We start from the raw sequence: 71,171 nt of genomic DNA, 5'->3' as shown, positions 1-71,171 counted from the left end.
TATTTAGTGACAGAGAAAAAGTAACACTTGTAGTAAAAGAACCAACAAACCCTATAAATTGCCATCTGGTTCAACACCATTTCATAGAAGTTCTTTGAGAAAGAAAACAATTCTTTTTTTTACAAAGCTGTCCTTTTAGAATTTGTTCTACAACCTTAATTAAAACATTTGACTATGGGGTAGAGAGATGTTGCGGGTTTTCCATTATATTTCAGTTTAAAATATCTTTTTATTATCTTTTAAAATGTGAAAATCATGGTAGCCGTTTGCTTCAGGTGACAACTAGAAGGAGTATGAGATATTTTGGTAGTTTGATTTGTGCTTTGACTATAAAACTTTATGATGCAGCTTGTCTTGATGAGAAATCCTAATCTTATAACTTAAGCAGTCCTCTAATTCTCTCACACTTGCTTTTTCAAAAGGGATAAAATAAAGATTTTGTGTTGAATTTGGCTCAGCTGAGTTTGATGGCATAAATGAGGGCAGAGGCTAAGCCTGACTGTGGAAGTGGGACCTTCGAAGGAATTTGGCTGTGGGCACATGAAAAGCAAAGCAGAGCAGCTTATTCACAGCCTCGTCAGGCTTTTGAATTTGATGCTTTGATATGATGATTTGATATCAGTAAAAGGGTCAAACATATTTTAAACTAAAGAGAGCAATTGAGTTGAGAGATAAAATAGTGCAAATTGGAAAGTTTTCACGTTTCACAAACTGCTCAGCGCTGCAGAATGAGACTGGAATATTTTTAATTACCCTTAAAGTTGACTAAGCTGTGTGTAGGTTTCAGAAGCAGGTGAGTCAGAGGAGGAAACCTCACTCCTCAGCAAGGATTTGGACCATCTGAGATAAATCAACACATGTAGAAAATTAAATCTGATTTAATAATGATTAAAATAATAGAAAAATTTATTATTTTATTTTTATAAGCCTGAAGCTTACTGCTTCATTCAGTTTAAGAAATGAGAAGAGAAATAACAGAGTGGAAGGGTATCATCACAGAGAGAAACCCCCTCAGAGAGCAAGCTTTTAATTAAATCATAACAGATGCTGACCTAGGCATTGAGGGAAATCAACGTTTCTGATTTGTACAGCATTTAAGGTGATACAAGAGGTGAAGAGTGAAAAGCAGGGGAATTCATGTATGCATTGGTTTTATTCCTCCTGGGATCACAAAGGTCATTGGCAAAGTTCCTGCTGACCATAAAGTCGCATGCTCAGGCCCAGCTGCTCACGTTGTTGCTCATAAAGAAAACAGATTTATGCAACTGAGCTGCTGAGTGGAGGGGTTTATGGGGCGCTCCCGGCGCTGTCTCATGGAAGGACTGCAGGAGCTTCTCACAGGGTCGGGGGGAACGCCTGGATACGTGGAGCATCGCTTAAAGGAGGCGCCGAGGGACGAATCTTGGTGCCGGGGAGCAGCGGCTGAACAGGTGAGCCCGTGTGGGTTTGGAGCGGGGAATTTTCTCCTTCCCCTTTGCAATTTCATTTCGCCAGTCCCTCCCCGGATCCCCAGGAACAAAAATGGAGCTTATGAGGACAAAAGGGATTAAGGAGAAGGAAGCAGCTACTCTTCTTTTATTGTCTGCGTTTGAACTGAGAGGATCCCTCTTCACTTGGGGTTTTAAGGGTGTTGATTGCAGGAAAAGCTGCCTTTTCCAGGCTGTTAGGGGTATTCCGGGGGTGACAGGGAATCCCTGCGTTCTATTTTAAGGGGAATGGGAAAAGTATTCCTGTGGTGTTATGGGTTTGATTTGAAGGCAGCCACCCCATTTTCATCACCTTCGGGTTTAAATGGAGGGGGCAGCCCTGGTGTCCCTCCTTTTCAAGGGTTTGAATGGAGGTCGAAATCGCCCTTTCCCATCAGTTGAAGGCTTTCATTTGAGGAGCACCCCTTCTTTTCTGCTCTCGTAGGGGACGAAACTGAAGGGGAGAAGGCATTTCTTTGCCCTTGTTGAAGTGAGGAAAGGAAAGGAAAGGGAAGATTTATATAGAAATAGAAATATAAATCTAAATATAGAAATATACAGTCAATATAGAAAGATATTTGTAAAAACACGACTGAACGACGCCGCCTTCGGCCGAATGGAACGAGCTCAGCCGAACCAAGGCGAGACCGGCCGAACCTGACGGGCTCGAGCGAACCGAGGCCAGGCTTGCGAGGCTGCCTGAACGGAGCCGAGCTCAGCCGAACCGAGCCCGCCGCTCTCGTGCGCGCTAATTAGCGCGAGTGCGGTCACAGCGTAATGAGTTCCTGTGCCACCCCGCGCTCCCGGTCGTGTCGGTGCGATGGCCGGGCCGCCCGCGGGACGCGGCAGCAGGAGAGCCCCGAGCCGGGCGAGTTTAACGTGAGGCGGCGCCGCTTGCCCGCCCTCGGGGAGCCCCCAACCGCGTCGAGCGCACTGAGCGGCTCCGAGTTCGGCCGAGCCGCGCCGAGCCGCGCCGAGCGCACAGAGCGGCTCCGAGTTCGGCCGAATGAAGCCGAGCCGCGCCGAAGGCACAGAGAGCGGCTCCGAGTTCGGCCGAAGCGAGCCGAGCGGCGCCGAACGTACAGAGCGGCTCCGAGTTCGGCCTAAACGAGCCGAGCCGCTCCGAGCGCACTGAGCGGCTCCGAGTTCGGCCGAAACGAGCCGAGCCGCTCCGAGCGCACTGAGCGGCTCCGAGTTCGGCCGAAACGAGCCGAGCCGCGCCGAAGAGGCGAGTCCAGCCGAACGCAGCCGACAATAGCCGAGTTTAGCCGCTTGCAGCCGAATTTAGCCGAGCAGCTGTGAGCCTTGCACGCTTGAGGTGAGCATGCATCATTGCCGGTTTGGGATTGAGTGAAATGCACTAAGGAAACCAGCTCTGGGGAGGGAGGCAGGGAAATCCTCTCTTAACGTTTACCAATTCTTCCGTCAAAGCCATCGCGGCAGGACAGCGTGAAGACTGAAAGTGTAAGAAGATGTGGAGGGAAACAGAGAATCTGACAGGAGCAGCCAACACACGAGTGCACGAATTTTGCTTTTTGCTTGGATGTAAACTCAGAAGTTGTAAGGAATTTGGGAATGAGAAGGGACATTTCAGAAGAAGAAGTTGTTGTTACAGTCCTGGCAAAATTTTTTGTTCTAGCTAATAAAAGAAGTTAGTTTAAATTAAAAAAAAAAAAAAAGTGTTTTTTTTTTTTCTTCACTGTTATATTCATTGGTGGTATATGGTGTGTTATTTCTTGGTGTTATTAACTCTGTGTAAATTGTTTTTTGAGTGAAGCTGACTTTCTGGATGGGTTGGTTTGTATTTGAGGTAGGATTGATTTCAATAGGTTTCTTTCATAGACTTCTGATAGCTATTACTGGGATTTTGGTTTTGTTTACTGTATGTATAAACATACAGATTTGGTAGGGCCAGCTGGGCTGCTGGAGTTTTGAGTGTGAACTTACTAGATGGCTTTTCCTAAACACAGAATAATTATGTAAGGTAACAGCAAATTACCCAATTACCCAATTTATCTAGCTATGCTACCTAAACACAAAGTTTCATATCTTGCCAGTTTTCTGTTCTTCTGCTCCAAGTAGTTGTTGCAAAAAAGAAAGTACTGCAATTTTTCTGAAGAGTTTTCTTCTATAAGAAGCCCTTTACTGCCCTTGAATCTGACTCAGAGGGGCCAAACAGCTGCAGCTGCTCTGAGGGCTTGGTGGGATTCACCCCCTCCCTTTTCCTGGGTGCCATGGGAACGAGGGGCGGGCACCATCAGGGGTATATTAACCCCAGCCGTGGCTGAGGGGCTTCATTCCCTCTGTGGGATGTGCTGGGGTAAGAGCTCTCCTCTCATTTCAGTGAAGAGGCTTTTTCAGTTTGTCTCAGCTTCTTTTCAGCAGGTGTTTCTGGGCATCTAAAGCACAGAGGCTTTGAAGATTCTGTGAAGAAAACAGCATGGAATACAGGGAGCATTTAGGTTTGTGATTTTAGGTTTGGTGTTTAGGGGTAAGGTGCTTTTGTAATTTATGGTTTTGCTCTTCTTTTTTTTTTTAATTGTTGGGGTTTTTTTGATGGAATTTTTGGGGTATTTTTGTTTTCTTTTTGGGGTTTTTGGTTGGTTTTCATTGGTTTTTTGGTTTTTTTTTGGTTTTTGGAGGTTTGGTTTTTGTGGTTTTATTGGTTTTTGTGGGGGTTTTGCAGGTTTGTGGGTTTTTTTTCTTTTGGGGTTGTTTTTGTGTTTTTGTGGGTTTTTTGGGTTTTTTTGGGGGGGTTTTTGGGGGTTTTTTTTGTTTATTGTTTTGGTGGGGGTTTTTTTGTTGGGTTTTCTTTCCGTTTTTTTTTTTTTGAGGGGAGGGGGTTGTATTTGAGGAGTGCAACTCCCTGAAATTCTAAGCTGTTTCAAGCACAACACTTTTTTCAGCCAATTCATCATGTCACAAGAGGGATCTGCCCAGTGTCACAGATGATGTTTGAGATTGAGGCTTCAGGTGAGTTGAGGATTGTGACTAGGAGAGGGAGGGTGAGCAGGTATCCAGTTAGGAGTTATTGTGGGCAGGGGGAGGTTTGCAGGCAGCAGGGTGAGAGAGGGTGTTTATTTGTTTATTTGAGGGCCCCCTACACAAGGCTTCTCAGAAGCCTAGCAGAGGTTTTCACATGTCTTGCAGCACACAAGGTCATCCACTGCACTCACAGGAATGACATTTAACTTTACCTTTCCCTAACCCAGGTGCCACTCCTAATAAAGGCCACAGCCTTGGAATCAGGATGAAGCTGGAGGCTTAAGGAGCCAGGCACACTCAGGAGAGGGCAAGTAGCCGCCTTGGTGGGATTTGTCCCACATAACTCCGGACTCATACTTTGGTTTTGGTTTTCTTCATTGTAGCTGACCGAGAGGCTGACAGGCCATCACGAGGCCCTCCGAGGCAGACTCATTTCAGGTGCAACGTGGATTCCCATCAGCGATCATGCAAAAGATAAGTCAGGGGCCACGGCCTGGAGATGGGATGATGGGACAGTAGTGGGTTGGGAGTTCTTGGGGCAGATTTAAAGATTAGCAGAGGGAAAAGCAATCTTCTCCAAGGGCCTGTTAGGACAGCTAAAGGGAGAGGCTCTACTTTTGATGGCAGCTTTCAGGCGGGCAGTGCAGAACAGCTCTGGTCTGTGTCTTGTTGTCCGGTGTGCTGTGTTCCCTGGTGTGTCTTTGGGGTCCCTTTTGCCTTCTCCCCTCAAGGCCCTCACCACAAGCATGATGTGTCGTGTTTCGTGTCCCCCTGTTTGTCATGTTCTGTGTCACGGGTGTCTGCACTTATTTGTGCCAGAGCTGTTTTGCCCTGCTGCATGGCCTGCTGCAATGGGACAGGCCTGGGGAGTTGAAATTTGTAATGTGGGGTGTACATGGGCTCTAGATGCTATTCCTAGATTGACATAAGGTGTTTGCAGCTTGTGAGTTATCCTGGTGGTGTTTGACATATGTTTTAACTTTCTTTCATGCTAACATGTCCTGCATTACTGCAAGACTATACATTTCCAGAAAGATTTCTTTTAATACATTTTTAACTGCAGGATATATGTGACTTTTAGAAGAGCAGGGAAAGACAACTTCTTTACGTAACATTTTCTTAGTTTTATCTGTGGCCCAGCTACACTGTTTCAATTAATGTTATTGTTGTTTGTGTTGAATTCCAATGACATAAGTATATTTTAAATTTCTCTTAAATTCCCTTTTGTCAGTTTCTCAGGGTCTCTCATGTGTGGTAGAGCAGCCATAAGGTTCTGTAAGGATTACTACTTTCAATTTTTCATCTTGCAAAGCTGAATACAGCTGCATCCCCCTGAAAGGCATTAAATAAACAAAGCCACACCTGATGGCTTCCCTTCACCTCACAACAAAATACTGTGTTGGAGTCTAATGAAGGTTGTTTCAGCAGCACTGTCAATGTATTTTATAATTTGATTTCAAGACAGTATCTTGACATAGAAGTTTTAGTTGCATTTCTTTGTTTTCCATTAGTAAAACTTGTAAAAGCAGTTCATCAGAAGCAGTTTTGTATGTAGTGAAGTAGAAAGCCCCGAGGAGTATTGAGTCGCACTAGGAAAAGAAAAAAAGGGTACAAATTTGTATGGTTGAGGACTCAGAAGGAAGAAAACCAGTATAGGATACTAATTTGTATGTTGAAGTTAAAATAAGCTTTTTTAGCTCTTGGTATTTCTCAAGAAAATTCCCAGAAAACCTTTCCCTGATTTCTTTTTATGTTCCAACTTCATTCCTTTTTCCCCTATACGTTTTTTAGCTTTTAGAGGCAGTGAGCTGCTTATCTCATGGCACAGATAGGTCGGTTATCTCAACAGATTTCTCACTCTTTATTGTACTGCCTCATCTTTCCCCCCATTTTTATAAAGCCATTTGATTCCTGGTTGGCTTGACTTGGTCAAGAAAATACCACATTAAATAAGCATGTAGAAGAGGGTGAGGTTATGAAAAATATTTATTTCCTTTTGTCTTTAAGTTATTAATTATTGGCTTAATTAAGTCTGTTCATAAGAATAGGTGAATTCTCCAGCGTTGAGGGAAAATAGTTGAAAGGAGACAGTTTCAAGGTGCTGAATTGAGTTTTTTGTTGAAATAATGCTAACTTGTTCATCTTTTCCTGCCTAGGTGCGTGAGACTAAAATTCCATCGAATTCATATGAGCAAAGTTTGTTTCTTCTCTGCCTTTAGAGAAGATACAACCCTTTAGACTTTACCGAATGTCCCTTTAAGTGTTGTCTTGATCAGTCTCCTGATGCTGTGCAGAAATTCCTGCTTTATCCATGGAGTACACCTGCTGAAATCTCTCTTTCTATATATATAGATGTATCCAATATGCTGGTTTCCCTCCATTCCTCTCAATGTTGGGCTGGCTGACTCAAATAATCATTGTCTGAGCTTTTTCCCCATGGAGCTGGAATGAAATGTTTCTATACTATGTTTTTGCTCACGTAGTCATACGGACAAGATGAATAATCTGCAATTGCTGTTGATCCCCCAGCTATCTCACGGCTGGCAAAGAATTCCCTCTTTTTTATTTTCCTCAAAACACTGAAGGTCCTAACAAGAAAGGTATCTGCAGTTCAGAGTCTAAAATGTCCGTGAAATCATCTGAACAGTACCTGATCAACAGGTGCTCAAACATTTGGGAGCCACTAGAGGCAATATTCTATGGATAAACAACTCATATTTATCTTCAGGGTCCAGTAAAACAGCAAGAAGGAAGAGGATGTCAGACATCATCTTGCATTATCCTGTTAGTACACAGGCAAGAAATGTGGATACTAACTACAAGGAATGGGAAGGAAAAGCAGATTTTAAATTATTGCAAATCAGGAAAACAGAACCATGTAGTGCAGAACTTTGATGGAAGAGCATTTTTCTTCTCTTCTGGTGTCAAAAGGTAGTTATTGTTCCTTCTGTACCCAGAAACACTGCTATGAGTCGCCTTAATCCCCTAACTGACAAGGATTCATTGGAGAAAACACAGTATTAATCTTTTCCTTAATGTCTGCCAACAGCAGTTAGAAAATATTAGCTAGTTAATGCTACGCAAATAACTCAAGCCTGCGTAGAAGAAACAGCTTCTTCACCTTGGGGATGTTTGCTTCACAAGTAGCCATTGTTCTGCCTGCAGGACTAACAGGTCAGATCAGATTTGTCTGTGTTTTACTCATATTGAAACTTTTCCTCTGGAACACATAGGAATTTCCTAACTTAAAAAAAAAAAAAAAAAAAGAGCCAAAAACCCACACAAAACCAAAAACCACAAACAACAAGTTGGCATTAATTTAGTCCATCATTTATAACAGCCAGATCATTTATTGTAACAATTGGATTCAGGATGTAGTAAAGCTTTCAGATGGCTGCTTAGCTCTCAGGAAAAAGTAAACCCTAACAGAAATGCTGGAGATCCAGATTAGCAAAAGGCCTCTCTTAATCCCAGAAGATGCACCTGGGCCAGCTGGAAGTCAAATGAAATAAAAGGGATATGGCCAGTGGCTGACAGAGTGACAAGCTGAGTGGTCACAGATTTAGCAATTTTCTTTGGAAAGACAAATTCACAGTATTTATCATACTTGCCACGGGTAAATGAGTTAATGGAAAACAATATTAAATCAGGAAATTGATTTTCAAAGTAGTGAAGATGAAGAAAATTCTGAGCAAAGCAGTTCTTTGGTTCCCCCATCATCAGTGTAATGCTTCCCTCTCAAAGCCAGAAATAAGGAAAGTCCCTTTATCTCTTTGACTGAAGTCCAGAGTTGTAACTTGGTGTTACCTTTCCTGTGCACATGACATCAGGTAAGGAAAAATCATATTCAGTGCACGCCACTGAATTAAGGAAAAATGTAAAATTTAGGACCCATTTTGTTTCATGCGAACTATGTAATAAACACTTCTGGTTTTGATGTTTTATGGAGGCAAATAATTTATTTCTTTTTTGTGATATTTCTTCCAGTGAGAAAACTGGAGATAATTTTTAATGCCCTTATGCTAGCATTGTACAAAAGGGCAAAGAAGAGTCTTCACATAAATATTTTAGTTTTGACTTTGAGTTCTTGGACGGAAGAAGTAATTGAGCTTACCTGAAAACCACAATAGAAACAGATATATTAAGAGATAGCCAAGAGGATTATAATTTTTTTTTCTGGTTTATTTTTGGTGATAATCTAATTTCTCTGAGGGTGTTCATGTAAGAATATTTTTTACCAGCTTATGTCTTTCTGACCAGTGTTTGCAATCCCTTTGTATAACCTTTTCAAAGTTTTGTACAAATTCTGTAAAATTTTTTTCTTCATATTCTTCACATTCTTTGCATTTTTCTGATTTTGTGGAAGCCAACTGAAAAAAAGAAGAAAAAAGGCATTAGTTTTTCTCATTAGTTTTCATCCCACAGTTTATTGGATAGCAGAAATACCTCTTTAGTTACATAAGCATTTTGATTTGCTTTTTTTCCACACACAATTGGTGCTGCTTACCTTATTTTTTTCGAAGCTGTCATTCCCATTTTTCCAAATGTTCCACACATCCTGTGTTTTACTGCAATTTTTGATACGATATTCTTGAAATATCACTTCTGTCTCTAAGAAAAAGCACCTCATTACAAGTTCCTGGCATTCTTCCTGAAAAAAACATGCAGTTGCAATAGTTTATGATTAAAAAGGAATAAGCAAATGTAGGTCACAATTTATTATCTAATTTAAACCACAAGTATTATATAAGTGAGATGTAATCTAAGATAAAATCAGCCACAAAGAGACTGATTTTTACTTACTGGGCATCTTTTCTTACTATTCAAGTACATTTGAATATCTGCAGAGATGGACTGTGAGAGCTAAGAACAACAAGAGCAAACACTTTGCTGAGATGGGGTGAAACATGAAGAACACAGGAAAATAATTAATGAGGATAGGAACCTGGCATATAACTAACCATAGTGGAATTAATTTATTATTATGCTTAGTAGTCTTAACACTTTAACTCGGAGACCTGAATTCAGAATGGGTAAGAGAGCAGAGGAAGCAGGTAATGTTCCCTTAATTAAAAAATGAATCCCAGAATTATTTTAGCATTGTTTGCCTTGATAAAATGACTTTGAACCACACAATCACAGAGTAGTTTGGGTTGGGAGGGACCTTAAATATCCTGTACTTCCAACCTCGCTGCTATGCCCAGAGCCTCCTCTCTGTGGGCCAGGATACCCAATATGGCCTCAACCATCCCTTTCAATTGATTAACTTTAGTAGCAGATGACTAAATAAGGATAATTAATACCTGCTTGCATAGTTTATCATAAGCACATAGATTAGAAGTGCTATTAATTCCAAGGCAAATTATTTGATTTTAGGCGCATTTATCAAATTAGAACAAGTCTGCTTTAGGGGATAGTTCAGATAAGGCCATGAAGGCACCACATTAAACATCAGTTGTGGTCATGTGTGAAGTTTACTTACATCCTCATCTGCGTTGGCAGTGTATAAACTGACATCAATGTCCTGCAAGGAAATAAGAGTTGTAATTACCAACATTAGCTAACAAACACCATCCCTCTCCCTCTCACTAGCGCTTCCTAGCTGAGTGCAGTGCTAAATGTTTTCTTAAGGCTTCTTCTAGGATTGCAAGAAAAGCTGACTGTTTCATGGACTTACTCTGGATGTCTTGATGGCTTGCAAATCCTGCAGAACTTCTTCCCACTTGCAGCGTCCTGCTTCTGTCTTTGGAACATAAGCACTGGAACAGAAGGAGCACAGTGACCATCAGGATAAACAGGAGGGATCTACAACCTTTACCATGAAAAAAAGGACTCAGCATGGTAAGATATTAGAGATACAGTGTTTACGTGTAAATTCATATGGTAAATGCTTGGGGCAAGCAGGCAGATTTGAAAAATCATAAAATCACACAGATACATAAAAACAGAATCTCATGTCACACACAGTATAAACAATGTGGGTTTTTCAGAAGGCCACATTTATAGAACATAATGCAAGAGAGAGGTTCAATTACCTGATGTAAAATACCTAAAATTCTTTTAAAGTGTAAAAATAAAATTCCAAATCCAGTCTCTGAAGTGACTAGAGACAAGTAACAGCTCTGATAGTGAAAATAAATAATTTGTAGCTAGTGTCTGATTGACGTTAGCTCTGTGTTTACCATAGGAAGAAGATGATTAGTCCCATTCCATTCTTTAAAAGGCAAAAGCAGTGGCTGTTCAGAAGCAGATACTGCAGACAAATACTTTTCAGGTGTGTTTTCTGGAAGACACAACCAAAGTGATGCCTTGTCACCATTTGATTCCACAGAATTTTGCTTTAGTACTGACTTAATTAACCAATTTTCCAAGACTTCCAACAAAGACAAAACCCTGTTGTGTGTAGCTGGAAGGGCCAGCTGATTTGTAGCTTGGAGAAATACAAAATCACTTTACCAGACAGTTGGTAGAATACACAATGTTTGGGAAAGGAATGCTGTTTTTTAATAATGAATTTAAATTAAGCATTTTAAGTGCAGTTGCCTCTGAGTGATATCTAAGGTACGCTAGTATTGTTTTCTCTTTAAAGAAGCAAATCTGTAAGCAAATGAAAAAACCTTTCTTTAATGAAGCAGATACAGCCAATGACTTTGCTGATTTGGCTGTCACAGAAACAATAATCTAAGTTGCTCAAGAGAAAATATTTGTGGTTTTTTACAGTATTTAACTTACATGCGATGGAAAATACAGACAGTTAAAATTACATGCTTCTGCCTAAATACCATATATCTAAACTTTTTTATTAATATTTGCTTATAAATGTCTCCTTGAATCCTTGAGGTAAGATATTCATAAATATGAACATTTCTTTCCAGGCTATGCCATTTGGTTCTTTTTTCTCCTTATTTTGAACTGTATTATTATTCTTTATTTATATCTTTATTCCTCATCTGCTTCCTTGTTCCTGAAGACAAATGGCCAGAAGCATACAGCGCACTCAGATCTAATGAGGGATTTGGAAACCGGTGACACTGTTTTCAGTTTTTGTGGGAAAAGGGGAACTTCTTCATTGTTGATTATTCTCGAATTTTCTCTCAACTTTTTGACTTGTAGCATACACTTTTTTCCTTGATCAGCCCCCTTTCCTTGTTCCCATGAGCAAATCAGCCTTCTCAAACACCTCTCTCTCATAACAATCTATTTTCTCATTTCACTCCGTAGTACAATAGACTTCTTGCACATTATTCATTATTATTATTTTAGTTGGTCTCTTCTTCTCCCCTGTTCTAAAAATATGTGTCCTCAGCATTTTTTCTCTGGCTTCCTGTGCAGCAAAGCATTTTAAATCTTTTTTTCTCTGTTACTGCAGCAAATTTTCCTCTGAAATCTTACCACCACCTCCAGCTCCCGCCAGTCCTTTGGCATTTTATTAAGAAATGTCTCATGTATAAAGGAGGGATCTTTTTAGATCTGCATCCAAGTACTGTTTACATCTTGTAAAATTTTACACCCACTCATCTGCATTGTTGCAGCAATTCTTCTTCTGTGACTTTTTTTTTCCAGGGGTGGAGCCATGGAGAGTAAAGGTTTCATAAACTAGTGGAAGTGGCTTTAAGAGGAATGGAGCCCATAAATGAAGCAGCACTTCTGAACTAGATAGATGTTTCCATATACTGAGCCCTTAAATAAGTAATTTTGAGATCAAATTTTCATGGATTATGAGTAAGATTTAGAGAGAAAACATATTCTAGCTGCCTTGTCATGGGGTAAATGCTGAAAGCCAAAGAAGCAGATTCACTGAAGAATCTCTCTGCTCTTTCATCCCTGAGTCACTTTAGGCTTCTTGTAGGAAACAATCGAAGGGAAACAAAGAAAAAAAGCCCTGAGTTTGAATTAGTGTCAGAATGGCACTGTCCTACATGGCTTATTCTGCCTGTATCAGGGAAGTGCTAGCCTTCAAGGGAGTTTTCTCAGTAATCAGCCTGGCAGGAGCCTCTCTCAGTTTATATCACATTCTGTATTTATATGTTCTTTGTTTGCTACTTGTTGATTTGCTTTGGCAGCCCTTTCTCCTTCTATTCCTGATAATTGGTATTTATGCCAGAGAGTAAAGTTTGTAATGCCTGCTTGAAAATTTTGCTGAAAGGTCACAGAGTCGTTGCTGTTCCACTCAATACATTAAACATCAGAACATGAAATGTAGCAAGTTAAATATTTTCTCTTGACCTTTACTTTCTTTTGCAGATTGTGCTTGAGGCCCAGAGCTCAGACTGTTTCCTTGTGGAGATGTGCCCTGTACTTGGCTACAGACCTCGTATTTGCCAGGTGGCAAAATCCAGCCAGGAAAGAAAGGTAATTCATGCTTCTTTCTCTTTTCATCCTTCCATGCAATGTCAGTCTTTTCAAGGTATCAACCCCTCCTCAAATTGTGAAAGACCAGCTGAATGTTTTCTTGATGCAAGGACGTATAATATTAATTGTATCTGCTAGGTTAGCTTGCCAAACACAATTGACACAGAGACTCCCTGAATTTTGCTAGTGGCAAAAATAATTTAGCTCAAATACACAGCAAAGAAAAAGCACAGAGCAAAAAACTCATTTGTAAGGCACAGCTGGTGAGATTTGACCATTTATCCCCAAATGACACCCTTCAGGAAGCAATATGCAATAACTAGTTAAAAGGCCTTTCAGAATAAGTTCTCACAGATAAATAAACAGTGAGAATAAAAAGATATTCAAAATGTAAAGGGCATTAATAAAACACATAAAATGGAGCCAAAACTAAAGTTTGTTTAGCAAAATGTGTCCTGATCTATACATTTGCTGTTAGGCACTCCTTGTACATATTATTTGTGATATTTTTATCATAGCAACAAATACCCAACAGGGAATGAGAACACAATTACGGATTAAATTTCTGTGCCTTTAGGGTAGGATATTAACAACTGGAACAGTATTAAACATGGAAACTTGAACAGCAAAAAAATTATAAATTATGTCATATTGATGCATAAAACTGAAACCTCTGAGGCCATAAAAACAGTTGTTACAGGAACAGCTGCTGGACAGGTAATATCTCAGCCTTATCAAAATACTCAGCTTAAAGACTGCAAGACCATACACTGATAGAGATCTGTAACACACTTGTAATAGATAAAAGACTAAAAATAGCAAAAGCAGTTCTCAAAGTTGTGAAGTTAGGCAAGTTCCAGAGCTTTTTAAAAAGAATTATAATCTATGGCCCTCTCCTACAGTGATACTTCTACTGGAATTTGCTGGATCCTGGATTAGAGGCATGATGCAGTTTGAAACATTCTAGCATGTTTTTTCATAATTTTTGAATGGTAAAGCTAGAAATCAATCTTATTTCATTCTAAACAAGGAGCCAGCTGACTCTGTACATGTAAGCATTAATCTTTGGGGTTTTTAAGAAACTTCAGTGATAGCATGGGTTGCCTATTTCCAGAAGAGGAACAAAATCAGAAGAAAATGTGGTAGTGTTACATCTGTCTGAGGTCAGAGTGAACATGTCAGCACATTTTAGCTACTTTGATAGATTACACCCACTCCCAAACAAGAACCAGAGCTGTTGCCAATACAAACAATGCAAAAAAAAAAAAAAATTATGTGAAGGCTCAAGAGATCACAAGCTTTCTCCAATGTTCCTTGTGCCCACAGGCCACTGAAACGGGCTGATGAGCATAGCAGAGTATGGCTGAAATGAGCATGCTGAAGAGGAACTTGCACATTTCTAAGCCTCCAAGCTCACTCATTTCTGCTCCTACTCTGCAGCGGTTGAATTTCTGAACTATTGGCTAGACTACTCCTCAGAACACACACCTTGAGGTTTCCCAAGCTTTGGCCAGAACAGGTCCAGCAGCATTTCAGACCCAGGAAACAAAACCTTCCTAATTGGGTTTTTGGTTTTTCTATTCTGCATTCGCGTCACTACTGTAGGCTGTCTCAGAAAGATTTTCTTGCAATTGATTGGCCTCCATTTAATGCTATCATTTGTTTTACCCTTGGACATTAAGCCTCCAAGTCGCTGCTTTTGTTCCACTGGGTTTTCTACCTTTTGTTTGCAGAGCCTGAAGGACATTATTGATCTTTATCTGGTGCTGCACAGACAGGTAGCCATGGTTTTGCATCAGAGTGTTGACCTGTTTCGTGTGGGTTTGAGCTCTTTGTTTTTCTTTCGGTTCACCAGGCACTGTGAGAACATTTTCATCATTTCAAAACTGAGCAATCCAACTGAGAGAAAACAAATCTCTTCTCTCTTAGTTTTTGATGTTTAAATAAAGATTTTTTCCATTTGCAAAAGTTTTAGCTGGTTATATGAATTAGAGAAAACGATCCTTTAGAAAATAATTAAAGTATAAACAGAAATGAAAATTAGTTTTCATTAATTAAATGAAGGCTATTTTGTTTTCTGATATTTAAGTCTGGACAAAACAGGTGTCATAGGCTGCTTTGAGATAAAATATTCTGTCACAGGTTTTGGATGCTCCATACTTTGGATATGGTTTGGGCACTGAACTCTCAGGAAAGGTGCTGGCAAAACCCCTCAGTCCTAAAGAGGGCAGAGAATTACTTGTAGCCCCTACTGAACCACATTGCTGCTTAAAAGTCACTTTTACTGAGTGCAATATAGAGCTTGAGTTCACTCTCAACACTGGATCTTGCTCATAGTTTCAGTCAAATTATTTTCTTTTTTAAAATTGTCACCAGTGCACAGTACATAAATTTGCACTATTTCAAGTTGCTCATCTTTAGCTTGAGAAAAACTGCTAGAAAACTACTTTGTCCTCACTGTGACCTGTGTGTCCTGAAACTGCACACAGTTTAAAATGAGACTTGAAATATTCATGTGTCGTTTAAATTATGCAAAATAATCTACAGCAACCATAAAATCCTATGAATCTGAGAGATATTTTCAGCTACATGAGGGCAGGAGATGAGTGGGGGTTTTGCCAAAAAATGAAAGAAAGAAGGAAAAAGGAAAATGCTGTGGCGTTTTGGACTTAAGTTTCTGTCTTAATGCACTTGTGACTGGAATAGAGTTGATTTTCTTCCAAGTACCTGGTACAATGCTGTGTTTTGGAACTGAGATGAGAATAATGTTAATAAGTGTAAGGATGTAATCTAAAATACCAGAGATGTTTACAAGCCTTAAATTTTCTTTATTACCTACTTTTCACGTTGGGTTGCAAAATACCATTACAAGCTTTGCTGAACTTTCAGAAGAATGTCATGTTGTTTAAGAGGTGCTTACCTGGCTCTGCAGCCTGCTCAGTGCTCCAGCAGAGTTTTGTGCCATCCCCAGCATTCTGCCTGCTGGACCATTACTCAGAAGAGAAGCACAGCATCTGGGTCAGAAAACTACATTTTGGGGCCTACATGGGGGAAAAAAACCATAAGTATAAAGCCACAATGGATTTCTGAGTGGCTTTCAGCCTGTGCATTAAGATGATTCAAAGCAGGAAGCCTCTTAAATTTTGTGAGTAACTTCTGCAAGTCCCCTGTATGTATTCTGAAGGCTTAGGTGCAGACAGCAGGGATGCTGCTGGTGCACAGAGGTGGAATTTGAGTTGTACGACTGGATGGAGAGCACAGCAAGGAGTAAAGACATGGTGGGAGTGAAAGGAAGGAGAAAGTTTGAGGGCAGCAGAAGTAGAAGGGTTTATGATCACTAAAGCATAGTCTACTCAAAACTCAATCCCATGCTCACTGCCTTCCCATGAATTCATAATCATGAAAAGGTATTAAATCTTTAATCAGAGTATGATGTAACGATTTCCTTTTTCTCACACACCATTTGTGAACCAAATGGATTGTTTTCACAGAGCGGACCAAGCCCCTGGAAAAACCCAAACCAAACCAAATAAATATACATATAAATATATATTTTTTATATATATATATATATATATAAGTACATACTCTAGACAGTGTAAAATCCGATTTTTCGTGCACCCATGTAAGTAATTACTCTAAGATAGTGTAGCTTAGGCTGTAGACATTTTTTATTCAATAAAAATGATTGAAAATGAAATAAAATGAGCGAGAGAAAGCTGTAAGCAGTGAGGCAGCATGTGTGGACCCCAGTCTGATGGCTTTGGCCATCACCAGCACCCAGTGTGGGTCACTGCAGGTCAGGTTTACCCTTGGGATCCCCAGTGCAAGCCCAGGCGAGCTGTCACCCTGCTGTCACCCCCCTGTGCTGCCCAGCCTCCCCACTGCACTGACAGCCCTGAGTATAACCAATCATAGCACCAGCATAATCAAACCTCAGGAATGTGAAGCAGCAATTGAAGCCGCAATTGACCTATTTACCCTTACAGCACAAAGAAAACCTCCGGGAGCTACACCATTGCCTAAGCACACCATCAGGAAAAGGAACTGTTGTCATTTCTTTTCCGGCAAAGGCTGCAGCACTTGAGCCTTTGAGAGCCACTGTGACTCACGTTCCTGTGTTCTCACAAGCACACCACACACCCTTGCTCCAGCTGCCATGCCTCTTCTGTCTTTGTTATTTTCATGGCATTCAGCCTGAGGTTCGCTTGACATTCAGCCTGAGGCAGGGTGGCTGTGTGGCTTACACTAACAGAGACAATTCATTATTTTTGAGCAATAAGTGCTCAACAGCTCTCCACATGAGTGTGCTCGTGTTGATGGCTTTTCCTCTCGCAAGCTCACTGAACGCTTCCAGCTGCAGCTCTCAGAAGTCAGGCACATTGATTCCCATAGAGAATTCCTTAGCTCTGGAAGGGCAGGTCGGGGCTTCTTTCTTACAAGAAAACAGCAGTTTTGTCACTCACCAGAATACATGCAGGCCCCTCTGGTACAAGTGCCATAACTCTTAATTAGCCAATGCAGCACCTGGTGCAGGGCACAGATATGAAGTCATACTCTAAGCTTCAAACAGCCCAGTAGACTCCCAAATTTAACACCTCTATTGAGCTATAGATATTGTTTGTTTAGACTGTGTTAATCTATAATTATCTTTTTCCAAGACAAAATAACTAAATGGTATGTTTCCATTTAACTAGTACGTGCTAAATTAATTTGTAACTGTAAATAGAACTAAACATCCTGAGAGACAAAGGAAGCACTTCACTATGTACTATGTACCACTTGGAAAGTATAGCCAAACATGCTGTGATAATTATCACCAGGAGTTTTTTCCACTGTGTAAGACTCTCTTAAATGTAAGCTGCCTAAAAGTGTCTTCTTTAGGCAGAAGGAATTGCAAGGTAGCGATTGTGCACGGGAAGGAGAATTTCCTATTAGACTCGCACAGATATAATTTTGCAGGTTGTGACTTTACAATCTGTGACAAGTTTCTGTTCCCCACATCTTTCCCTTTTTTCCAAACTGAGTCTATGATTCTATGGCTAGGTAGAAAGTGTTATTTTTAACAAGACTCACCAGTGCGTATGTTTACTCTTGTGTACTACTGAGTGGAATCTCTCCATAACACTCCTGTCATCTAGAGAAACCCTGTTACTGTTTTCAGCAAGATTCCACTGCCTGCAAATTTTCTGTTCTCTGCCTGCAAATTTTCTGTTCTCTGCCTGCATTTAATGCTCTTTTAACCACATACACTAAGAAGTAAATAACTTTTCTCCCAGATTTTTGCCTCTGTCCTTGCTATATTAACCAGGAAAGGCTCAGAGCAGTAGCTTTGTTTTCCCCTCGTTTTTGCCGAGTGAATTTGTTAGCAAACAATGACAAGTTTTCACGAGCTAGCACCAGTCTCCTCTAATTGCTGATTTCTCTAATGCGGCAGAAACGGAGAAACAGGTGCCAAGTGCAAGGCTAAATACAGCATTTAAACTATGTATTTCATAAGAAGCTAAGCTCTAAGCCTCGTCCTTTTTCGAACGAAGACAGAAGAAAGCAGGAGGATGTCAGAAGTTGTGAAATACTCACAGGTCTCGGGGTGCAGAGCAGCAAGCCGACACGGCACAGAGGCCAGGACAAGGTTGGCACCAGTGACACCAGCAAATGCTCCACCCCCTGCTCCGTTCTGTTTTACTTTCAGTTGTGACATAAATAGTTTTGTGCCTAATAAGGTGGAAGTCGTTCTCACGACACAGAGCAGACCGCAGGGATTTCCTGCTGCCGCTTCCTGGCGGCTTTCAAACCTGGAGGGGAAAACCCCGAACAAAGCCAGGCAGAAAGGACCGCGGGGAAATACACATTCCTGCAATTTAGAAGGCAGGGAGCGAGTGCAATACACATTCCTGCAATTTAGAAGGCAGGGAGCGAGTGCAATGCACCAAAGGCAGCTGCCTGATTGCTGTCTGAGCATGGACCTTGGAAGAGATGAGTTTCTGGAGCTGGGCATTTCCTTCTTGTTTCTCGGTGAGATAATGGGGTTTTTTTCAGCAACACTGCTTATAAAACAATGCCAGTCAGTTCACTGTGCTGGCACACTCTGTTGCAGAAAGATGCCAAAAATCTATTTACAAACATAAATAAGACTTCTGTGTCTTCAACTGCCGTCGTACAAGCGAGAGAAAATAAAAATACAGACTTTCCACAGCCAATGACAGATTATGAAAAGCACCAGCATTGCGGGAAAAACATCAGCTTGGATAAATATTTAAACCAAAGGAACATATCCATTTACTAACTGCCTTGTGATAAGAGCACTTATTTTCAGACAAATGTGGTCATAAATACCTGCTTATTCAGCTCACTCCAGCTCAAAGAGTGAGTAAATAATACCAAGTATATGTGTAATTCCATGTAAGTACTTGGACTTGGATCCCAAGGTGTCTCATATTTTCCGCTGTTTAAATCTGAAAGAAAATTGTTTTCCATTTTTTTTTTCTTTTTGATGAGATAATTTTGCTATGCTAAATTTGACAGAATTTTCTAAACCAGGAGAAATTTATAAGCAAATGGACAAAAACAAAACATTTGCACACCTGCAAATGAAACCACTGTCAGGTGGGGAGTATTAATGAATACTAAACCAAAAAAGTACATAGCTGAAGAATTCACTGCTTGCTCACTTACATCCATACCCTGAATGAATATTCTAGAATGAATATTAATTCTAGAATGAATTCATGAGGATTCTCTAAGGCCATATTTCACACTAGCATGAATGTAGTTTTTTATAATACTTCCATCAACAACCAAAAAGTGTGTTATGTAAGTGTGAACATATCATAATAACTTTCATGTTAATCCATGTAAGAGCTTCTCCTCACAGAACAATTTAGAAGAACTTGGGCAGAGCAAAGAGAGTGATATAGGAACAGTATAGTATATAGGAATAAGTATAAGGGAACAGTTTTAACATTTCTATTGTGTTGCCTTCATTTGGGAATAAAGCAGCTAAAAATAAACCTAAAAATAAAGGTATACCTTTCCCTTCCAAAGGATTACAGGTAAAAATGTCTATGCCAGCCAAAGATTTTCATCTTTTGATACTGTGTCATTTTGGTAACTGCTGATATAATCCACCTCTTACCTTGCAAGATGCAGTCCCTTTGCAGGGTTCAATATGATCAATTTTACTGATGTTTTAAAAGTTTCATTCTGTCCAAATAACTGAGTATGGCCTGGAGCTTACTGGCTCTGTCAAGTACTGTGAAGCAAGGATTACCTAAAGAGTTGTTTTTAAAGGAGGTTAATTATTTTAATCTTGGCAAAAGAGGAGTTGATGAAAAATTTTCTTTGGTTCCCAATGGTTACTGTGAAGAAAAGAATCTTGGCTTCCAAGGAATTTTAATTTTTGAGTCAAGGGATATGAGGTCAACCTTCAGTTTACTTAGATCATCTCTTCCTACAAATTATCATTGTGCTTGTTCATATGTTGTCTCCTCCAGATGTTTTTAGCTATCCACAAAATAGTTTTGAGATTTGTTCAATGCACTTTATTTTGTTTGCATGCCCCAATTAAGGATGAAATATGTGTTTATCAAGATATTCTTATGTAGTGGCAAAGGAGGTTGTGTAATGTTTCATGTGTGTATTCAATAGTTTCTTGTTTATGCTGCTGTGTTAGATTCTAGCTTAGGAGCCTGAATCTTCAGATTTGAGCGCTCAAAATTCTTTTTCATGACAAAGTTTGAACCTTCCTGGCCTGTGAAAATGCTTATTAACAGAAGTTTGCAAGAAAATCAATCTGGTACAATTGCAGTAATGTGCTTCTCATCACAGAGGCACATTTTTTACTCTCATGTTTTCCTTGTAGAATATTTTCTCATCTTGCAGTTGCTAGTTAAGTAAATTCTTTCTGTAAAATTCTGCTTTTAAGTTTTTATTCATCACTTTTTCCCTCTTAGATTTCTTAAAAACTCCTGCAGTTTTGGCATATGTGCCACTATAACCCAAATTCAGGAATTTTGGTTGTCCTGTGGCTTACTCTTGTATTTTTTTTCAGGCCCTTATGTTTGCCCTTTTGCAGCCTCTGGGAAAATAACATTCACTTACTTGAACATGCTGGGCCATTTAAGGTTATATTTGTCTGTCAGATAGCTCTTTTTGCTCTGCCCTTCACATAAACAAATTTCACAGAAGACAAACCTATCCTGCTATGAACATCTTGTAAAATGCATATACGAATAACAGCATTGCAGAAACTAACCAGAGGCAAAGATCTGTCACAAGCCTGCTTAATTACTCCCTTACTCATCAATGCTCTTTGCATTATTGAAAGGCCTATAAAATCAAAACGCTGCCTTCTAGAGCCTGAGCTCCTGACTAAAAGTAATAATAGCAGTTGTAAAGAATTAGACTCAGGACAAGCAAGATCCAAACTTGCAAATGTGGTTTTAATGGGCAAAGAAATTGTGACACATTCTTCAGCAACAGAATGAAACCTAAACCATTCCCAGTGAGAAGAGCTTGCTATATCTAATACTTCTTCAGCTATAACATCTTCTTGTGAGAGTATCTCAATCCAGGAGGAACACCAGGATCCTTACAGCGCTGCGAGCACAGCCAAGATCTTTGGACAAGAAATCTTAAACCACCATCAGGCTCTTCTGCCATTTATTGTTTATCGTAGTGCTCTCCTCACCAGGAGCCCTCATCATTCCTGCCCTGTCCTTGGGGTTTCACTGCCAGCACTGAAATGGTGACAACGTGGCACACCAAGGACAGTCTCCTCCATCTGACCAGCACTGCTCCCTCTGCTGTGCAGCAGCGGCGCATGGAAAGGGAGCGGCCCAAATGCTCCTATTAAAGGTGAAAACAATTTCATTTATGCATAGAACCACATTAGCCTTATCTAGCAGAGCCCTTGCTCCTCAGTGTGTGGGAAGTGCGTATTTGTGCAGCAGCAGATCCCAGCAATGCCTTGTTTTTAGCCTCAGGCCGTAGGCTGCAGTAACCATTGGCCTTCTCCCAGCTTTGATCAAACAATGCTACTTCCACGAGCTCTATGCACAGCTTTAGTATGGCATCATTTCTCAAAACACACATTTTATAGCTACTCTGTGCTAATTTTAACTTAATTTGGAGAAGAGGAGGGTGAGAGGGCAAAAGGTTTAATTGCTGCTACATGGCTGGAGCTCCGTACCATCGTCTGATGAAGTGCTGTATAATTTGCAGACTTTTACCTTGTAATATGTCTAATGTGTGATATTCTTAAATAGTTTTCCATGAATGTTTGCAAATTTCATTGTTAATAACAATCTTAATCTGGTATTCATTAGCCTGTTAATTATACTGTCGTTTAGAAATTCTTGCTTCCAATTAGCTTTAATGACAACATCAGAATACTTTTTCTGTGCTGCCATTTTCATGCTACACTTTCCCATTTAAACTGCCTGCTGCTCTATCTTAATTAAATTTAATAACAGTAGTGGTAGTTTATTGGGGACTTTTTAACCTCATTTAATGTCAGACCATTTATACTGGTTTGAAGTAGGCACTGAAAAAGTTTGCATTAATCCAATTACTTTTAAAAGAAGCAAACTTCACTTTTCAAAAGATTTTAATTAAGGCAAAATCCCTATGAAAGGTCAAACTCCCTACCTGTGCAAATGTGAGGAAACATTAGGGAGTTTTCTAGGTACAATGAAGATACATTAAAAAATCCACAATATCAAGAAACACTAAAGCACTAATAGAAAGAAGGAAGCCATAACTCTTTGTTTGTTTTAATAGAGGAGAAAAGGGTGAAAAAGCTGTCAGTGTCATTAGTGGCTCAGTATTGCTATTCAGAGCAAACTTAGGTAGGGAATGGTTGCAGCATTTTTTATCTTGGGAAAGCTCCACAGGGCCTGAATAATGTGCTTAGCATTATGCACCACCCTTGAAGCTGCACCATGAGACTAAAAGCATGGTTCTCATTAAAAATAATTATCTTTTTAGCCTATGCAAGTTTAAAGCCCTTTGGAGAATCTTTTTAGGGGATCACAGAAAATCACAGAAAAGTAGATTGAAAGAGATGCTGGAGGTCACCTAGTCCATCCTCCTCCTCAAGCAATCTGTCTAAACCCATACCATTCCTGAATAAAAGTTTGCTGGACCTTACAGTCCTGTTGGGATAAGAATTTGTGTGTTTATTACACACCGCAAAGGTGTCACAGGCTGCTTCTGCTCAGCTTTACTCACTCATCTAAAGCTTGCTCTTAGGACCATGAGCCACCATTAGATCTGGACAAGGGTTTCATGGAATCGTGGAATCATTCAGGTTGGAAAAGATCATTAAAGCACCGAGTCCAACCATTAATCTAACACTGCCAAATCCATCCCTGAACCAGGTCCCCAGGTGCCACATCAATACATCTCTTAAACCCCTACAGGGACGGTGATTTAACCACTTCCCTGGGCAGCCTGTTCTTCCCTGCTGCAACACTTGACCACCTTTGAAGTGAAAGAATTTCCCTACCACGCAGTCTAAATCTTCCCTGGTGCAACTTGAGGCTGGTTCTACTTCTCTTACAAGTGTACCTAATTTCTGGGCAGATATCCAGTCTTATTCACTTTCAGCTAGTAACTTCTCTTTGATTCTCCAAGTATAAAAAAGGCTGCCCATGTTGGTATAAACTCTGAAAATCAGAGGATTTTTTTGTATCTATGTGTTTTCCTTGTTTTGGTTTCTTGGGCATGAACATATAGGGTACTAACCAGGAATTTTAAGATTCTGTCCTCCTCAACATCTGTCTCTGTTCAAGTCCACAGCCTAGAACCCTCCACAGTTTAATCATATCCTCCTTTTCAATAAAAATCACAGTGTCCAATAAAAACCATCTTGCTATTAGAAGGGAAACAGTGTAAGAAGACTTTTTTGCAATTTTTTTCCTGCTTAACAAAAGAGCTCTTCCACTTTCCTAGTAGGTCTACTATGTCCTCAACCACTTTACAATTTGATAATAATGTAGGGGCTGATGTCTCAGTGAGAAGTCATCCCTAAAAGAGAAAACTATCAAAGGAAAAAACAATGGAGAAAAACCACTTGTAGCATTCATTGACTCACAACAACAGCTTTTGAGTCCTGTGAATCCCAATTTCATTCCAGGCAAAAATTGGCTTTCAAAAATGGATGTTAAAAGTCTTATACATTAGGATAGAATTTATGTTGCCATTCAGTGGGGAAAAGGGCAATGAACTAAATGCTGTATAATTTTCCTGAACTGGTCGTTCTAAGCCCACTGTCCTGCATATTGAAATGTTTTCATAAGCTCCTTTACAAGGCATCTCTACTTTCAGGCATGCTGTCTACTCCAAGGGAGGCCCTGCCATGTATGTGCTTAAAACGCTGGCTTTCCCCCAAAAAGGAATTTTCATTTTAAGATAACCTTCAAAAAAAAAAAAGTAGCAGTCTAAGATGCATAAGAGGAATAGAGACACTGAAGATAACAAATTCTGGCAATCCCTGAGTCTCTTTTTTGCCCTTTGAATATTAAGGTTACCAGAGAGGGAGCTTTTTGCCTGAGGCCTTTCCTTGATGTTTTCCAAATGTTGCTTCATGAGAGACAAATGGTCAGAGCCAATGAAGAATCCTGTTACAGATGCAGATTTTTTTCATTTTTAAATATCTTTCCATGGTTAGCTGCATTCCTCAAGCTGTAACTGAGATAAAGCATGTATAAATGCTTTGCTTATAGAGTCCTCCACAGCTCAAAATCAAACCATTTTCCTTCAAGATGCATTAGAAGCAAGATGCTTCCAAGTGTGAGTGGCTGCTTTGCATAATAAGCTCTGAATCTGGTTTATGTAAAATATTAAGAAAACCTGTTCTTCTGTGACTAGCCTGGCAACAGCAGGGACCAGTGGCAAATTTAGGTGAGCCCCTACTGAAACACTAATTGAGAAATGCAGAAAATCAGTCTAAGTTTTCTGATCATAATTATCTGATTATCTTCTTTTACAGCAACAGATCAGTTGGTAATATCAGGTGATACCATATTAAACAGAGAAAGAAAAATTAGTTGGAACCTCTCCAACCATAAGCTTTGTAATATTAAACCAAATTTCCTAGTGAGCAATAGGTTAATGTTTCCAACATGCAAACAGGAGTCAGTTGGCTCAATAACATCTTTCTAAGCAAAACCAGAAAAACAAAACAAAGGAGATGACCGGGATAAATGCTTAATTTATGAAATGTGGTTACTTCATTTTTTTCATGATTTGGAGAAACCCACAAAGGCAGCTGTAGTATCCATACACCTGGTGCTCTCCAAGTCTATTGTACATGTAGTCAATGTGTATTTAATCACTAGAGTATGCAGAGGGTAATGTCTTTCCCACTTGAAATATTTTAAGCACCAATTCAGCAACTTTAGGCTTTTTGAAGAGATACTAATACTGCAGCACATTCTCCCAAGGACTCTTCAAAAATAAGTCTCTAGTTTGGCCATAGGTGCTTTGCTCTGATTTAAACTGAAGGACTGCCAAAAACATCTAAGCAAAAAAAATTGTCTCTCCTTAACATTTCATCAGGCCCTTTCATTCATGTCTCCTCAGCATCGCTGCAAAGCCCTCTGCAGAGGATGGGGGAGGCTCTGCTCCAGATGTCTCCAGTGTCAAGAGTTTTCCCTTCCCTTTTGGCCTCAGGCACTGATCTCAAATAAGGCCGCTATTGCCAGAAGTGGTGGAGATTAATATCAAACATAAAACTTCCCTGGGAGACTGTTAAAACAGTGTTGACCTGATTTTAGTAGCACGTCGTATTTCCATGGATTTCAAGCAAGTAAGCAAGTAAGTAAGCAAACACCTTGCATAAATGGACTTTGAAACAGAAAAGACTGTTAAAAATCAGTAAGGATACAGAGACTATTTTCTGAAGGGGAAAAAAAAAGGAATTTTTTGTAGAACAGCACTTTGCTGATTTAGAAACTTCTTGTGTTACTAATGTGCAGTTTCTTGTTTTGGACAGCTCTTAGCCATGAAATGATATTGGGAAAGTTTCTTAAAAACATTAGTGTCATGTCTTGGTGGGATCCACTGGGAAAAATGTACTTCAAATGTATTTCAAAAAAATGTACTTCAAAAATCATGTAAGGATCCTGAAAGATCAGATGAAAGTTTGTCTGGGATTTAGTCCTCCTTTGGATTACACACATACCAACAGCTGCTAAAATTGATATATTCTGTGTTAAGCTTTTGATGATTCTTCACGTGAATTACAGGAGGCAAATGGATTGCCTCTTCAGATAAATTGTATTTGGAATCATGTGAACTTCAAAGCTGCTCCTCAGACTCCTGTTGGGACACAGAACTGTCACTGCTCATGTTGCAAAGTATGGAGTGTTTCAAAATCAATGTCTTGCTCATAGCATGCTTTTTAAACTTTGTTTTACATATTCCAGTTTTGAGTCTATCCTCACATTACAGCCTCTGTTGGGAACCAATTGTTTTAAAAGCCTTACAAGTTGAGTTGTGAGAGCCTTATGCAGTAGCTGGTCTTGTGGGTGTATAAATAATGGTTTCAATTTCTTCAATTTAACTTCTTACCTCTAACTAGTAGGCAGGTCAGTGGCTTTGGTTTGACAGCAGCTTTGGAGAAGAAGTTTTGGTGCACTTTCTCTGCAGCTCTGCCTGGCCTTGGCATGGCAGACTCTATGTCATGAACCCTGTGCTTGGTCAGCTGGAATTGACAGGCACAGAGGGCACTGCTTCTAAACTTAGTCTACTGTCCAGGAAATTCTCTCCTTAAAACTATAGAGGCTCTTTAGACCAATCCTTTTTGGGAGAAAATGGAGACTGCCTGATCGATGTTCTCTTCCCCCCTGTATTTCAAATGAAATCTGGTGCTTAATTCATTGTGCAAGCCTGTGGCATCCTGCCCTGCTGGTCAGCCACAATGGACATTCTGTACATCACCTATAACATGTTCTCAGTGATACATTACTTGCTTTGCTTAGATCTTTTATTGGCAGCCACACTTGCTGTTCAGCCTCAAAATGAAGTTAATTCCTCCATGTGCTTATCCAGCCTAGTCCTGCTGCTTTGCCAGTGAGTTTCCCATTCTCCTGAGACTGAGTGTCAGCTGCAATCAGCTGTCCATTGTTTATCCACCTGGCTGCAGGAACAGCAGAAGGCTTCTGCATTCTGGCTGCCTGTGAGCCAGCTGTCTCTGCCAGCATTGCTCACACCAGCAGCAACCATTGCTTTATAACATGGAGAACTCTTTTCTTTTCTTGAGGAGATTGTGGTAACGGCTCCCAGAATTGCTGTTTCCCATAACTCTTACAAAACTGCCTCTCAGCTGCATATTTATCTTCCTATGAGGCATAGAATATTTCCTGGCCCTTGAGACATGCATCCTCAGTTTGAGTTCTCCCTCCTGTCCACTGAATCTCTTTTAGCTTTAGCCTGTGTACATGTTCCATCTCAGTGGTCCTTGCTGGGAAAAAGAGAAGGTGCATCACAAAATGCATTTTAACAAGCCCAGGGACAGAAGTTAAATACTATAAGAAAAACAGTAAAGGATTTAGCCACATGCTCATCCCTTTTCACCCTGCTGGGATTAGGTCTCCTGCTGCAGCAAGAGGGAGAGCGACTATGGAAATTCCAGCTGTCATTGAAACATGCTTCTCTACTGATGTACTTAACAGGAGCATGCCAGGTGGCTTGCAGTGCATTGAGCAGATTCATTTTCAAGAGTTCAGCTGAGGCCATCTATTGATTATATAGTAAATAGAACACTCAAACTTCTAAATTGGGATTGGAGAGCTTCTAGTTGCATGAAACACAGCAGTGATCCAGTGTAAATTCCCTCTGAAGATTCAGATTTGTTCAAATATGTTTAACTTGTAATACTGTAGTATTACACCATTGTATTAGCATGTTGTCAGATCAAGCATTGTTTGTTCACACAAAACCAGCATTAAGAGCACTCTGGGCTCTGCACTCTGGCTGATCTGAAAGCATCTGATTTGTGTGAAATGGCAGCTGCTGGGCAGATGTTGCTAAAGATGGAAACTCCACAGCAGCTTAATGTAGATATTACCAAATTCACTGCTATAGAGGTATGCTTGAACCCATATTTTCTAAGCATGTCACATCATAAGGTCCTTGTGCTTCCTCAGAATCTACACATATAGCCTTGCAAATTTTCCTTATCAGCTTTCTCATAGTTACTTTCTCTGTGACTATTTTCTATTAAACCTTTACTTGTGTTATTTACAGGCACGTCTGTGTTATTCCCAAGGAGTTTTTCATGTTGACTTCTTTATTTGTAGTAGTTCATATTTTTCTTTCATGGCTGGCTATAGGTTTTCCTGAAATGACATTCCAATTTTAACATTGCCATATAATGCCAGCGTTAAAATGTTTCTAAGAAAGAAATACAAAGTGATAATTTAAGCTACAGAAGGAGATTGAGCAATTTGTCACCGCTTGTTGAGAAGTGGCCTTTGCTGCCTGATGTCCAGCTCCTTTCTTGCTGGCCTTTCTTCTCTTGCTTTTGAACCTCTTTTTCATTTCTGAATTGATGTTTGGCTGCATCCCTTCTCCTGCCTTTTTCTGCTATTTTCTGTTCTCTCCTTAACTCCTTCCTTCTTTACAGACTTTACATATTTGTTCATGCACACACACACATACACACACACACACACACACAGAGAATTTAATAAACAGACAAATCTACTTCCAACAGACACCTACAGATCTACTTTTTTCTCTACGATTTCACAGTGTTGTATGGTCTATGGTTGGTCCATGACTAATTAAAATTATCATGACACCAAAGCAGCATGCACATGGTTATGCAATTATTTTTTATTTAGTTGCAGGTATTTGTTATTTCCTTTCTAAACCTTATGAGAGCACCTTCTGAGGGACTGTTTCTTTGAAAACTGTTGATGTCAGGGGACAGTGGATGAGTGGTGGTTATCTGTGCAGCTGCACTGCATCTTCTACAAATAATAGTGAGAATACTTAAATTAAAAATCTTCACTTTTATTAGGAAATTTGCCTTGGTCACATGAGAACTATCACGTGGTGACAAATTCTATTCAGCCCCTTTTCCTGGATTTTTAAGGCAGTTTGCAGGTAGAATGAACGTGATTTGTGTTGAACAGGTTGCCTCTTCTCTTGCTAGCTGTGTGCATTAAAGAGAAGAATGCTTTTGCCATTGACAGGTTACTCTTCTTACAAAATTACTGAAAATTTCCATGCCTGTTATTTAGAAACAGTTGCAATTAAGGAAATCCAATTATTTCAGTTCCCTGTGTTTTAGTTCCTCTTATTGCTGAAATTAGTTCCTCTGCTAGGATCTGCAAGCTTTTGCAACTTCTGTTTCACTCTTTATTCCCAATGTAGCCATTATGTCAGCATAAAAATCCTCCCAGTTTGCACAGTGCTTTTATATAGTTCTGAAACCCTGTGAGAAGATTTTTGTTCATGAACCTAAAACTTTACGGCTGTGTTTCTGAATTTTTATCTTCTTTTTTGTTGTGTCACTACTAAAAGAAAAAGCAAAGATGTGTAGAAAGGCTGCTCTTCCTCAAGTGCGAATTCAAGACACTTTCACTTTGCTTCTTCATGTTAAGTCAGATACGTGTTTCTGGAATTACTCATATTAATCATATAAAATCTGAAAGTATCTATAGCCAAGACTGTGATGAGGATACCCCAAATAACCATCCTCAGGAAAACCTGCCTCAGTCCATAATAAGTCACTCCCCTCCTCCTGAGCTTTCTTGGACGAAATATGTAGAAGTAAAATGGAATCTTGCTGACTGCACTTTTCCCCCAGCTTCTCAGAAATAGTTCCACTAGAAGGCAATGATTGCAGCAATTTAAAACCTCTATTTAGAGGATGCTGGAGGATTTGTTTGTTCTCCATGAGAATGTGCTTCAGGTTTCGCATGCAGAAGTGGAAGTAAAAGGTCACTCTGGCTCCCAGTCTGCTAATTGAGCAAATGCTGGGGAGACAGGCAAGTGTTTTGTGTTTTCTGGCTGTTTAACTGCCAAAAGAATAATCAGTCAAGTAAATACCACTAGAATTTTTTTTATCTTTCTTAGATTTGGGTTTGGTAGAGACTACATAAATGTGTCCAAAACCATACTTCAATTTAATCACCTATAAAACTGTATTCTATAAAAGAGGAGGAAGAAAACGCCATTACTTTCCTTAAATAGATTGAATTTCAGTAATAATCCTGAAAATTCCTTTACCTTTGATTTAACAAATGCAGGAAGGGCCTGGGCAGTCACTGAATCAGCTGTGCACTGGTAGAAGGAACTTGGTGCAGCAGCAGAGATGCAGTGCTCTAATTAAAAAGTCTCAGGCTATTGGAGTTTTCCATTATGAGAACAGAATGTTTGCCTGCCTCACAATTATGATGCTATCTTGACTTGCCTCATACATCACAGACATGTAGAAAATAATTATGGGGTAATTGAGAATGTCTTCTTTACAGCACTCTCTTTTAGGAAGCTGGGAAAAAATGTGCTGTCCATTTAAAGGCCCTAAAATTTGTTTCCAGTGTTCCTATATTGCATTCTGATACCAGACCTTTTTGTTGTTGTTGTTGTTATTTTCCCATGAGGAAAAAAAAAGGGGGGAAGAAAAAAACATCTGGGTTTCTCATCTTCTTAGTGGCGCAATTGTGTAGGAGCTTCTAAAACTTTTCTTATGCTACAAATTCTTCCAGTTTTCTGGGTGTAGGGCGTTGTAGCACTGCCTGTAATTCTTCTAAGCAGCCTATTCCAGGTTAGTTTCCATTTCAAAAGAACCTGCTCCGTTTGAAAGCACAGTTTCTTTTGCTTCTTTCTAAATATTTCATGGAGGTCACATTCCTAAATTAGGCAGGAAAGACTCCACAAAAAAAAAAGTTCTATCACAGTCAAAACTGTAGAAATTGTTTTCTCTGTTCAGTGGTATCTGGTCCTGTTCCTATTTAACATAAAGGCAAGAAGGTAATGCAGTTTCAGGAGAGCAGGAGAACTGAAGAACAGAGAACATATTTGATGATTGTTTTCAGGGCAATCACAGCACAGAACTGTCCTACTGCAGTAATTGGTGCAGGGTTATTGGCAATAACAGTGTGCATGTTGAGACAAACTCTAAAAACAAACATTCCTGAGGCAAGCACTGCTTTTGTGAAGCTCATTTCACAGTTCATTTCAGCTGACGTCACCTGTTTCATATCTCCTGTGTGGCTGTTTCTGAACAGAGCTGTATCTGAATGGCAGCCTTGGCCGTGGTCCTGTGCTCCCAGGATGTGTGTACATCCAGTCCCACCCCAATATAGAGGTTAGGTCCTAGTGCAGGATTTGTGGCAAGGTTATGATTTGAGAATAAATCTAATACTTTCAGTCTGAAACAACCTTGTCTGCATTTGCAAATTCACAAGGAAATTATAACTCTCTTATTTTTAAATGCGAAGACTTAATATCAATGTAAGTATTTTCTTGCATATTTTTTCATTTTTTTCTTTCTTGTTAAATATATACAACTTCTATTTTATCTGTTCTAAATTTTTTGTTTGGAAGAAACAATTTCCACTCGCTAGGGCTGAATTTTCATCATGTCGCAGACATCTTTTTATGAAAATCCTTTTCTTGGGATTTCTTCTTCCTGAGAAGCTGAGAGGCCAATCCACCCTATTCCTTTGGATTTCACCTTTGGCTAAACACGTTTCTCTTTGCTACATGGATGGTGTTTCTCCCCCTGGATGTCGTGTGGCTTTATCTTGGATGAGACAATTATTTCCACAGCATTGTTTTCTAAACTGGTTTTGCAAGAAAGAAGATGTGATCTTTTGTGCTGCTGAATGATGACAAATTTTTGTCTGCACACTTATTAGATGGCAATAAAATATTCTTTTTATGCCTATGAGAATTAATTTCCATAATGAAATGTCATTATTAATATTTTAAAGGAAGTTGTGTTGCTATGTTTATATAATGTGGTGTTTAATCACATAAGAATCTAAATCAGAGCTTTCTGATGTAACCCATTACATAAGAATAACTCTTGGGAGATTTCACAAAGAATCAGGAGTTAATTAATAATTAAATGAAGAGGAATAATGCTGGTATTATAAGTTTTTCCTTAGTTAATAGTAAAAAACATCCGAGATCATAAAAAAGAAAAAAATGCAACAAACTCCCAAAGTGAAAAATAAAAAATCTGCCTGTCAAAGTGAAATGTGGCCTAGTTACACTGTGGCATGGGCTTGATTTACTGGAATCCAGACAGTGTCTGTGAGTAACTGGAATTTTCCCAAAGAAATTCTTGAGTGTTTCATTTTTAGATCATTTGAATGCTTATGGGCACCCTATAAACCAAAATACGTGAAAAATGCTTCATGGGAAACAGCAGCACAGGCTTTCACACACCATCTTCACAACAGTGTCCATCTGGATTTAGTCAGAAGGAAAAGACAAGGGAAATGTTGTTCCTTGTCCTGCCAGAGGTAAGTTTCTGGGAACCTCTTGTTCCTTCTGCCTGTTTAATTTTTGCAATTAGTTTTATATTAGCACACACAATCTTAGTATAGTAACTCCTAACTCTAGGCAATAAGGTGATTTTTGTTTTCTTGATTTCTCACTCTATTTAATAAATTTTCTTGTTTTTCAATGGAAAAGCTTGCCTGTCAGGGATGACAGAACATGTGGGCTCCCTTTGTAGCAGAGAAGGGAGCATTAAACAAGGGCCTCCCTCACTTTTTCTTTGCCTCTCTATCCTGTTGGTCTCACCTTGCAGCTGATAATTTACAGGTTCTGGTTTTCTCATCTCTTGGGAAGTGTCTGTCATACCACGATGATAAATGGGGTGTTTAATCCTGAGAAAGTTAATTCTTACAGCTAGACCTTTTTACCAAATCCTTTCTGTATTACTGCAGGTCAGAACAAACGTCCTCAAACTTCTAAGAAGTGTCTTATACCTCTACAGTAAATGAGGACTGGCCAAGAACAACTGTCTGCCACTGAGGGGTTCAAGTGCATGGCCAACAGCATCATTTGTGCCTTTGTGCAGTCAAAGCAAATAAGTCCATTTCATTTCCTGAGAAATAATGTGTAAATTTATGGCTGTTTTAAAATGAATTGTCTTTCATAGAAATAAAACCAGCAAATGTATTGCTCCTCTGGATACAGCATCATTTTCCCTCTTAGTACAAGATGGATGCAGGGAAGTGAATGAGATATGACCTGCTAATGCATCCCTTAGTTTCCAGCAATGCCTTCAATGATAAGGATTTAGTCTTGCAAGCCATTGTAAAGCTGAGCAAAAAGTTTCAGTGAAAAAGGGGGAAAGAGAATAAATAATTCCTGTGTTTGGGAAAATTCGTAATGTGAGAATTTCTTTCAGGCACAATGTGACCAAAAGGTACCACGCAGAGCCAACCCCTCCATCTTCCCAGCCCAGTAGTGGTTCCCTCACGTCCCAGAGGCACTGACCCACTGTTCTATCTGAAAACTTCAAGCTGAAGTTATAGTCTGATAAAATGAGCATTCCTTTCCTTAGGGGTATGTATTTCCCCCTGCACTTCTCATCGCAGCCTGATCTGTTTAAACATCAAAAGTGCTTGTGTAAATATATACAATGAGGCTAAGTGATTAGAATAATCTAGTGCAAATTTCAAAGACTCTGAGGAGATCTGAGAAATCAACACTGTCATGAGTTTCATTTCCACAGCATGAATGGAAATAATATTAGTAAAATACAGTCTGTATTTTATCAAAGAAAAGCGGTGTTGAAATGCTAATAAGTGAGAGGATTGCTGGAAGGTGGGGAGAGGAACATGGCAGGTGTGGGGTAAGCCATTTCTCTAGCTGTAGATGTACTTTCTTTGTTCATAAATGCCTTAGAAATGTAATAACCTCTCTGTGAGCAATGAGGCATTATTTTCCATTAACTTTGCCACATACTTTTTTCATGCATCCTCATTCGTTTCCTGAGCCTGACTTGAACTCCACAGGCTGGCACTGCCCGGGGCATGGCCCTGGCCTCTCTTGGCAGCACCAGTGACAGCTACCACCAGGGCTGAAAATAAGAGCCATACAAAGATACCCCAGGGAAAGGAAGCCTTCTCGCAGGCAGCACCCAGCCTCAGCCATCCTCTGCCTAGAGGCAAGGATGCCTCCTCTTGGACAAAGGGGAACCTAGCAGGAAAGCAAAACACTCTGCTGTCCTAGGGTGATGTTGTGATGCTTGCATCCCCATTCATGTGTTCTGTTTATGCTGGATATCATGTTCTGTGCCTTTAAGACTGGCTCTGAAGAGTGAAAGTTTTGCTTGGGTTTTCTTATCAGCCTGATGGGACACAGAGACAGGGCAGTACATGGTGCGGCTTTTGGGTTTTTTGCTTTTTCTTTTCGCTTTGCTCTCTCTCTTGCTCTTGCTTCTGCTTTGTTTCTGCTTGCTTTTGCTTCTGCTCATTAGCTAGTTTAGCTAGTTTAGCTAAACAGTCCAAATTTTTTTCCTGAAATGTTCCTCCTTTCCCTTTTTTGGACCTACTCAATCCTGCTCCGGGCTGGGCCTGGCAAACACCGAGAGTTTGCACCCTGTGGCCTAGCAGGGCCTGCTCTGCGCAGCAGCTGCTCCAGAGCCGGAGGGACTGAGAACAGAGCGACCACCCCCAGGAGAGACTTTCTGAATTTGCCATCTTTTTCAGAGTGGTGTCATCTGGTATTGTTCATTCTGTGTGCTGGGGGTGCTGTGCCTGTTAAATAAACAGGTTCATTACACTTCTCTCTGAGGAATCCTCCCCAAAATGGTTGTGGGGAGGGCGCTGTGTGGGTTTGCTTTCTGGAGATTCTGTACCAAATCTGAGGACAGGCATTTTCATGAGAAAAAAAAAAAAAAGGTACATTTTTAGATCAATAAGAGGTGAACAGTTCAGAAATAAAAGCTTTTCCTTCAGAAACGCAAATCATTTGGATTGCTATCACATCTCCAGGGCTCTAATGATCTAAAGCACTGTCTTTTTTCCTGTCTGCAAAGCAGCCATAGCTTGACCTGTGAAGGACAATTTCATTTCAAGTGACCTTCGGAAGCAATAAAAATGAAAAGACAAAATGGAAAGGAATATTTATTTCTTCACTCATGGTACTATTTTTATTTGCATCACAGAGATCATAGACCAGTTCTGTGTGATGTTTCCATTCCAAATTGCAATGGCCCACTATAGCAAATCATAAAACAGCTACAAGTACAATTGAAGCCTTTGCAATTACCAGCAAAACAAGAGAAAAGGTACTTTTGTCTGGGAGACCTCTTTTTGCTGTGAAAATACAGTAATAAATTCGGGGGTTAAGGCTGTAAGGATCTAGAAATATGCATTCATTCACTGAGATGCTTTAAAAAGAGTACAAAGCTAAGCAAGTGAAAATGAAGTAGGTCTGATTTATACAGTAATACAGTAAAAAGGCTGTGCAGGAAAAAAAGCAAACAATCATTTTATGTATGTTTATGCACATTAACTTTCTAAGTGATTATACAGTCTCTAACATCTAGATTTTCATGGGGTTTTGTTATGCTTCAAAGGAATATAGCTACAAACAGACAAGTATAAGTTAAATTTCCTTCATTTCAATAACAGCAAATGCATATATTTTTCTTTCAGACACTGCCTCTTCTGTCACTAGTACTTATATTTTTGTCTACTTTTCTGCTGATAAAATTCCACTGCTGTCAACTATAGCAAACATTCATGCTTGCTAAATGTGTGAACAAGGAGGGAATAAGGGCCACACTAAACTAACAAAAATCAGTCCTCAAGGAATAAATGGGGTTTTAGCCTGCTCAAAGAAAAGGTAGGTGGAAGGGCCTTTCTACAACTCTTCCTTCATGCTCAAAGGTAATACATAGGTGCTGCCATTTAAATAAAAGCTTATTTTTTGCCTTCTTTTTTCCTTGTGTGCTGTCAGAAGAAATTATTTTGAAAACGCTAAAGCCGCTGACATTTTGGTGTTGTGAAAGAGTGAGAATGCAAGCTTGGAATTAGTGGGAGTGGATCCCTAAGTATGTGATCTATTAAATTATGTTGCAACCCTGAGAAATGAAGCATGGAGCATTTTCTTAAAATCAATATCCTACAGGGGTGAAAGCAATATTAGGATCTTCCAATGCAACAGCCCAGTAAGTACCTAGGCATAAATACAAAAAGGGACTGCCCTGAATAAGCACCAGTGCAGCTGACCACAGCCCAGGGCCTCTAATCCCAGCCTGGATGTCCAGACCAAGAGAAACCTCTCAGCCGCGTACATCTTTATAGCCAAAAGCTTTGCAAACATTAAAAGAAGTCGGTATGCTCCTGAAAAGAAAGTGAACTCAATCCTCAAATACTCTTTTCACCGTATTCTGTCTTCGGGTTCTGTGAGTGGCAGGTGAGACGAAACACATCTGAAGAACACAGGAGCTTCTCCATCATTCCCTCTGCATTTGGCACACCGGGATGATCTAAAAGCAGCAGCATTATGAAGCCACACCTGCCCAGCATAAGGGCTCTCTGCCCTCTGTCAGTTCCAGCAAAGACAGAATCACACAGTCACAGAATGGGTCACATTCGGGTCACAGCGGGTCATCCGGTCCCAGGGTCATCTCAGAGCACACGGCACAGCATTGCGTCCAGACAGTTCTGGAATATCTCCACTGAGGGAGACTCCTCACCCTGTCTGGGCAGCCTGTTCCAGTGCTCAGAGCTCAGCAAAGAAGTTTTTCTGGTGTTTCAGGTAGAACATCCTGCCCATCAGTTTTTCCCTTGCTCTGGGGCAGCAGATCCATCTCAGACACACCCGGAGCAGCTTCAACCCACCTGGCTCAGGCGCTACATCCTTCTGCGCTGCTTTGGGCTGGCTTTTACCACTGCCACAGCGACACCAGGCTCCTCGGCTGAGTTAAACCCACCCATGTGAACCACACTGACGCACTCCAGTTCGCACCTCTTGGGCACTACAGGAGTTAAGCTGAAATTAGCAGGACTCTGGTGTGACTGGCAATCATGTGCAGGAAGGAGAAGGGTCATGGTCTGTGTAATGTCACACACTTTAACTAACTCTGTCTTTCCAGCTCTGTCACACACTCTTTGAAGCAATGATTTTTAATTTTTCTTCTGGAAGTAAAACAGATGCTTTTAATAAGCAAACAGAGCCCCTGGGTGCTGCATCTTTTTTAACCAGATGACAGTGTCACCAGAAGCCATCTCTCAGTGTGATAACTTTTGCCTTATCTCTAAAGTAACACATTTGCCTGATCAATCAAATATAAAAAATATAATTTAAAGCAGCTGCACTTTGGATTTCTGAAATTCATCACATCTTTAGACTTACTGTTATCCCCTAAGCTGCAATATAATTTTAGTTAATAACCTCCTCCTTCACCTTACCTTCTCCTCCACTGCACAGCACAGCCCCATTTCATCCCTCGCCTTTAAAAGCAATTGATTTGATTTTTTTGGTGGCTGGGGAGGCAGGGGATGGGGGACAGGATGGCAGTGGGGAGAAGAAAAAGCTGAGTTTGTAGGGGAAACAGGATTGTTTTTCTGCCTTGCTTTTCTTTTTGCACATATAAATTTTAGGCAACAAGTAAACCTTGCCCATCTGTGACTCTGCAGAAGTAGGTTACACTGCCTAAAGCAATTGCAGTAACTCACTTGCCACTTTTATAGAACTCTCTGCTTTATTAGTTTTATGCTGATAACTTGACTTTCCAGGCATATAAAAGGCAGGTAATTGAAATCACATAGGCAGTTTAATACCTGAGCTATCATATAATCAGCTGGATGGATCTGAAACCAGATAAACACTGTGTGCATTCCTTCAGCTGGGCAATAGTTTATGTGTCACATAACTGAGTGCTCTCTGTGTAAAAAGGACAAGTGACAGAAGGACCTTTGCTCCTGACAGTGCAAGTTCTGAAATATTTAGAGCACTAATTTAAGACCATCTGGTCAGAAGCTGCTCCTATACTAATAAAGGCACAATGGGATACAAATGTTTGTAGTAGTGGCATTAGTAAAGCAGAAAATTTTACAAACTTTCTGGATCTTTGAAGTGTTCTAGAACTCGGATTTATTCATATGAAAAACTAGTGCTTTTGTGGCTTACGGGCACAGATGGAGAAAGAGCTTTCACCATTTCAGCCATGGTTAAATATTTCATGGTGGAGAAAAGGGGGCTCACAGGGGACCTTATCATTCTCTAAACACTCCCTCACAGGAGGTTGTGGCCAGCTGGGGTCACTCTCCTCTCCCAGGCAACAAGCAAAAGGACAAGAGGAAACGGCATCCAGCTGTGCCAGGAATGGTTCATCAGGCAGCCGTGCCAGGTTGGACATCGGGAAGAATTTCTTCACAGAAAGTGTTGTCAAACATTGAAAGGAGCTGCCCAGGGAGGTGGTGCAATCACCATTCACACATTGACACATTCACACCATTCACCATTCACTCGGCCGAAGAGCCGAGTGTGGCCGAAAACAGCCGACTTGAGCCGAAGAGCCGAGTGCAGCCGAAAACAGCCGAGTTTACCCGAAGAGCCCTGGTGGCCGAAAATAGCCGAGGGTAGCCGAAAACAGCCGAGTTTACCCGAAGAGCCGAGTGTAGCCGAAAACAGCCGAGTTTACCCGAAGAGCCGAGGGAGGCCGAAAACAGCCGACTTGAACCGAAGAGCCCTTGTGGCCGAAAATAGCTGAGTTTAGCCGAAAACAGCCGAGTTTACCCGAAGAGCCGATGATACCCGACTGGAACCGATAGCCGAGTGTAGCCGACTTGAGCCGCATTTAGACAATGTGCTGACTATGACCGAGTTTAGCCGAACCGTGCCGAGTTTGGCCGAAGAGCCGAACTGAAACGAGTTTAGACCAAGAGCCGAACCAAGCCGGATTCAGACGAGTTTAATGAAACAGAACCGAACGACGCCGCAGCGCTCTGCCTGCAGTGCGCCTGTGCAGACGGCAGGGATCGCTGTGCCTGCAGTGCGCCTGTGCAGACGCCAGGGATCGCTGTGCCTGCAGTGCGCCTGTGCAGACGGCAGGGATCGCTGTGCCTGCAGTGCGCCTGTGCAGGCGGCAGGGATCGCTGTATAAAGTAAGTAGAAAATATCAACTCTCTATAAGAAGGAATAAAAGCTCTATGTCACGTGCAGCAGTAGAAAATTTCAGGCTCCCAGGGAATAAATAGTTTTCTTTAAATCATTTTCGTTTTGCAGTTTTTTTTACTCCCAGGTAGCCTGAAAGTTACTACTGCTGCTTTTTTATTCTAAAGCTAGAAAGGAAAACCAAGATCAGAAATACAGGGAAAGAAAGAGAGAAAATGAAAAAAGAAAATAAGGAAAGGAGCTGAAAGGAAGAAAGAAGGAAGGACAGGAAGAGAGGAAGGAAGGAAGACAGACAAAACAAAAAAAAAACCCAGGAGGGCAAGGAGAAACCTAGGGGGAAATAAACACCCAAAAAAACCCAAAAAACAAAACAAACAAACAAACAAACAAACAAAAAAAAACCAGAAAAAAAACTCGAGATGGGCAAGAAAAAACCCCGGGGAAAAAAAAAAAAACCAAAACCAAAAAAAAACCCCAAAAAAACAACAACCAAGATGGGCAAGAAAAAGCCCAGAAAAAAGGGCAAGAAAAAAAAACAGAAAAAACCCCAAGATGGGCACGAAAAATCCCTCAAAATATATCAGAGAAAAAGCCCAAGATGGGCAAGAAATAGAGTCAGGAAAAAAAAAACAAAAAAACAAAAAACCAAGATGGGGAAGAAAAAATCCAGAAAAAAAAATGGCAAAGAAAAACCCAGGAAAAAAAATCAGAAAAAAACCCAAGGTGGGCAAGAAAAAAACAGGAAAAAAACCCCAAGATGGGCAAGAAAAAAACAGGAAAAAAACCCCAAGATGGGCAAGAAAAAAACAGGAAAAAACCACCAAGATGGGCAAGAAAAAAATAGAAAAAAACACCAAGATGGGCAAGAAGAAATGAAGAAAAAACCCCAAGAAATGCCAGAAAAAGTAAAGGAAAAGGGGAGTAAAAGCCCCAAGAAACAAGGCAAGAAAGAGAGGCAATAAAGGCCACAAAAAATTCAAGAAAAAACCCAAGAAATGCCAGAAAAAGGTACGAAAATGGTTCTGCCAGGTGCGATCAAGGTGAGCGGGTTCAGTTTCAGGTCCAGGAGATGAACAAGTGTCAGATTCGCTTGGGGCACTGCTGTGCAATGCAGCTGTGACAGGATTTATGTTTAAATATAGTTTAAATAAATTGGGGATTGTTTGGCTTTTATTGGGGTATAGGCTGGAGATTTAATAAAAAATATAAAAATAGAAATCCAGTTCTATCCTATATATGTCAATATCGATAAATATTTAATATATGTAAATATAAGTAAAAGAAATATATTGTGTACAAAGAATATATCTATTACTATATAAAAAGGTATTCTCTCCAATATATAATACCTATAAATATAATAAATGAAAATTACAAATGTAAATGTGAACAGAATTATGACAAACAGAATTATTTTTAAAATTTTAAATGTGTTTTAAATAAAGGGGTGTCTTTGCTTTTTATTTCGTTAGAGGCAGGGGTTTTATTTTAAAAAATATAAGTACTATAGAAATGTAAATCGACATACAGAAATATATAATAAATATATAGAGATATAAAGATATAATACCAAAATATGAATAGAAATAGGAATAGAAATCTATGTAAGTAACATGAAGAGATGCAATATATAATATAATTTTTAATATACAGTAATATAAATTCTAAATATAAATGCGAATATAAATATGAAAAATATATGATGGGGGCTCGGAGCAGCCCAGGTGTGAGTGTGAGGATGGTGGGGGCTCGGAGCAGCCCAGGTGTGAGTGTGAGGATGATGAGGGCCCGCTCCTGCCGGGGCGAGGCTGTTTTAGGGGGAGGCTTTGCCTCAGCTCCCTTTAGCGTGGAGCTGCTGAGTGGAGGGGTTTGTGGGGCGCTCCCGGCGCTGTCTCATGGAAGGACTGCGGGAGCTTCTCACAGGGTCGGGAGGAACGCCTGGATACGTGGAGCATCGCTTAAAGGAGGCGCCGAGGGACGAATCTTGGTGCCGGGGAGCAGCGGCTGAACAGGTGAGCCCGTGTGGGTTTGGAGCGGGGAATTTTCTCCTTCCCCTTTGCAATTTCATCTCGCCAGTCCCTCCCCGGATCCCCAGGAACAAAAATGGAGCTTATGAGGACAAAAGGGATTAAGGAGAAGGAAGCAGCTACTCTTCTTTTATTGTCTGCGTTTGAACTGAGGGGATCCCTCTTCACTTGGGGTTTTAAGGGTGATGATTGCAGGAAAAGCTGCCTTTTCCAGGCTGTTAGGGGTATCCCGGGGGTGACAGGGAATCCCTGCGTTCTATTTTAAGGGGAACGGGAAAAGTATTCCTGTGGTGTTATGGGTTTGATTTGAAGGCAGCCACCCCATTTTCATCACCCTCGGGTTTAAATGGAGGGGGCAGCCCTGGTGTCCCTCCTTTTCAAGGGTTTGAATGGAGGTCGAAATCGCCCTTTCCCATCAGTCGAAGGCTTTCATTTGAGGAGCGCCCCTTCTTTTCTGGTCTCGTAGGGGACGAAACTGAAGGGGAGAAGGCATTTCTTTGCCCTTGTTGAAGTGAGGTGAGCCCCCCGGCGTCAGTTTCGGGGTTCGATTGCGGGAAGCCGCAGCTCTGGCAGCGTTTGCAGGGCTGCAATGGGGCTGTGCTGCTGCATCGGAGGGCGCTGCTCGTGCCCGCGGCCCGGCCCGGAACGTTCCCGCTCGGGAGCGCCGCTGGCACGGCCCGGGCAGCTGCCGGGGCGCACGGGGGATTTGGCGCGGCCGGGCCGGCCGAGGGCGGCAGTGGCGGAGCCGCGCCGGTGCGAGCCGTGTGGAGCCGAGGGGAGCCGTGCCGGGCCGGCCGAGGGCGGCAGAGGCGGCGCGGGCGCTGCTGCGCCGGCCCGGGCGGTGCCGGCCCCTCCGTCCGCTCCGGGCGCGGGCTCGGGCGCCGCCGGTAGCCCCGGGCCCGGTGCCGGCCCCGGCGGGCAGGGGCAGCGGGCGGGGCTCCCCGGAACGGCGCCGGCCCCGCGTGCCGGAGGCGCCGCCGGAGGAGCCGCGCTCCGTCCGGGGCCGGCAGCGAGCGCGGCGTTCGGCCGCTCAAAGTTCGGCGGTGCCGTGGTTCGGAGGCGCTTTGAGGCATTGATTGCATCGTTGTGTTCGGTTTGCAGCGGGTGTACGCTAAGGGATACGGTGTTCTTCCTGAGTGGTACGGTTCTCGGTGCCGGTAGGGATGATAAAGGTTTGTTTTGGATTGAGTTTTGTAGTCGGATTTTGGTTGGTGTGGTTTTTTTTTTTTTTGTTTTTTTTTTTTTTTTTTTTTTTTGCCGGGGTATTGTGTTTTGAAAGGCGCGCAATGGTTTTTACGGGTCGTAGCGTGAAGCAGCGGCTCGGATTTTAATTCTGTTGCGGCGGCTTTTATTAGCGTGAGTGTGTAGTGTTTGTTTTGTGGGGCTTGAGGTAGCGTCGTGTCGTTCATAGCGGCGGGTTTTTAATCTCGATAATTGCATGTGTGTTTATCGTCTTCCAGGGCTTTTATTTATTCGGTTTGTTTGATTGGAGTGTATGTTTTATGGTTACGGGTAATTTGGGAGACATTGTTTATGGTTACGTTTGTCTTTAGGCTTTGTGTTTGCTTCGAGGTGGTATTTTTATTTTGATAGCTTGAGGCACTATGGGTTTATTCAGTTGGGAATAATTTTTTTGTGTCAGATTTAAGTTTACTTGCTTTTTGCGATTATTCTTGTTGTTGGTTTCCTTATTTTCTTTTTTTTTGTTGTTGTTGTTTTCTTTTAATGTATTTGAGTATTGTTTATCAGGGTTTTTTTTGGGAACATGGGTATTTATATGGTGGGTTTTTAAAGTATTTATTTATTTGGGTTGTTAATTTCTTAGTTCTTAGTGGTTGAATTTTTTTCCATTTCGTTAATTAGTTCGGTTTTTAAAGTTATTTTTACAGAGGATTGGTTATTCTTTGAGTTAGTGCAAAGGTAGAATTTTGTTTGTTTGTTTTTTTTTTTTTGTAGAAACGTTCAGGATCTGTGGCACTGTTTGGAGTTTAGTAAATTGGTTTGACATTTTTTTAGTACTTTTTGCAATTTGCTGTATGTGTTTCTATAGGGTTTTCTTTTATTTTGGTTCCATTTTCCTGTCGTGATGAGAATTGTTACCGAAAAGAGTTTTGTGTGGTTTTTTCGCTGGCAGTTGCTTGGCTGTTGGAGGTATCTTGACAGTTTTGGAACATATTGGTGGGAATTCGGTGCTGTTTGTTTTGTCATTTTATTTAGGAATTGGATTATAAATGTACAATTAGGACTATAACGATAATTAAACAAAACAAATATATGTATAGAAATAGGAATAAAAAACTTAAAATTTAAATATAGATCGAATATGTAAAAAAAATCCATGTTACATAAATCATTATATATTACCATATGATATAATATTTTTTAATACAGGGTATTATATATGTTTTTAGATATATAAAAGTATAGATTATAAATAGAAACGAAACCTCAATCAAAATATAAATATAGAAATGCATGACAAATATATGCAGACTTATATAAAGAAAATATTCATAAATATAGAAAAATAAAAATTGATACAATACATAATACAAGTAATACTGTATATGTTGTATTTTAATATAATACTATATATAAAAATGTTTTTAATTACAGTAAATCAATATGTTATCATATAATATTTAACACACTATAAACATACTTATGAACATAATAAATATAAATATTTTTATAAAAATAGTTAAACAAAGCAGATTTTTTATTTGCCAGTTGGCAGGGTTTTGACTATAAAAATTATAAATACAAACAATATAAAGGTGGAAATGTAAGTACAGAAATATGTCATAAATACTTACAGATATATTTAAAATTTAAAACTCTAAGAAAAAAATTAGTTGCAGCAGTAGATGTGGTAAATAATTTAAGTAATCATTTAATTATATTTTTCGAGTTTCATATATCTTGCCTATAAATATTAATATAATGCGTCAAAAGAAACAATAAATATAAATAGGAAAGTAATTTTACAAAGTATAAATAAAAATATTTCTATGTCGTTTAAAAGAAAGGAGGTTTTTGTATTTATTTGTTTAGAGATGGGTTTTTATCTGGAATAATAGAAGTGGTATATAAATATAAATTTAAGTATAGAAATATGCAGTCAATATATAAAGATATTTATGAAAACAGAAAAGATAAACAAATATCAATAATAGGAATAGACGTAATATACTATATCAATTGCTTAACACATCCATATCCGGTATAAATATGCATGTAAATGTAAATATGAAAAATAGAAATAGAAAATATATTTCAATATGGTTTTAAAGGAAGAGGGCTTGTTTGGTTCTTGTTGAGTAAGAGGCAGGCGTTTGGCATTTATTTTAGAGGCTTTTTGAGGGCATCGCAGCTGGTTTTCTGCCCGCCTTCCCCGCCCGCCACAGAGCGCGGCAGCAGCCGAGGGGCGGCGGCCATGACGCGTCTCTGCCGCGGCGCAGGCGCGATCGCGACCTCGGGAGCGGCTCGGCCGGGACGTGCTTGGCCTTGACCCTTTCTCGAGATGGCGGCAACGAGGGCGGGAGAAAGGAGCTGCGCGGTCCGTGCCCCAGACTGGCTGTTGGGCACCCCGAGGCCGCAGCGGGATTTTCCGTGAGGTACGCAGTGCCGAGCACGCGGGCTGTGGGCTCAGCGGTGCCGTGGGCGGGCGGGTGTTGGGCGGGCGCCAACAGGCCGTGGCAGAGACGCCTCACTCTGCCGAGGAGGTGCAGCCATCGCCGTCTCGGGAGTGGCTCGGGTGACCTTCCCAAGACGGCGACAAAGAGGGCCGGGAACTCGAGGCTCGCGGTCAGCTTGCGGCGCTGCCCGCACGGCGCCCCAATGGCGGCGCCGCCCCGGCGGGGTTTTCCGCGGTGTTTCCGGTGCGGGGCTCCCGGGCTGTGGGCTCGGGGGGGCTGGCGGGTTCGGGGGGGCCGCTGACGGGCATTGGCGGGGGCGCTTCTCTTGGCCGAGGTACTCGTGGTACGTGCTATGCTGCTGGAGAGGGGTTTTGTACTGGAAAAGCGCATTTTATTTGTCCGAATGAAAATAAGCTGCCCAGTATGGCCAAGCAGACAGCAGTAAGACACTTGCTTTGGTAGAGAATTTAGTGCTTCAAAGTAGGAGGTTTATTTCATTTTAGCGTGGATGACTTAATAGTCGTGACAATGTCAACATTATAGCCAACGTTATCAGACAGATGTGGAGGAAAAAAATACACTGATATTCCTGTGCTGGCACACATCTGTAGCTGGGAAACAGCAGAGGAGCTGCAGTGTACAGCTGTTAGCAGAAAATTGGGGAAGAACTGCTCTGGTGAATTTGGGGTTCAGGTTGAGGATTCATCAGTGGTGCTGTTAACACAGTCAGAATGGCTCAGTGACTCTGTGCCAGGCTGGTGTGGCCTCAAAGGCTGCCCCTGCTGCTGGCAGAGTGTGTGAAGCGTCTGCTGAGCGGGCAGTGGCATCCCCCCGAACACCTTCTCACAGCAGGGACGGAGATGGAGCCAGCCCAGCGCGTGGAAATGGATCTCTCCAGCTGAATGCTCAGGTGAAGCGAGCAGAGAACGTGCCCAGCATGAACCAGGTGAGCTGCATGTCTCCAGGGTAATGATTCTTGCACCTTCAGAGCCACAGTATCGCTGAGCTTTTTTTTTCCCCAGGCTTTCAATCACCTCTCAAAGAGATGAATGCTCCCCTTGGAGGCTGCTGTGCCCTGTGCCCTGGGGAGCCTGGCAGGTGGCCCCGTTGGTGAGAGGAGGGCAGCTGCAGGCAGGCAGCTCCCAGGAAAACACGGGAGTTTCAGTGGTTTCTGATGCCTGAGGAACGGGGAGATGGCGTGAGCTGAGCAGGAGTTAAGCATGGTCGTACAGAGGCCTGGCTGTTATGATTTAAGATTGCTTATTGAATATCTGTAGTTTCTATAGATATTTGTATATCTGTCCAAGTAGGATATAGAGCCTTGTGCAGGAGAAAAAGAACTCTTGATGTAAGATATGACCTGGGGGAGGCATCATGCCAGGCTATCCCTTCCAGATTTGGACGGCTTCAGTGTCTTGTGTGGCATGATGGGAAGTTTTGAAAATTAAGATTTCCTCTTTGGTGCAGGTCGGATGGGTGACGCCTGGCAGCTCGTGCACTGCCACTGTGCTAACCCGTGTGCCTCTCCTTCCCTCCCTGCTCCACAGGCAGCGCAACACGGGAGCAGCAGGGAGAGCTGGCTTTGTCCTGGAGGATCCAGGAGCTCGCGGTGGATATCTGAGCCTGCAGCTCCAGGCTGCCGCAGGACGCAAGGGCTGCACACACCCAGAGCGTACAGGTACTGTCACAAACGTGGGCTGTCGTGGCTGAGCCCTCAGGAGCTGGCGGTGCCAGCTGGGAGAAGAACAGTAGCTTCCAGCCTTTTCTTTTGTCTGCGTTTCCCGTGTTCAGTCAGTCTGATTACTTCTGGGCATTTGCCCAGCAGGGTGTGAAATGCTTCAGGGGCTAAAGGGGGAAAAAAAGGGAAACACAAACTATAATCCAAATCTCAGGAGGGAGAAGACATCTGTCAGGACAAACTCTTAAGAGAAATGGGATGAAGAATACTTGTTTACTCAGTCTTTGGTATCTGTAGCTAGTTCAAAGAGGTCTCCCAGTCCTTCCCATTAGCAGAGCAAAGGAAGAACAGCAAAGCCCTCAGGCTAAGCCATTAAAAGCAGCAGCAGCAGCAGCAGCTTTGTGTGCTGGAGTGTGGCAGGCATTCCTAGGTTTGCTTTTTGGTTTTGCATCTAGCACTGGTAGAGGAAAGTTCTTTGCAAGGTGATAGTTCCAGCCTTGTATTGAAATGTGAGCAAAGAGGAACTTTGTCAGTTGGATTGGGGTTTATTCACAGCACTTGTAAACAGAGTTAACATTCAGATAACATGTGCAGGGAGTGTGTGCTCTGGGTTAGCACAAGTGACAAAGGAAGTGGGACAGGGACAGGGCACTTTTCCCTTCAAGGTACTGTCTTTCTCTGGAAGAATGATGTGAGAGCAGAAAAGTTGCAATGGCATTGCAGTTCCCTGCACAGAATATACCCAGGGAGGTGAAGCACAGCCCAGTGGTGCCATTCACCTGCGCCCCAACGGGGAGCATCAGTGAAGTGAGGAGGACTGAGGAGCTCTCCCCTTGAGCAATCACAACAGTCATGTCAACGAGTGTCACCCTTTTCCAGACCACTGGCATGTGCTTGGGGACAATAACCTGTGTTTTTTACAGCCAGGTCTTCTGAGCCGCTGCTCACTGCTCACAGTGAAAAGAAACTTGTCTACAGGCACTCTGCAAAATTGCCACCTCAGATGCCACTGAAGCACAGCTTTGGCTTTCAGGCATCTCCCCTGCAAGCTGTCCCTTGCGGCGTTTCCGCACTGGATTCATTGTAAATTCATTCCTCCCGTTTTTTATTTGTAATTTCCAAAGAATATCAGTCGACTTTTACAGCCTCTTCAGGGCTCCCCAAGCTTCATACCACACCTAAATGCTCGTTTTCACTGCCTGAAGGGCTTCTCTCACCTGAGTGATTCTATGAATTTGGCCTGTACTTCAGCTTAAGGGGAAAGCTGTACATTGATTGCATTTTGGAGAAAAAGATTTGACCGTCCAGCTGTAAATTTATCTTGTGTTTTGCCTTCCAGGTTCGCTCGTGTTGTAATTTGCAAATGGCACGGCAAATGCCACGAGAGCAGCTGGTGAAGGTGGCTCAGAAGCAATGACAAGAATGTGCTGCAAAGTTGGGTCCAGCAGTCCAGCTTCCCGACACGGTAGGGCAGGCACACCTTTTGATAAAGCATCAAACGCTGTAGTTTTTATTCTTGGTGTTTGTCTGTGCTCCCATTCTGATCACCCCTTGAAGTATTATTTTTCAAAATGATATCTAGGAGAGAAATCATGTTTTTTCAGGGGGAGCCATAATTTTCATCTGTTCCAAATGCACCAGGTGTGTTTTAAGGCCTGCACACACAGCAAGAGCTGCAGAGCTTGTTGTGCAGTTTCCTGCAGCACTGATTTATTCTGTATTCCAGTAACCATGCCCTGGGCTGCCAGCCAGGCTCAAGGCCAGGAGCGGGAGGAGCAGACCCGAGAGGTGCTTTGGGTGGAGCCCAGCCAGGTTTCAGGCAGCCCGCAGAGTCTGCCCTTGCAGTCCACACCGGTCTGCTGTTGCCATCTGCTGGAAAAATCCCTAATGGATATTTCCAAAGGTGGGGAGGAGCATCCGCTCCTGTCACGGACCTGCTGGGGGCTCTTTGCCCTCTGGCTCCGTGCGCTCTGCCCAAGAACAGCGTGTGCAGCAGGCTGTCACCGCTCTCTGCAGGGCGAAGCACCTTCAGCCAAGGTCAGTGCAAGAGCAAAACAATCCTGCCAGCAAAGCCTGCTACTAGAGAGGCAAACAATGATCCTTCCAAAGGAATTCATCCTTCTTCTCCCTTACAACTCTCCTGTGTCATCGCACCGCAGAATGGTTTGGGGTGGAAGAGATCTTGAAAACGACCTAGTTCCACCCCTGTCCTGGGCAGGCTCACCTTCCTCTGGGCCAGGGTGCTGTGCTGCCGCAGATCAGGTGGCAGATCTGTGGAAATTGTAATGATATTATTAAGGCGTGTCTCTTATTGCCTTGCCATTCGTGAATCCCGAGGCTGTCTTGTCCTAGTTTAGCTTTCTGATGTGGAGGAGCAGAACTGCCAACTGATATGGAATTTGGTGCTCTCTGTGGAGTGACATCCTGTAAAATTTCTGTCCCAGGAATGCTGTCACGATGGCTCTGCTCCATAAAGAATGACACGGCCTGATTGTCAGCTCTGCTCCATAAAGAATGACACGGCCTGATTGTCAGCAATTTTTGCTGCTGCAATAGTGGATAAATGCTAAAATTTGAACACTGCTTATTATTTCAAAAGAGAATATTTTAAAACTGGAAGTGATAGCTGAAATTACGCCTGAAAGGTATCAAGAGCAAATACATAGAATATTTCTCCCTGTTTGTAGATATACTTTTCATTTAAAATTATGCTGATGGGGATATGCTTTTATGTATTTAGTGACTTTACAGATTTATTCCCCGAGTTTTTTGAGTTCATAGAGTCATGGAATAATTCAGGTTGGAAGGGGCTCTAAAGATCACCTCATTCCAAGCCTGCTGCCGTGGGCAGGGACACGGTTCCATGGACCAGGTTGCTCTGAGCCTGATCCCAGAGCACCAATGGGCCTTGGAACACTTCCAGGGATGGGGCAGCCCCAGCGTGTGTGAGCAACCTGTGCCAGCCAGGTGCCAGAGGAGGAAGAAAGCCCTTCCCAGCTGGAGCAGAGGCTGCTGCAGCTTGGCGCAGCCTCGTGTCACCGAGCGTGTGAGACAGAAGGGCCCTTCCCGTGGAGGGAGAACGGCACTGAAAGATATTTTTTGGGAGAAGCGGAGCAATGGAACGCCAAAGCAGCCTTCAGTTCTTGCAGCAGAGTTGGGAACAACTGGAAGCAGGAGCAGAGCTGGCCTGGTGCCTGGCAGCTCTGCAGGCAGTGGGGATGGAGAAGGTGCAGTTGTCTGTCTTCTTGGCTGAGTCTTGAAAAATGAGGCACTTTTCTGTAGGTCCTTTTCAAGCATTACGTGGCAGTTCCCCCTAGAAGTCCAAAGGCAGCTGTTTTCTTAGCAGGAGGAAGTCAGGAAGAGGCAAAGCAGGCAAAGACATCAGATAAGTCTGGATAAAAATCTTGGCTAACCTGTTTTTTCCCCCTCCTCCAAACAGGCAATTCTGAAGCACTGAGCAGAGATCTGCCCCCGGGAGGCAGAGCAGAGCCGATCTGTGAGAGCTGACACGGGAGCTGTGGTGAGGACAGCTGCTCCCCTGCCTCGGTGTGGGACCTGCTGAGCTGCCGTTCCTGTGCTGGGAGTGTTTCTCCTCTCATGCAGGCAAGCCAGAGAGCTCCGGGGAAGGAGCAGGTAAGGTTGAAGTGCCGAGATCTCCCCGGTAAGAAGTGACGTGACAAAAGGAAATGGCCTCAAGTTGCAGCAGGGAAGGCTCAGATTGGCTTTGAGGACCAATTTGTTCACTGAAAGGGTGGTCAGGCGTAGGAGCGGGCTGCCCAGGGCAGTCCCCATTGCTGGAGACATTTGAAGCATGGCAAGATGTGGTGTTTAGGGACCTGATTTGGGTGGGGGCTTGGCAGTGCTGGGGCAGCAGCTGGGCTCGATGGCCTTAGCAGGCTTTTGCAGCCTAAAGGACGCTATGGTTCTGGAAAGCCTCGACCCCTCTGGCTCCGACACAGCACCTGGATGCTGACGGAAGGAGGCTGGTCATGGAGCCTGGAGGTGCCTGTGCCACAGGGAGGGAGAGGACAAGGCAGTGTCACCTGCAGGGAGGGTCTCGTCCCCAGAGAGCGGCCAGTGACTCCATCCGTGCCCGGGGCTCTGGGTGCACCCTCGGGGTGGACACCTGCCCTCAGGTTTCCCTCTGGGCACCCGGGGAGGGAACCGGGTCCATCCGTGTGGCAGCTCCAGGGCCTGCAGGCTCTGGGGCCCTGCAGCCGTGCGCCCTGTCACAGGGCGGCAGGGACGTGACACTGCCCGGCCGCGCCGCTGGCCTGGGATCCTTGCTGCTTTCCTCCCGATCCCACATGGCTGTAGCAGCAATCTTGTGTCTTTTCTTTAAAAGTGTCCTTGGGAGAGTTCAAAGAGAGGGTAATTAGTTATGTCAAAGCCTACAGATTTGACCTGTTGGCACTCAAGAGAAAAGACAAGAACCTGCTTTGCATCCTTGTGCCTGGAAGTCATTGTGACCCAGGGAAGTGAGGAAGGGGCTGGTCGAGGTCACTTGAGGCTCTGAGATGGAGGTGAGTTTGCATTCCAGTTGATTGGAATGGAGGCTCATCAGAAGTTTCCTCGGCTATCCAAGGCACAGAGCCCTGGAGCCAGGTGAGCCTGAGCTGCTGCATGCTTGCTGTGAGCTTTGGGGTGAGGGTGCATCGTTGCAGGCCTGGGATGGATTGAAATGCGCTGAGGAAAGTGGAGGGAGGGAGGGAAATGCTCTGTTAACTTGTGCCAATTCTTCTGTCAGACTCATCACGGCGGGACAGCGTGAAGACTGAAAGTGTGAGAAGATGTGGAGGGGAACAGAGAATCTGACGGGAGCAGCGAACGCACGAGTGCACGAATTTTGCTTTTTGCTTGGATGTAAACTCAGGAGTTGAAAGGAATTTGGGAGTGAGAAGGGACATTTCAGAAGGAGAAGAAGAAAAAGAGGTTGTTGTTGTTGTTACAGTCCTGGCAAAATCTTTTGTTCCAGCTTATAAAAGAAGTTAGTTTAAGAAATAAAAAGAAAAAAATGTAGTGTTTTTTTTTTACTTGACTATTATATTCATTGGTGGTATATGGTGTGTTGTTTTATTTCTTGGTATTATTAACTCTGTGTAAATTGTTTTTTGAGTGAAGCTGACTTTCTGGATGGGTTGGTTTGTATTTGAGGCAGGATTAATTTCAATGGGATTCTTTCATAGATTTCTGATCGGTTTTACTGGGATTTTTGTTTTTTGTTTTTGTTTGTGTTTGCTGTATGTATAAACATAGAGCTTTGGTAGGGCCAGCTGGGCTGCTGGAGTTTTGGGTGTGAATTTATGAGATGGCTTTTGTTAAATGCAGTTTTTAATTTTTGAAAGGTTTTTCAATGTAGTGGTTTTAAGGTGGTTTTTAAGAATTCATTGTATTGTTTTCTGTTGTTTGTAGTTGGTGTATGATAAGGGATGTGGTGTGACTTCTTGAACGCTATGGTTTTAGTGTTCCTAAGTTCTGATTTCTTTCTGGTTCGATAATTTTTTTTATTTTTTGGGACAGGGGCATTTATATGGTGGGTTTTTATAGGCAATACGTTTTTTAATTTAGGTAGTGATATTTTTTAGTATTTTAATAGTTTAGGTTTTTTATTTTCATGGTTTTAATTATTTTTTTTTAATTTTTTCAAGTAACTTTTCTAGATGATAGGTTATTATTTGTGCATTAGCATAAAGGTAGAGCTTTGGGGACTTTTTTTAGTACTGTTTAGGGTCAGTTGTACAGTTTTGAGTCTCGTGAGTTGGTTTGATTTAATTTTTACTGGGTGTTTGTTTTTATTAGCAGTTGTGTCATTTTCAAGGTGTATTTGAGTTTTTTGGGGTTTTTGAGATAGTGGTTTAGGAGGAAGTTTATGATGAGAATGTGCGGAGGTTTTGGGCTACTTTATAGTGGGATGTAAAATTTATTGACAGTTAGGTTTATTTGAGTTTTTATTAGGGTTCAATGACATTGTGGGACGTTTGTTCCGTTAGTAATAGCAGTGGGTTTTGTTTTGATGCGCTGCGATGGGACGAGCGCGTGCTGTGTGCCGGTGCTGACAAAGGTACGGTATTGTTGTGGTTCTGGTGCGTGGGGTTAATAAACTTGTATGGTTTAATATAGAGATGAAAATAGAAATAAATATAAATTTAAAAATAAATATAACATTAGAGTGGTAAACATAAATATAGATAACAGATACATACATAAAACTGTAATACGTGGTATATAATTGTAACATCATATAGATAAATGATAGTCTATTATATATATATATATACACAAAGATATATAAATGTAGATAGTTAATATGAAAATATTTAAATGGAGTTAAATGGGGGGGTGTTACTAGGTTATAGGCTGGGGTTTTTAAATAAATGATAGAAATAAAATATCAATTCAGATATACAAATATATATACAAATACAAATCTCTATAAATATTTAATTTAAATAAATATAAGTAAAAGAAATCTATAATACAGAAAATACAGATCTATTATTATATTAGAAGGTATTCTCTCTAATATATATAATATCTATGAATAAAATAAATAAAAATATCCATATGAATATCATTATAATTTTGAAAAATAAATTTACTTCCTACATTTTAAATCTGGTTCACATAAAGGGGTGTCCTTGCTTTTCATTTGGTTAGAGGCAGGAGTTTTATTTGAAATAATATAAGTAATATAGAAATGTGGATCTTAAGATAGAAATATTTAATAAATATATAAAGAGAAATTGCTAAAATATGAATATAAATTTATATATAAATATATGTAAGTAACATGAAGAGTTGTAGTGTAGAATGTAAATAACATTATACAGCAATGTAAATTATAAATGGGAATATAAATATAAAAATATGTAAATATAGCTTAAAAGAAAGGGAATGTTTTGGCTTTTATTTAAGTAGAGGCTGGGGTTTTATTTTGAATATTATAAGTGTTCCAGACGTAAAAATCTTGAGGCAGAAATATTTAATCAATATAAAAAATATGAATAAAAATATATAAAAATTCATAAATAACTACTCGCATCAGATGTAATATAGAATATAAATTTATTTTTAACTTGACATTGGTAAAGATAAATGTATAAGTAAGCAATAGACATTAATATACATTATAAATACAAATATGAATATAAAAATTGAATATAAGGATAAAATCTATTTAAATATTGTTTAAAAAAAGGGTTGGGGTTTTATTTATTCTTATTGTGTTTAGAGGCAGGGTTTTTATTTTAAATAATATGAATGTAGATATTATTGTCATATTTCTAAATATTGAGATATACAATCAAGATCTAAATATATATATAAACACAAAATCTAAAGAAATACAAATAATAGGAAGAGATGTAATGAAGAATACAAATAACAGCATACATAAGTGTACATTTTAAATGTAAATGTGAATATGAACCTGAAAACTAGAATTTTAAAAAATATTTAAATACAGTTGAGAAGAAAGGGGTTCTTTTTGGCTTTAATGTGGATGGAGGCAAAGGTTTTATTTTAAATAATGCAAGTGTTACAGAAGTAAAAATCGTAACAGAAATATATACTTACCATGTAAAAATACGTATAAAAATACACAAATAAATTTAAGTTTTAGGGATATATGCAATATGGAATAGAAATGTATTTATAAAAAGAAACGTATAAATGGACAGTGTACATCAATGTACATTGTAAATAGAAATGTGAATATTAATATGAAAAAATATTTTAAAAAATATTTAAATATTTTTTAAAAGAAATAATTGGGTTTTTTGTTTTTTGTGTTGTGTTTTGTTTTGTTTTGTCTTTTATCCTATTAGATTAGAGGCAGAAGTTTATTTTTCCTCTTCGCGGTTGTTTTGGGGCATTTATTTCAGAGCAGTTTTCGGCGGGGGCCGCCCCTGTTCTTTTTCGCTGCCTTCCCTGCCCGCAGCCCCGAGGCGCGCTGCGCCCCCGGCTGGGGCGTGCGGCAGTGCTGCCGCCTTGTGGGCAGAGCGCGGTACTGCAGCCCTGCACCGAGAGGCCGCCACCTTGGGAGTGGCGCGTCGCGGATGTCGCGGACTTTTAATTGACCTTCTCAGCATGGCGGCGAAAAGGGCGTGGAAGTGGAGGACCGGGGTGGGTGTAACTGGACTGCCTGCACGAAATACCGACGTCATGGCGGCCCCGACGGATTTTTCTGTGGCGTTTCATGTGTACCTGACACACGGTGTGGGCTCAGCGGCACCGCGGGCGGGCGTATTTTGGCGGGTTTGTGCCAGGCATCTGGGTTAAACGCCTCGCTGTGCCGGGGTCCTCTGACGGCCTCCTTCCCGCCCTGAGGAAGCCGAGCCGGGCCGAATTGTTCCGAAGAGCCGAGGGTGGCCGAAAACAGCCGACTTGAACCGAAGAGCCCAGGGCGGCCCAAAATAGCCCAGTTTACACCAAGAGACCATGATAGCCGACTGGAACCGATAGCCGAGTGTAGCCGGCACTGGCCGCATTTAGACAATGTGCCCAATATGACCGAGTTTAGCCGAACCGTGCCGAGTTCGGCCGAAGAGCCGAACTGAAACGAGTTTAGACCAAGAGCCGAACCAAGCCGAATTCAGCCGAGTTTCGTTAAACAGAACCGAACGACGCCGCAGTGCTCTGCCTGCAGTGCGCCTGTGCAGACGGCAGGGATCGCTGTGCCTGCAGTGCTCCGGGACAGACGGCAGGGGGCGCTGTATAAAGTAAGTAGAAAATATCAACTCTCTATAAGAAGGAATAAAAGCTCTATGTCACGTGCAGCAGTAGAAAATTTCAGGCTCCCAGGGAATAAATAGTTTTCTTTAAATCCTTTTCGTTTTGGAGTTTTTTTTTTTTACTCCCAGGTAGCCTGAAAGTTTCTACTGCTGCTTTTTTATTCTAAAGCTAGAAAGGTAAACCAAGATCAAAAATACAAGAAAGGGAAAGGGAAAGGCAAAGGAAAGGAAAGGAAGCGGGAGAACAAGAGGGAAGGGAAGGGGTGAAAAACAGAGTGAAAAAAGAAAAAAGGGTTGGAGGGAAAAAGAGAGGGCATTCGGAAGGAGCGGTGCTGCCTCAGGTCCTTCCCCGCCCAGGGGTGAAGGTCCCGTTTGATGCCCGGGAGGGACTGCAGGTCCTGGTGGTGGGGGACGGAGCCGTGGCTGTCAGCCCGAGACTACAACTCCCGGCAGGCCCTGCTGCCGGCGCGGCGCGTGACGCAACGGCTGACGCGGCACATGAGTGGCTGGCGTGCCAGGCGGCCGCGCGGGGCTGTGCGCGGGCAGCTCCCGGCGCCTCTCCCGCGCGGGACGGCGACGCTGGACGGGCGAAGCCTCCGTCCGGCCGCCCGCACGGCGCCGAGCAGCGCGGAAGGAGCGTCCGCGGGGTTCCTCGGCCTCACTCAGCGGTGCCGGGGGCGGGGGGCGGGGCGGTGCTTTGCTGCCGCGGGCCGGGAGCTGCAGGAGCCGCCCCGGGCGAGCGGCGCCGGGCGCTCCCGCGATCCCGGTGGGGCGGCTACCCTCGGGCTGGCGGAGGCGCAGCAGCCCCCGAGCTGCAGCCGTCTCCCTCTGGCTGCTGCCGGTGCTGCGGGCGGAGGCGGCTCCGCCGCGTGTTGGGCGTTGCGAGCAGAGAGCGCTGCGATATCGCGTTAGTGCTCGTGGCTCTTTGTTCCATGAAAACGGATGGAGCAGCGCTGACCAGTAAACCCAGAGATGGCCAGGAGAATGCCCAGCGCAAGGAGCAGGCTGGCTGTATGCTTCGGATGGCACAGGTGCGGTGTGCAAACTCACCCCTTTCCGCCCCTGCCCTCCCGAGCCCCAGGGAAAATGTTTTCCAGCATTTTCGAGCTTCTGAAAGACAAAACTTGTGATTTGACACTAGCATCCAGAAAAGGTTTCTGTCTAGGTTAGCAAATGCCTAAATTGTTCTTGGTTACATCCCATGACCGGATTTAGGCAGTGAATTTATACTGCTTTTAGGATTTTCTTGTACAATGGTGAGAAAATAGGCAGGTCTGATAGTGGTTTCACTTTTTTACTACTTCACGTTCCGTAAGATTCTTTTATCCAAGCACTTGTTTTAAAAATCTACTGTAGGCGTTTATGGTTCACGTTTTTTTTCTTTGCAGCACCCGTGACTTCTATCAAAACTCAGTCTGTGAAATTTCTGGGGAAAACCCTTTTGTGTCCTGAAGGGTTCAAACTCTGTTGAGGATCCAGTTATCAGTTGCTCACCTGGATGGTTCCAGATCCCAAAGGTAACACTTTTACTCTTGCCCTGTAGTTTATATCTATTGCATTTTTGTTATTTTGCAAGATTTTTTGTCTTTGCAAAATATTGTTCTTTTCACTCTTTGGAGCCTCTCCGATTGTTCTTTGGCGTAGTACCACCCCTTAGGACACTTGGCTGCTGTCCTAAAGGAGATGGTCGCTAGAATTGTAAATTCTGGAGAGTTTGTAAGTCTTCTGTCCCCAAGGAGGTATCATGCTTTGTTTACTTTTGTTCTGTTGGTTAGGCGCTGCTTCTCATTGCAAGTATGAATTTCAAACTACCCTGTTCTTTTTTTAACTGTTTTCCTGGCTCTCTCCGTACGGCAGGGAAAGACTCTCGTATCCTTGTCTTCAGGCTCGGTGCTGTCCACGAAGATACGGAGACTAAAAAAATCATAAGAAGCAAAATATGACTGCAGGGAAAACAAGCTGGAGAGAACAAAAGGTGATATTGTTATCCTTACCCTTTATTAGAAACATCCACTGTGCTTTGATGCTGGCAGCTGCCAGGGGCTTGTTAGCTCTTTTTAGGCAGGTGTAGGTGTTCAGTTGCAGGTTTTTTCTCTGGACAAGTCAGTTCAAACTTTGCTAAGCTTATATTTGCAGATTACTCTCTAGCACAGTCCAGCATGACATTTTTGAATGCTGTAAAAAAAACATGTTACTTGGAAATTGCTAATGATGAGAAGCTTTAGGGGAAAATAAGATTTCAGGGTTGGGAGACGTGAGAAGAATTTTGTGGGGATGTTAGACTGAAATAAAGCACACTGTAGGCTGGACTGGCACGCTGGCAGGTCCCCTATTAAACAGTAGTGCTTAGATTAGCCTGGGGGTTGCCCATTGTTTCTGTAGAAATCAGTGTTTTCCTGGTCTTCAGAAGTAAGCTGCTTTGAAAAGCTGGAAGGTGCAGCATGGTGACAATCCGTGTGCTCTGGATTAAAAGTAGATTTCAGAAGGGTCCTAGGCTTTTGTCTTTTCCTAGAAGTCGATGTAATCCTATTGAGGAGTTTTTAATTCTGTGCTGTCACGTCATCGATCAGGGCCCTGTCGTACTAATCATCATACAGATACAAACCAAAAAATCGGACCCTGTCCCAACCACTTAGAGCCCAGAACACGATTTCCTCGGGCTGCCATTTGTGTGCCATCGGCACTCACCACGGAAGCGAGCTGGGGATTGTTGCAGCTGCTGGGAACAAACCGCTCTTCGTCCCACAGGAATGGAATTGGGACGACGCCTCGGCCAGCCCCTCTCTGCCATCGTCTCCTGAATCTGCAGCAGAGCAGTTCCGGTCCATCCGGGCACGTGTAATCCAGTTCCTGATGATCTGAGTGCACGGAGCAGCACTCCGCTGCTGTGGGGGGCTCAGGGAAGGCAGAGTGTGCGTTGTCATCTTCCTGAACCTGCAGACGAATCCAAGTGAGAAGCCACAGGGTGGAAATCAGTCGCATATATGCTAAACAAAACTTGCAGGTTTTTTTTAAGAATTGTTTCTGCTTGTTCTTTGTTGTGCTTCAGCGCTTTGAAAACCTCTCTTTAAAATCAGTTCAATTCATCAGTTGAACCTTTGTTTGCAGACCCTCAGTGAGCAGAATTTGTTGCAGACTCAGTGCACGCTGTGCCGGCCTCCCGGGAGTGTGAGGGGCTCACGTGTGCTACTTTTTCCTTTAGGACGCTCTGAGGTATTTATTCCTTTTGGGATACATGATGAGAATTGCCAAGAGAGGTAGTTACAAGGTATGACATGGGGAAAAAGCCTGTGTGGTTGGAATGTTGTTGCTGTCAAAAGTTAATTTTTCCTTCTTTCTTAGCCAGTAGTTAGCTTTTTGCTTAATTTTTGTGGTATCATTATTTTATTGTTTAAAAAATGGCTTCAAAATCACTTTGGTGGTTGGTGTTGGCCACCAGTACCTTGTTCAGATTTGCCTATTTGCTTGTAGCTAAAATGTTCGCATCCTGTTTATCATTCTATTTAAGAAACTGCTGCCCAGCCAACTAATAACTGAATACCCATCTGTCTGGGACACGGAGAGAGGATTTAGGTAACGTCTTTGTTCCCAGGAAAAGGTTCCAGTGTAGTTTCTAAATAGAGGAGAAGGGGATGAAGACGCGGGGCTCTGATGCCATTGGGGCACCCCAAGGACCCCAGGAGAGGGAGCCCCGCTGCAGTGCAGGAGCAGGTATGTTCTCATGTAATATTGAACAAATTATAAATATAAAGATGACAATTATAAGCATGAAAATATTTTTTAAAATAGTTAAACAAAGTGGGTTTTTTCATTTGTCAATAGGCAGTGTTTTGATTGTAAAAATTATAACTACAAATAATATAAAGGGAGAAATCTAAGTATAGAAATATAAATATATACAGATATATATAAAATTTAAACCTATAAGAAAAAATTAGTTGTAGCAGTAGATGTGATACCTAATATAAATAATAATTTAAATACTTTCCTAGAATTTTCTATATATTATATATAATTATGAATATAATGCATCAAAAGAAACGATGAATATAAATGTGAATCTAATTATACAAAAGTATAAAAATATTTCAATATCGTTCAAAAGAAGGCTTTTTTGTGTTTATTTGGTTAGAGACGGAGGTTTTATTTGGAATAACAGAAGTAGAAATCTAAATATAGAAATATACAGTCAATAAAGAAAGGTATTTATAAGAACACGAGTGAACGACGCCGCCTTCGGCCGAATGGAACGAGCTCAGCCGAACCAAGGCGAGACCGGCCGAACCTGACGGGCTCGAGCGAACCGAGGCCAGGCTTGCGAGGCTGCCTGAACGGAGCCGAGCTCAGCCGAACCGAGCCCGCCGCTCTCGTGCGCGCTAATTAGCACGAATGCGGTCACAGCCCAATGAGCTCCTGTGCCACCCCGCGCTCCTGGTCGTGTCGGTGCGATGGCCGGGCCGCCCGCAGGACGCGGCAGCAGGAGAGCCCTGAGCCGGGCGAGTTTAACGTGAGGCGGCGCCGCTTGCCCGCCGTCGGGGAGGCGAGCCGAGCCGAGCTCAGCCGAACGCGCAGAGAGCGGCTCCGAGTTGGGCCGAAGCGCGCCGAAGGGACGAATGCAGCCGAATGCGGCCGCCAATAGGCGAGTTTAACCGACAATAGCTGAGTTTAGCTGAAGAGCCGACTGGAGCCGAGTGACTCCGGAGCGAGCCGAGCTCCCCCGAGCGCAGCCTCCCGGGCAGGGCGAGGCGCCGGGCCGGGCTCGGGGTGCAGCCGGGGTTCTGTGAGGCTTCCCCGCCTGTCCCTCTCTCTAGCCCTCCTTCCTTCTCCCCGTATTCGCCTTCTCTCGCTCCCTTTCCCCCATTCCCTCTCCCCCCACAAGCCCGGCTCCTTCCTGTCCAGCCCCTTCCCCCCTGCTCCCTTTCTGTTTCCCGTTTCTGCCTCCCCTGTCCACCCTCCCTCTACCCCCCTCGCGGGCTTTCGCTTCCCGTCCCGCTTCCCTGCACAGCCCGCCCTCCCTCGCCGCCCTTTGTCATGCCCTGCTCTCGCTCCTCTCTTCCGGTGCCCGCTTTCCTTCTTTGCCGCGCAGCCGCGGGGCTCGGGGTGCCGGAGAATGAAGGCCCGAGGGTATGGGGATTCATCAGTGGTGCTGTTAACACAGTCAGAATGGCTCAGTGACTCTGTGCCAGGCTAGTGTGGCCTCAAAGGCTGCCCCTGCTGCTGGCAGAGTGTGTGAAGCGTCTGCTGAGCGGGCAGCGGCATCCCCCCGAACACCTTCTCACAGCAGGGACGGAGATGGAGCCAGCCCAGCGCGTGGAAATGGATCTCTCCAGCTGAACGCTCAGGTGAAGCGAGCAGAGAGCGTGCCCAGCATGAACCAGGTGAGCTGCACGTCTCCAGGGTAATGATTCTTGCACCTTTAGAGCCACAGTGTCGCTGAGCTTTTTTTTTCCCCAGGCTTTCCATCACCTCTCAAAGAGACGAATGCTCCCCTTGGAGGCTGCTGTGCCCTGTGCCCTGGGGAGCCTGGCAGGTGGCCCCGTTGGTGAGAGGAGGGCAGCTGCAGGCAGGCAGCTCCCAGGAAAACACGGGAGTTTCAGTGGTTTCTGATGCCTGAGGAACGGGGAGATGGCGTGAGCTGAGCAGGAGTTAAGCATGGTCGTACAGAGGCCTGGCTGTTATGATTTAAGATTGCTTATTGAATATCTGTAGTTTCTATAGATATTTGTATATCTGTCCAAGTAGGATATAGAGCCTTGTGCAGGAGAAAAAGAACTCTTGATGTAAGATATGACCTGGGGGAGGCATCATGCCAGGCTATCCCTTCCAGATTTGGACGGCTTCAGTGTCTTGTGTGGCATGATGGGAAGTTTTGAAAATTAAGATTTCCTCTTTGGTGCGGGTCAGATGGGTGACGCCTGGCAGCTCGTGCACTGCCACTGTGCTAACCTGTGTGCCTCTCCTTCCCTCCCTGCTCCACAGGCAGCGCAACACGGGAGCAGCAGGGAGAGCTGGCTTTGTCCTGGAGGATCCAGGAGCTCGCGGTGGATATCTGAGCCTGCAGCTCCAGGCTGCCGCAGGACGCAAGGGCTGCACACACCCAGAGCGTACAGGTACTGTCACAAACGTGGGCTGTCGTGGCTGAGCCCTCAGGAGCTGGCGGTGCCAGCTGGGAGAAGAACAGTAACTTCCAGCCTTTTCTTTTGTCTGCGTTTCCCGTGTTCAGTCAGTCTGATTACTTCTGGGCATTTGCCCAGCAGGGTGTGAAATGCTTCAGGGGCTAAAGGGGGCAAAAAAGGGAAACACAAACTATAATCCAAATCTCAGGAGGGAGAAGACATCTGTCAGGACAAACTCTTAAGAGAAATGGGATGAAGAATACTTGTTTACTCAGTCTTTGGTATCTGTAGCTAGTTCAAAGAGGTCTCCCAGTCCTTCCCATTAGCAGAGCAAAGGAAGAACAGCAAAGCCCTCAGGCTAAGCCATTAAAAGCAGCAGCAGCAGCAGCAGCTTTGTGTGCTGGAGTGTGGCAGGCATTCCTAGGTTTGCTTTTTGGTTTTGCATCTAGCACTGGTAGAGGAAAGTTCTTTGCAAGGTGATAGTTCCAGCCTTGTATTGAAATGTGAGCAAAGAGGAACTTTGTCAGTTGGATTGGGGTTTATTCACAGCACTTGTAAACAGAGTTAACATTCAGATAACATGTGCAGGGAGTGTGTGCTCTGGGTTAGCACAAGTGACAAAGGAAGTGGGACAGGGACAGGGCACTTTTCCCTTCAAGGTACTGTCTTTCTCTGGAAGAATGATGTGAGAGCAGAAAAGTTGCAATGGCATTGCAGTTCCCTGCACAGAATATACCCAGGGAGGTGAAGCACAGCCCAGTGGTGCCATTCACCTGCGCCCCAACGGGGAGCATCAGTGAAGTGAGGAGGACTGAGGAGCTCTCCCCTTGAGCAATCACAACAGTCATGTCAACGAGTGTCACCCTTTTCCAGACCACTGGCATGTGCTTGGGGACAATAACCTGTGTTTTTTACAGCCAGGTCTTCTGAGCCGCTGCTCACTGCTCACAGTGAAAAGAAACTTGTCTACAGGCACTCTGCAAAATTGCCACCTCAGATGCCACTGAAGCACAGCTTTGGCTTTCAGGCATCTCCCCTGCAAGCTGTCCCTTGCGGCGTTTCCGCACTGGATTCATTGTAAATTCATTCCTCCCGTTTTTTATTTGTAATTTCCAAAGAATATCAGTCGACTTTTACAGCCTCTTCAGGGCTCCCCAAGCTTCATACCACACCTAAATGCTCGTTTTCACTGCCTGAAGGGCTTCTCTCACCTGAGTGATTCTATGAATTTGGCCTGTACTTCAGCTTAAGGGGAAAGCTGTACATTGATTGCATTTTGGAGAAAAAGATTTGACCGTCCAGCTGTAAATTTATCTTGTGTTTTGCCTTCCAGGTTCGCTCGTGTTGTAATTTGCAAATGGCACGGCAAATGCCACGAGAGCAGCTGGTGAAGGTGGCTCAGAAGCAATGACAAGAATGTGCTGCAAAGTTGGGTCCAGCAGTCCAGCTTCCCGACACGGTAGGGCAGGCACACCTTTTGATAAAGCATCAAACGCTGTAGTTTTTATTCTTGGTGTTTGTCTGTGCTCCCATTCTGATCACCCCTTGAAGTATTATTTTTCAAAATGATATCTAGGAGAGAAATCATGTTTTTTCAGGGGGAGCCATAATTTTCATCTGTTCCAAATGCACCAGGTGTGTTTTAAGGCCTGCACACACAGCAAGAGCCGCAGAGCTTGTTGTGCAGTTTCCTGCAGCACTGATTTATTCTGTATTCCAGTAACCATGCCCTGGGCTGCCAGCCAGGCTCAAGGCCAGGAGCGGGAGGAGCAGACCCGAGAGGTGCTTTGGGTGGAGCCCAGCCAGGTTTCAGGCAGCCCGCAGAGTCTGCCCTTGCAGTCCACACCGGTCTGCTGTTGCCATCTGCTGGAAAAATCCCTAATGGATATTTCCAAAGGTGGGGAGGAGCATCCGCTCCTGTCACGGACCTGCTGGGGGCTCTTTGCCCTCTGGCTCCGTGCGCTCTGCCCAAGAACAGCGTGTGCAGCAGGCTGTCACCGCTCTCTGCAGGGCGAAGCACCTTCAGCCAAGGTCAGTGCAAGAGCAAAACAATCCTGCCAGCAAAGCCTGCTACTAGAGAGGCAAACAATGATCCTTCCAAAGGAATTCATCCTTCTTCTCCCTTACAACTCTCCTGTGTCATCGCACCGCAGAATGGTTTGGGGTGGAAGAGATCTTGAAAACGACCTAGTTCCACCCCTGTCCTGGGCAGGCTCACCTTCCTCTGGGCCAGGGTGCTGTGCTGCCGCAGATCAGGTGGCAGATCTGTGGAAATTGTAATGATATTATTAAGGCGTGTCTCTCAGTGCCTTGCCATTCGTGAATCCCGAGGCTTCGCTTGTTCTAGTTTAGCTTTCTGATGTGGAGGAGCAGAACTGCCAACTGATATGGATTTTGGTGCTCTCTGTGGAATGACGTCATGTAAAATTTCTGTCCCAGGAATGCTGTCACAATGGCTCTGCTCCATAAAGAATGACACGGCCTGACTGTCAGCAATTTTTGCTTCTGCAATAGTCTAAAAACGCTAAAATTTGAACACTGCTTATTATTTCAAAAGAGAATGTTTTAAAACTGGAAGTGATAGCTGAAATTACGCCTGAAAGGTAGCAAGAGCAAATACATAGAATATTTCTCCCTGTTTGTAGATATACTTTTCATTCAAAATTCTGCTGATGGGGATATGCTTTTATGTATTTAGTGACTTTACAGATTTATTCCCCGAGTTTTTTGAGTTCATAGAATCATGGAATAATTCAGGTTGGAAGGGGCTCTAAAGATCACCTCGTTCCAAGCCTGCTGCCGTGGGCAGGGACACGGTTCCATGGATCAGGTTGCTCTGAGCCTGATCCCAGAGCACCAATGAGCCTTGGAACACTTCCAGGGATGGGGCAGCCCCAGCATGTGTGAGCAACCTGTGCCAGCCAGGTGCCAGAGGAGGAAGAAAGCCCTTCCCAGCTGGAGCAGAGGCTGCTGCAGCTTGGCGCAGCCTCGTGTCACCGAGCGTGTGAGACAGAAGGGCCCTTCCCGTGGAGGGAGAACGGCACTGGAAGATCTTTTTTGGGGAGAAGCGGAGCAATGGAACGCCAAAGCAGCCTTCAGTTCTTGCAGCAGAGTTGGGAACAACTGGAAGCAGGAGCAGAGCTGGCCTGGTGCCTGGCAGCTCTGCAGGCAGTGGGGATGGAGAAGGTGCAGTTGTCTGTCTTCTTGGCTGAGTCTTGAAAAATGAGGCACTTTCCTGTAGTTCCTTTTCAAGCATTACGTGGCAGTTGCCCCTAGAAGTCCAAAGGCAGCTGTTTTCTTAGCAGGAGGAAGTCAGGAAGAGGCAAAGCAGGCAAAGACATCAGATAAGTCTGGATAAAAATCTTGGCTAACCTGTTTTTTCCCCCTCCTCCAAACAGGCAATTCTGAAGCGCTGAGCAGAGATCTGCCCCCGGGAGGCAGAGCAGAGCCGATCTGTGAGAGCTGACACGGGAGCTGTGGTGAGGACAGCTGCTCCCCTGCCTCGGTGTGGGACCTGCTGAGCTGCCGTTCCTGTGCTGGGAGTGTTTCTCCTCTCATGCAGGCAAGCCAGAGAGCTCCGGGGAAGGAGCAGGTAAGGTTGAAGTGCCGAGATCTCCCCGGTAAGAAGTGACGTGACAAAAGGAAATGGCCTCAAGTTGCAGCAGGGAAGGCTCAGATTGGCTTTGAGGACCAATTTGTTCACTGAAAGGGTGGTCAGGCGTAGGAGCGGGCTGCCCAGGGCAGTCCCCATTGCTGGAGACATTTGAAGCATGGCAAGATGTGGTGTTTAGGGACCTGATTTGGGTGGGGGCTTGGCAGTGCTGGGGCAGCAGCTGGGCTCGATGGCCTTAGAAGGCTTTTGCAGCCTAAAGGATGCTATGGTTCTGGAAAGCCTCGACCCCTCTGGCTCCGACACAGCACCTGGATGCTGACAGAAGGAGGCTGGTCATGGAGCCTGGAGGTGCCTGTGCCACAGGGAGGGAGAGGGCAAGGCAGCGTCACCTGCAGGGAGGGTCTCGTCCCCAGAGAGCGGCCAGTGACTCCATCCGTGCCCGGGGCTCTGGGTGCACCCTCGGGGTGGACACCTGCCCTCAGGTTTCCCTCTGGGCACCCGGGGAAGGAACCAGGTCCATCTGTGTGGCAGCTCCAGGGCCTGCAGGCTCTGGGGCCCTGCAGCCGTGCGCCCTGTCACAGGGCGGCAGGGACGTGACACTGGCCGGCCGCGCCGCTGGCCTGGGATCCTTGCTGCTTTCCTCCCGATCCCACATGGCTGTAGCAGCAATCTTGTGTCTTTTCTTTAAAAGTGTCCTTGGGAGAGTTCAAAGAGAGGGTAATTAGTTATGTCAAAGCCTACATATTTGACCTGTTGGCACTCAAGAGAAAAGACAAGAACCTGCTTGGCATCCTTGTGCCTGGAAGTCATTGTGACCCAGGGAAGCGAGGAAGGGGCTGGCCGAGGTCACTGAGGCTCTGAGATGGAGGTGAGTTTGCATTCCAGTTGATTGGAACGGAGGCTCATCAGAAGTTTCCTCGGCTATCCAAGGCACAGAGCCCTGGAGCCAGGTGAGCCTGAGCTGCTGCACGCTTGCTGTGAGCTTTGGGGTGAGGGTGCATCGTTGCAGGCCTGGGATGGATTGAAATGCGCTAAGGAAAGCGGAGGGAGGGAGGGAAATGCTCTGTTAACTTGTGCCAATTCTTCTGTCAGACTCATCACGGCGGGACAGCGTGAAGACTGAAAGTGTGAGAAGATGTGGAGGGGAACAGAGAATCTGATGGGAGCAGCGAACGAGCATGAGTGCAGGAGTTTTGCTTTTTGCTTGGATGTAAACTCAGGGGTTGAAAGGAATTTGGGAGTGAGAAGGGACATTTCAGAAGGAGAAGAAGAAAAAGAGGTTGTTGTTGTTGTTACAGTCCTGGCAAAATCTTTTGTTCCAGCTAATAAAAGAAGTTAGTTTAAGAAATAAAAAGAAAAAAATGTAGTGTTTTTTTTTTACTTGACTATTATATTCATTGGTGGTATATGGTGTGTTGTTTTATTTCTTGGTATTATTAACTCTGTGTAAATTGTTTTTTGAGTGAAGCTGACTTTCTGGATGGGTTGGTTTGTATTTGAGGCAGGATTAATTTCAATGGGATTCTTTCATAGATTTCTGATCGGTTTTACTGGGATTTTTGTTTTTTGTTTTTGTTTGTGTTTGCTGTATGTATAAACATAGAGCTTTGGTAGGGCCAGCTGGGCTGCTGGAGTTTTGGGTGTGAATTTATGAGATGGCTTTTGTTAAATGCAGTTTTTAATTTTTGAAAGGTTTTTCAATGTAGTGGTTTTAAGGTGGTTTTTAAGAATTCATTGTATTGTTTTCTGTTGTTTGTAGTTGGTGTATGATAAGGGATGTGGTGTGACTTCTTGAACGCTATGGTTTTAGTGTTCCTAAGTTCTGATTTCTTTCTGGTTCGATAATTTTTTTTATTTTTTGGGACAGGGGCATTTATATGGTGGGTTTTTATAGGCAATACGTTTTTTAATTTAGGTAGTGATATTTTTTATTTTCATGGTTTTAATTATTTTTTTTAATTTTTTCAAGTAACTTTTCTAGATGATAGGTTATTATTTGTGCATTAGCATAAAGGTAGAGCTTTGGGGACTTTTTTTAGTACTGTTTAGGGTCAGTTGTACAGTTTTGAGTCTCGTGAGTTGGTTTGATTTAATTTTTACTGGGTGTTTGTTTTTATTAGCAGTTGTGTCATTTTCAAGGTGTATTTGAGTTTTTTGGGGTTTTTGAGATAGTGGTTTAGGAGGAAGTTTATGATGAGAATGTGCGGAGGTTTTGGGCTACTTTATAGTGGGATTTAAAATTTATTGACAGTTAGGTTTATTTGAGTTTTTATTAGGGTTCAATGACATTGTGGGACGTTTGTTCCGTTAGTAATAGCAGTGGGTTTTGTTTTGATGCGCTGCGATGGGACGAGCGCGTGCTGTGTGCCGGTGCTGACAAAGGTACGGTACTGTTGTGGTTCTGGTGCGTGGGGTTAATGAACTTGTATGGTTTAATATAGAGATGAAAATAGAAATAAATATAAATTTAAAAATAAATATAACATTAGAGTGGTAGACATAAGTATAGATAACAGATACATACATAAAACTGTAATACGTGGTATATAATTTTAACATCATATAGATAAATGATAGTCTATTATATATATATATACACAAAGATATATAAATATAGATAGTTAATATGAAAATATTTAAATGGAGTTAAAATAAATGGGGGGGTTTTATTAGGTTATAGGCTGGGGTTTTTAAATAAATGATAGAAATAAAATATCAATTCAGATATACAAATATATATACAAATACAAATCTCTATAAATATTTAATTTAAATAAATATAAGTAAAAGAAATCTATAATACAGAAAATACATATCTATTATATTAGAAGGTATTCTCTCTAATATATATAATATCTACGAATATAATAAATAAAAATATCCATATGAATATCATTATAATTTTGAAAAATAAATTTACCTCCTACATTTTAAATCTGGTTCACATAAAGGGGTGTCCTTGGTTTTTATTTGGTTAGAGGCAGGAGTTTTATTTTAAATAATATAAGTAATATAGAAATGTGGATCTTAACATAGATATATGTAATAAATGTATAAAGAGAAATCGCTAAAGTATTAATACAAATTTATATATAAATATATGGAAGTAATATGAAGAGTTGTAGTATACAATATAAATAATATTATACGGCAATATAAATTATAAATGGGAATATAAATATAAAAATATGTAAATATAGCTTAAAGAAAAGGGAATGTTTTGGCTTTTATTTAAGTAGAGGCAGGGGGGTTTTTTTTAATATTTTAAGTGTTACAGAAGTAAAAATCTTGACGCGGAAATATTTAATCAATGTACAAATGTATGTATAAAAATATATAAATAACTACTCGCATCAGATGTAATATAGAATATAAATTTGTTTATAACTTGACATTGATAAAGATAAATGTATAAGTAAGCAATAGACATTAATATACATGATAAATACAAATATGAATATAAAAATCAGACATAAGGATAAAACATATTTAAATATTGTTTAAAAGAAAGGGTTGAGGTCTTTTTTATTATTGGGTTTGAGGCAGGGTTTTTATTTTAAATAATATGAATGTAGATATTATTGTTATATATTTCTAAATATTGAGATATACAATCAAGATCTAAATATATATATAAACACAAAATATAAGTAAATAGAAATAATAGGAAGAGATGTAATGGAGAATACAAATAAGAGTATACATTAGTATACATTTTAAATGTAAATGTGAATATGAACCTGAAAAATGGAGTTTTAAAAAATATTTAAATACAGTTGAGAAGACTGGGGTTCTTTTTGGCTTTAATGTGGGTAGAGGCAGGGGTTTTATTTTAAATAATGTAAGTGTTGCAGATGTAAAAATCCTAACAAAGAAAGATATAATAAATATATAAAGATATGAATAAAAGTATATAAAAAATATAAGTAATAGAAACACATGTAACATAGAATATAAATTTATAGCTAAATTGCTAAATATAAATGCAAAATCGATCATACATCAGTAAACATTTTAAATATAAATTTGAGAAATAATTTTTTTAAAATTTTAAATACAGTTGAAATGAAAGGGGGTTTTATTTGCCATGTATGGGGTAGAGGCAGGGGTTTTGAGTACTGTAAGTGTTACAGAAGTAAAAATCCTAACAGAAATATATACTTACTATGTAAAAATACGTATAAAAATATACAAATAAATTTAAGTTTTAGGGATATATGCAATATGGAATAGAAATGTATTCATAAAAACAAATGTATAAATGGACAGTGTACATCAATATACATTATTGATAGAAATGTGATTATTAATATGAAAAAACCCTTTTTTTAAATATTTAATTTTTTTTTTTTAAGAAATTGTTGGGGTTTTGTTTTGTTTTTTTTTTATCCTATTAGATTAGAGGCAGAAGTTTATTTTTCCTCTTCGCGGTTGTTTTGGGGCATTTATTTCAGAGCAGTTTTCGGCGGGGGCCGCCCCTGTTCTTTTTCGCCGCCTTCCCTGCCCGCAGCCCCGAGGCGCGCTGCGCCCCCGGCTGGGGCGTGCGGCAGTGCTGCCGCCTTGTGGGCAGAGCGCGGTACTGCAGCCCTGCACTGAGAGGCCGCCACCTTGGGAGTGGCGCGTCGCGGGTGTCGCGGACTTTTAATTGACCTTCTCAGCATGGCGGCAAAAAGGGCGTGGAAGTGGAGGACCAGGGTGGGACTAAGTGGACTGCCTGCACGAAATACCGACGTCATGGCGGCCCCGACGGATTTTTCTGTGGCGTTTCATGTGTACCCGACACACAGTGTGGGCTCAGCGGCGCCGCGGGCGGGCGTATTTTGGCGGGTTTGTGCCAGGCATCTGGATTAAACGCCTCGCTGTGCCGGGGTCCTCTGACGGCCTCCTTCCCGCCCTGAGGGAGCCGAGGGTGGCCGAATTGTTCCGAAGAGCTGAAGAGCCGAGTGTGGCCGGAAAGAGCCGAGTTGACCCGAAGAGCCGAGGGTGGCCGGAAACAGCCGAGTTTACCCGAAGAGCCAAAGGGTGGCTGAAAACAGCCGACTTGAACCGAAGAGCCAAGTGCGGCCCAAAATAGACGAGTGTGGGCGAAAACAGCCGAGTTTACACCAAGAGCCGATGATAGCCGACTGGAACCGATAGCTGAGTGTAGCCGACACTGGCCGCATTTAGACAATGTGCCAAATATGACCGAGTTTAGCCGAACCGTGCCGAGTTCGGCCGAAGAGCCGAACTGAAACGAGTTTAGACCAAGAGCCGAACCAAGCCGGATTCAGCCGAGTTTCATTAAACAGAACCGAACAACGCCGCAGCGCTCTGCCTGCAGTGCGCCTGTACAGGCGGCAGGGATCGCTGTGCCTGCAGTGCTCCGAGGGAGACGGCAGGGGGCGCTGTGCCTGCAGTGCGCCTGTGCAGACGGCAGGGATCGCTGTGCCTGCAGTGCGCCGGGGCAGACGGCAGGGGGCGCTGTATAAAGTAAGTATATAATATCAACTATCTATAAGAAGGAATAAAAGCTCTATGTCACGTGCAGCAGTAGAAAATTTCAGGCTCCCAGGGAATAAATAGTTTTCTTTAAATCATTTTCGTTTTGCAGTTTTTTTTACTCCCAGGTAGCCTGAAAGTTACTACTGCTGCTTTTTTATTGTAAAGCTCGAAAGGAAAACCAAGATTAGACATACAGGGAAAGAAAGAAAGAAAAGAAAAAAAAGAAAATAAGGAAAGGAACTGAAAGGAAGAAAGAAAGGACAGGAAGGCAGGAAGGAAGGAAGGCAGGCAGGCAAAAAAAAAAAAAACCAACCAAAGAGGGCAAGGAGAAACCCAGGGGAAAAAAAATTTAAAAACAACAGAAAAAAACCTAGAGTTGGGCAAGAAAAATTCAGAAACAAAACCCAGGATGGGCGAGAAAAATCCCAGGAAAAAAAAAAAACAGAAAAAAAAAGCCCAAGAAGGGCAAGGAAAAAAAAAAAAAAAGCCAGAAAAAAACCATGATGGACAAGAAAAAGCCCAGGAAAAAAAAAACAAACCAAAAAAACCAACCAAAAAAACCCCGCAAGATGGGCAAGAAAAATCCCTGAAAATAGACCAGACAAAAACCCTTAGATGGGTAGAAATAAAATAAGAAGAAGAAAAAAAAAAAAGAAAAGAAAAGAAAAAAAGAAAAGGAAAAAAAATGGGGAAGGAAAAAACGCCAAGATGGGCAAGAAAAAAACAGAAAAAAAAACAAACCAAGGTGGGCAAGAAGAAACGAAGAAAAAACCCAAGAAATGCCAGAAAAAAATCAAGGAAAGGGGGAGTAAAAGCCCCAAGAAAGAAGGCAAGGAAAAGAGGCAATAAAGTCCACAAAAAATGCAAGAAAAAAACCCAAGAAATGCCAGAAAAAGGTACGAAAATGGTTCTGCCAGGTGCGATCAAGGTGAGCGGGTTCAGTTTCAGGTCCAGGAGATGAACAAGTG

The 71,171-nt window shown here is 42.6% G+C and overlaps 1 protein-coding gene and 2 long non-coding RNA genes across 3 annotated transcripts; 2 read left to right on the top strand and 1 right to left on the bottom strand.

Annotated features, from left to right (window-relative positions):
• Positions 1–8,135: 8,135 nt before the first annotated feature.
• Positions 8,136–18,465, bottom strand: LOC128950084 (interleukin-15-like). Its single transcript, XM_054294958.1, has 8 exons — positions 18,384–18,465; positions 15,724–15,844; positions 10,634–10,734; positions 10,129–10,210; positions 9,934–9,975; positions 8,959–9,102; positions 8,690–8,821; positions 8,136–8,565 (listed from the first exon to the last, which is right to left on the bottom strand). Exons 2-8 carry the CDS (start codon positions 15,775–15,777, stop codon positions 8,506–8,508), a joined length of 615 nt encoding a protein of 204 aa, XP_054150933.1. The 5' UTR covers positions 15,778–15,844; positions 18,384–18,465; the 3' UTR covers positions 8,136–8,505.
• Positions 18,466–46,131: 27,666 nt separating this feature from the next.
• LOC128950089 (uncharacterized) lies at positions 46,132–49,721 on the top strand. Its single transcript, XR_008484317.1, has 3 exons — positions 46,132–46,258; positions 47,598–47,723; positions 49,698–49,721. It is a non-coding gene; the product is annotated as an uncharacterized LOC128950089 (long non-coding RNA).
• Positions 49,722–56,393: 6,672 nt separating this feature from the next.
• LOC128950085 (uncharacterized) lies at positions 56,394–66,035 on the top strand. Its single transcript, XR_008484312.1, has 3 exons — positions 56,394–56,507; positions 56,848–56,965; positions 65,812–66,035. It is a non-coding gene; the product is annotated as an uncharacterized LOC128950085 (long non-coding RNA).
• Positions 66,036–71,171: the final 5,136 nt, after the last annotated feature.

Source organism: Melozone crissalis, unplaced genomic scaffold (genome assembly GCF_028551555.1).
Source record: "Melozone crissalis strain CALT ecotype California unplaced genomic scaffold, PUWL_Pcris_2 ptg000420l_1, whole genome shotgun sequence".
NCBI lineage: Eukaryota > Metazoa > Chordata > Aves > Passeriformes > Passerellidae > Melozone > Melozone crissalis.
This window is presented reverse-complemented; position numbering and strand designations above follow the sequence as displayed.

Bases quoted from the DNA above. Each gene is read 5' to 3' on its own strand.
- LOC128950084 (XM_054294958.1), bottom strand. From the start codon at position 15,777: ATGCTGGGGATGGCACAAAACTCTGCTGGAGCACTGAGCAGGCTGCAG. The intron at 9,103-9,933 runs GTAAGTAAACTT...TGTTTTTTTCAG, and splicing joins CTGCCAACGCAGATGAGGAT to GAAGAATGCCAGGAACTTGT. The intron at 8,822-8,958 runs GTAAGCAGCACC...TCTTTTTTTCAG, and splicing joins ACAGCTTCGAAAAAAATAAG to TTGGCTTCCACAAAATCAGA.